We start from the raw sequence: 54,726 nt of genomic DNA on the forward strand, positions 1-54,726 counted from the left end.
ACTACTTGAGTAAAAGTCTAAAAGTATTTGGTTTTAAATATACTTAAGTATCAAAAGTAAAAGTACAAGTAGAAATCATTTCAAATTGATTATATTAAGCAAACCAGACGGCACAATTTTCTATTTTTTAAAATTTACGGCTAGCCAGGGGCACACTACAACACGCAGACATTATTTACAAACAAAGCATTTGTGTTTAGTGAGTCCTCCAGATCAGAGGCAGTAGGGATGACCAGGGATGTTCTTTTATAAGTGTGTGAATTGGACCATTTTCCTTTCCTGCTAAGCATTCAAAATGTAACTAGTATTTTGGGTGTCAGGGAAAATATATGGAGTAAAAAGTACATAATTTTATTTATGAATGTATTGAAGTAAAAGTACAGATACCAAAAAAAACTACTTAAGTAGTACTTTAAAGTATTTTTACTTAAATACTTTACACCACTGCCCCCGGATAGACTGAATAAGGCAGTACAAGAGTTAACACACACAGGGAACTTAATTCCCACACAGGAAAAATATGAACATGGATGGATTTACATGGGGATAGTCTGATTGGCTGAAGCCACAAGCTGGGGCCAGCCAGACATAAACAAACAACACACATGCTGAAAATTAGTCCCACAGTGCCCTTGGCAGGGGGATTCTTTAACACATTTTGTTGATAGAATTCTCAAAGATCCTGGAAAGATCCACCAATCACAGTTATTTTCTTCTCTTTCTGTAGACGTTCTTCCACCTATCAAACGCACCGCTTCAGTAACAGTCACAACACTAAAGACTACTGGTGGGTGACACAGTAGATAGTTCAACATTCTTTCTTATGGGGTAGCCTGATTTGCTGGTATTTTTATGAATATGAGCTTGTTCTGCTTCAGAGCCATTAGGCCACCAGCTGACACCTGAGGGTGGGGAAAGGGGCTATTTCTCTTCATCCCAGGTGATGAAGAGAAATAGTGAGCCCAGAGTAGAATGATGTCACCTCTCTCATGGCTATGTCACGTCCATTGTCCGGAGAGGAGGTAATCCCGGTAGCTGAATACCTGATGTCACACCCGTGAGTCCTGTTCTTGCTATGAACCATTTATTGTCCAATAGAAGAAATAGAATCCTTGTGTTTTTGTCAGTCTACTAATCAAGGAATTGTATTGTTTGTGTATTCCAGTCAGCGGAGGTTGATTAAGAAAGTACTTAGAAAAAGGGTACACATATTTTTTCCTTGTACACTGTCTGTCATCTTGCCAAAAACATATTTTGATATCAAACTACTTGGAAATGATGTCACCTATGTTGTTGCTTTACGTTTCTCTTCCTAAGAACATGACCATAGACGATCTGCAGGAACGGTCAGTGGAGTCCATTGATTGGGTGGTCGTTGTAGTCATTGATTGTCGTCATGGTCGTCATGTCACCCCGCTCCTCCGCACACTCCACTGGCTTCCAGTTGAGGCTCGCATCTACTACAAGACCATGGTGCTTGCCTACGGAGCTGTGAGGGGAACGGCACCTCCTTACCTTCAGGCTCTGATCAGACCCTACACCCAAACGAGGGCACTACGTTCATCCACCTCTGGCCTGCTAGCTCCCCTACCTCTACGGAAGCACAGTTCTCGCTCAGCCCAGTCAAAGCTATTCGCTGCTCTGGCACCCCAATGGTGGAACAAGCGCCTCCATGATGCCAGGACAGCGGAGTCACTGACCACCTTCCGGAGACACTTGAAACTCTACCTCTTTAAGGAATACCTGGAATAGTATAAAGTAATCCTTCTTCCCCATAAAAAAAGAAAATAAAAAAGAAAAGGTGGTTGTCCCACTGGCTATCATAAGTTGAATGAACCAATTTGTAAGTCGCTCTGGATAAGAGCGTCTGTTAAATGATGCAAATGTTCTCCCAGCCATAGCCTTGTACCAGACGTCCATAGATGACGTCTGCACTGGCAAGATGGACGACCTCTCTCATCAGTGTCCCTTGGTGAATCTGTTACCACTGGTAACACCAGCCCTTGCCAGGGAAGTGCAGGTAGGGATATTGTATGTTTCACTCCTAGGTTCAGGAGGGGAAGCCCAGGGTTGCCACCCCCCTCCTCCCAGGGGTCAGGTAAGGAACGGGTCAGGGGGGTTCTAAGGATAATCGCTAAAAAGTTCCACCTGCTGCTGAAGCTGAACTTGGAGCCTAGGTTGAATTTACGAACACACCCAAAGTGTATTACATTGAAAATTGTACACTGTCTTTTTAAAAACGTCAGGTTTGTGATGACAACATGCAAGAGATATGTCATTCATTCATTGCTATGATCATTGATCTCCTGAAGAAGCTATCCCTTTCCTTTCTTTCTGTGCCCCCAAATGTTTTTATATACTGGTCAAGTTACCAGAGTGGTATCTATAAAGCAGATTTGAGGAGTTAGCCAGGTAACTTTAGTCAATTTGGGATAACCAGCCATATGAAAATGGCTCATCCTTTTAGCCAGGTACATTTCTATGGCAACGAATCCTTCAGAACTACCCTGCTCCAGGGCAGGCTAACTCAAGGCTAACTCAACTTACCCTGAATGAAATGACAAAAGCCACGAGTTGAGGACCAATGACATCAGATTCCCTCACTCTTGCAAATATTGTGTCATCATCCTCTTCATTTGAGGAAGACGGCTGATAAGATATTTTATGGTTGTGTTAAAAAATAGTAATGTTAAAATATATCACATTACATATTTAGCATTTTAAACTTCATGCACAGTAACACATTCGTATGCGTTAATACAATTATAGAAAGTTCCGTTTTCTGCCTGAGTGTGGCGCTGTTTACCGCAATTTTCTGGAAAAGTCCATAATTAACCTATACTCTAGATCCATTGTCTTACCTACTACTGCAACAGCTTGTGTCAATTATTTGCCCTTTTATAGAATAACCTTTTGTTCTAATGACACTTTTAATGATACTGCATATCCATTGTCATTCTCCTCAAGTGTGGACTTGCACATTCCTTTTTATCTCAGGGATTTAACAATTGTGTAAAGTAGCTCAAGCCATTGCTTACGCATATCAATGCTTGGATATCCATGAGGAAAGGAATGGACAATTGGTATACAGCCGTCGATTTCAGCTGGCTTCATTAACAGATGGAATGTGCCCCAAATGGCACCCTATTCCCTATAAATAGTGCACTAATTTTGACCAGGACACATAGGACTCTGGTCAAAAGTAATGCATTATACAGGAAAAAGTTATAGGGAATAGGGTGTCCTTTGGGACACATTCTGCCTGTTGAGCCCCACCCTGCCTATTGTGAACCACTTCTCCATCTCATTCCCCCAGTTAAGCAAACGAAAGGGGAGAGGCTGTGACTATAATTGAAGTAGTAAATTAATTTTCCTGTCAATGACTTTATTTGATAAACTTCCTTTATTGTGAAGGTGTGTATCCCTTTTGAAGGGTTAATAAAAGCCAAGAAATCCATATTTTCATTTATGCAATATTCAGACTGAACAGTCATTGAGATAAATTAGTTGCATTCCAAATCAAAATCAAATCAAATCAAATTGTATTGGTCACATGCGCCGAATACAACAGGTGCAGACATTACAGTGAAATGCTTACTTACAGCCCTTAACCAACAGTGCATTTATTTTAAACAAAAAAAGTAAAAATAAAACAACAACAAAAAAAGTGTTGAGAAAAAAAAGAGCAGAAGTAAAATAAAGTGACAGTAGGGAGGCTATATATACAGGGGGGTACCGTTGCAGAGTCAATGTGCGGGGGCACCGGCTAGTTGAGGTAGTTGAGGTAATATGTACATGTGGGTAGAGTTAAAGTGACTATGCATAAATACTTAACAGAGTAGCAGCAGCGTAAAAAGGAAGGGGTGGGGGGGGCAGTGCAAATAGTCCGGGTAGCCATGATTAGCTGTTCAGGAGTCTTATGGCTTGGGGGTAGAAGCTGTTGAGAAGTCTTTTGGACCTAGACTTGGCACTTGCGGTCGGAGGCCAAGCAGTTGCCATACCAGGCGGTGATGCAACCAGTCAGGATGCTCTCGATGGTGCAGCTGTAGAATTTTTTGAGGATCTGAGGACCCATGCCAAATCTTTTTAGTCTCCTGAGGGGGAATAGGCTTTGTCGTGCCCTCTTCACGACTGTCTTGGTGTGTTTGGACCATGATAGTTCGTTGGTGATGTGGACACCAAGGAACTTGAAGCTCTCAACCTGTTCCACTACAGCCCCGTCGATGAGAATGGGGGCGTGCTCAGTCCTCTTTTTTTTCCTGTAGTCCACAATCATCTCCTTTGTCTTGGTCACGTTGAGGGAGAGGTTGTTGTCCTGGCACCACACGGCCAGATCTCTGACCTCCTCCCTATAGGCTGTCTCATCGTTGTCGGTGATCAGGCCTACCACTGTTGTGTCGTCGGCAAACTTAATGATGGTGTTGGAGTCGTGCCTGGCCATGCAGTCATGGGTGAACAGAGAGTACAGGAGGGGACTGAGCACGCACCCCTGAGGGGCCCCCGTGTTGAGGATCAGTGTGGCAGATGTGTTGTTACCTACCCTTACCACCTGGGGGCGGCCCGTCAGGAAGTCCAGGATCCAGTTGCAGAGGGAGGTGTTTAGTCCCAGGATCCTTAGCTTAGTGATGAGCTTAGAGGGCACTATGGTGTTGAATGCTGAGCTGTAGTCAATGAATAGCATTCTCACGTAGGTGTTCCTCTTGTCCAGGTGGGAAAGGGCAGTGTGGAGTGCGATAGAGATTGCATCATCTGTGGATCTGTTGGGGCGGTATGCAAATTGGAGTGGGTCTAGGGTTTCTGGGATAATGCTGTTGATGTGAGCCATGACCAGCCTTTCAAAGCACTTCATGGCTACAGACGTCAGTGCTACGGGTCGGTAGTCATTTAGGCAGGTTATCTTAGAGTCCTTGGGCACGGGGACTATGGTGGTCTGCTTGAAACATGTTGGTATTACAGACTCAGTCAGGGACATGTTGAAAATGTCAGTGAAGACACTTGCCAGTTGGTCAGCACATGCTCGGAGTACACGTCCTGGTAATCCGTCTGGCCCTGCGGCCTTGTGAATGTTGACCTGCTTAAAAGTCTTACTCACATCGGCTACGGAGAGCGTGATCACATAGTCATCCGGAACAGCTGGTGCTCTCATGCATGCTTCAGTGTTGCTTGCCTCGAAGCGAGCATAGAAGTGGTTTAGCTCGTCTGGTAGGCTTGTGTCACTGGGCAGCTCGCGGCTGTGCTTCCCTTTGTAGTCTGTAATAGTTTTCAAGCCCTGCCACATCCGACGAGCGTCAGAGCCAGTGTAGTATGATTCAATCTTAGACCTGTATTGACTCTTTGCCTGTTTGATGGTTCGTCGGAGGTCATAGCGGGATTTCTTATAAGCGTCCGGGTTAGAGTCCCGTTCCTTGAAAGCGGCAGCTCTACCCTTTAGCTCAGTGCGGATGTTTCCTGTAATCCATGGCTTCTGGTTGGGGTATGTACGTACGGTCACTGTGGGGACGACATCATCGATGCACTTATTGATGAAGCCAGTGACTGATGTGGTGTACTCCTCAATGCTGTCTGAAGAATCCCGAAACATGTTCCAGTCTGTGCTAGCAAAACAGTCCTGTAGCTTAGCATCTGCGTCATCTGACCACTTTTTTTATTAACCGAGTCACTGGTGCTTCCTGCTTTAGTTTTTGCTTATAAGCAGGAATCAGGAGGATAGAGTTATGGTCAAATTTGCCAAATGGAGGGCGAGGGAGAGCTTTGTATGCGTCTCTGTGTGTGGAGTAAAGGTGGTCTAGAGTTTTTATCCCTCTGGTTGTACATTTAACATGCTGGTAGAAATTAGGTAGAACGGATTTAAGTTTCCCTGCATTAAAGTCCCCGGCCACTAGGAGCGCTGCATCTGGATGAGCGTTTTCCTGTTGATTAATGGCCTTGTACAACTCATTCAGTGCAATCTTAATGCCAGCATTGGTTTGTGGTGGTAAATAGACAGCTATGAAAAATATAGATGAAAACTCTCTTGGTAAATAGTGTGGTCTACAGCTTATCATAAGATACTCTACCTCAGGCGAGCAAAACCTTGAGACTTCCTTAGTATTTGATTTTGTGCACCAGCTGTTGTTTACAAATATACACAGACCGCCACCCCTTGTCTTACCAGAGTCAGCCGTTCTGTCCTGCCGATGTAGCGTATAGCCTGCTAGCTGAATGTTATCATTGTCGTCGTTCAGCCACGACTCCGTGAAACATAAGATATTACAGTTTTTAATGTCCCGTTGGTAGGATAACCGTAATCTTAAATCGTCCACTTTATTTTCAAAAGATTGAACGTTGGCTAATAGGATGATGGAAGAGGCAGTTTACTCGCTCGCCGTCGGATCCTTACAAGGCACCCCGATCTACGTCCGCGATATCTCCTTCTCTTCCTCACGCGAATGACGGGGATTTGGGCCTTGTCGGGTGTCTGTATGATATCCTTCGCGGCCGCCTCGTTGAAGAAAAAATCTTCGTCCAATACGAGGTGAGTAATCGCTGTCCTGATATCCAGAAGCTCTTTTTGGTTATAAGAGACGATGGCAGAAACATTATGTACAAAATAAATTACAAATAACGCGGAAAAACACACATAATAGTACAATTGGTTAGAGGGCTGTAAAACGGCAGCCATCTTCTCCGGCGCTGTTGGGGCCATTGCAGTTGCAGTTGTGTGTGGTGTTGTTGCCACTCAGCCCCATCTAGCCTGGGTATGGAACAACTGACAACTGACTAAATACTTCAGGTTGTGAATGTTGGCAACATTACCTCCTCGACACTGATTCTCAACACGGGGGCCCCACAAGGGTGCGTCCTCAGTTCCCTCCTGTACTCCCTGTATACCCACGACCGCGGGGCCTCACACAGTTCCAACTCTATTATCAAGTTTGCTGACAACACAAGAGTAGTAGGCCTGATTACCAACAACGACGAGACAGCCTACAGGGAGGAGGTAGGCACTCTGACTGCGTGGTGCCAGGTTAACAACCTCTCCCTCAATGTCAGAAAAACAAAAGAGCTGATTGTGGACTTCAGGAGGAACGAGGCTGGGCACGCCCCCATCCTCATCAACGGGCCGCCATGGAGACGGTCAAAAACGTCAAGTTCCTTGGCGTACACATCTCCGAGAAGCTGAGATGGTCAAACCACACGGACACCATGTTGAAGGAGGCACGACCGCGACTATTCAACCTCAGGATGCTGAAGAAATTCAGCCTGTCCCCGAGGGCCCTCACAGTGTTCTACAGGAGCACCATCGAGAGCATACTGTCAGGCTGCATCACAGCCTGGTACCGCAACTCCACCGCCACGGACCGCAAGGCGCTACAGAGGGTGGTACTCTCAGCCGAACGCACCATTGGGTGCACACTGCCCTCCAGGACAACTACAACACCAGGTGTCGCAGGAAGGCCAAGAAGATCCTCAGATACATATCAAAGCTACTGTTGTTAATATGTATATATATTTTTCATTTCTTATCATTACTTTTATTGTTGGATCTCGGAGCTTAAGATTTTCACTGTACCCCGCAATTACATCTGCAACCCTGTGACTATTAAACTTCTAATCTACCAGTATTAATGGCCAGCAGGCTCAGACAATATCCATAATGACTATAGAGAAAGGGGAGGTTCAGTGACTTGATGGGGAGAAAGAACCGGTGGCGGCAGCAACAGGCAGGTAGAGGGGGCCAGGTGTCAAGCTAGGGTGTCCTCAGTTACGGTCTGAGAGCATCAGGTCCTCCGGAAGGGGAGAAAGAGAAAAGATTAGGGTTAGTGAGACCATGGCTAAGACCATAGTACACACCACATGCACTGGGGGTAGAGAATAATCAATAGTGTTGCTGTGGACAATGGATAATCTGACTAAGACACACCTGTTTGACCTCGCTGTGATACTGTAGGCCTACTTATGTTACTTTTCTGAGTCAATTCAGGTAGCATTTAATGTTCTACGCTTGTGTCAGTGGCGACCCGTCATTCAGGGAAGGTGGGGGGGGCTTGCCTGTTTTGCATGTTATTTTGGCATTAATACGTGTCACATATCGGTTTGCAAACAATGTAATAAAAAAAAAATAATTGAGTTAATAAAGCCGCATACAAACATTTGTTGCTTTCTTGAGGAAGGCAGCTCCAAAATGCAGGTGCTTTCTGTGGTGGTGGGGCAGCCAGCGGAAAATATGAGCGTAGGTGTTGGTAATGTTCTCTAGTTGCGCCGTGATTGGCTCAGTGTTCTGTCACTCATGAGGATCCTACGTCACCGCCAAGTCTAAGGGTAGAGCTCGACAATTCAAGCCCCTTGGGTGCTGCCATAGAGTTACATTAGAAGTGCCCATCCAAGAAGGCTCAAGGTCATTGGCCGCAGATAAAAAGACGTCAAATCACGTTATTACATTTATATTTTAGTCATTTATCAGACACTCTTATCCAGAGCGACTCACAGTTAGTGAGTGGGAATTGAACCCACAACCCTGGCGTTGCAAACACCATGCTCTACCAACTGAGCTACATCCCTGCCGGCCATTCCCTCCCCTACCTTGGACGACGCAGGGCCAATTATGCGCCGCCCCATGGGTCTCCCGGGAGCGGCCGGCTACGACAGAGCCTGGATTCGAACCAGGATCTCTAGTGACCACTGCGCCACTCGGGAGGACACGTTATATCTACAGTAGCTGTGATTGGACTGATCATGTCAACATCATACTTTCCAAATCTTAGCTAGCAGTCATCATCATGAATCAAGTCGACAATCTACTGGCAAATCCTTTTTAATCCTTGTCATATGAAGAGAAATAATAAAGAGAAATTATAGATAAAACATATCGGTGCTCATCGGCTATTGGACATAAACATTACACAACAAGTTGGAAATCGCAAATTCAACAATGAGTGGTTTGGAAGGAATCAGTGGCTAACTTCAAGCATGGCAAAGCAATCACTAGCCTGCTATTCAGTGGAGTGGCTGTATGGTCCCAAGTCTGGGATTAAGGGTCTCTTATCCATGCTTAAAATGATAAACATTCAACATTGGCCATGCTGTCAATGAAGCATGATTTGTGCCGCGCTCAAAACAACTGTTAACTCAGAACTGCAAAACCTGGCTTCAGTGAGTTCGAGACAACTGGGAACTCGGGACAAAACTAGCTCCGACTGAGAAAATATGTTTTGAACGGTCATCCAACTTGGAATTGTAAATCCGGAACTCGGGCCTCTTTCTAGAGCTATGACCTGAAGATCACTGACGTCATCATGATTAGACCTTGTTTTTTCCCCGAGTTCCCAGTTGTCTTGAAAGCACCATAAATCCAGAGAATGACAGACTTTGATGACAAAGTTTGATGACAAAATTTTCCAAAGAAGGACCGCCGCGCCACCTTCCTGTTCAGGTGAGCGCAGCACAACATGGTGAGTCCAAAAATGTACTGTATGCTGCTGCATAAATGATGTAATATGTATACTGTAGCTAAGAAAGTAATAGTAAGTGTATTTTGTGTAGTAAACTGTTAGTAGCCCATGTGCCTACCCTAATAATTTGGTCTATTTTCCCATCTTAATTTCGCCTACTGTTCTGAATTGGTGGTGCACATGTCGAAAGATAATCAGCCTCTGTGTCTGTGGATCCTTTCCCCTTAATGTATTTTTCATGTTAGCCAGGCCCATCTTTTCAAAGAACCCTTACGATTGCAGTCAGAGTGCAGTACACTGCGGTTAGAGCGCAATATAACGGCACTATGCAGCAAATACTGCATCCAAAATACTTTTTTTTTTTTACTGCAGTAATTTTGCAGTGTAACTGCAGTTATTTTTGTAAATGTTATTTCACCTTTATTTAACCAGGTAAGCCAGTTGAGAACAAGTTCTCATTTACAACTGCGACCTGGCCAAGATAAAGCAAAGCAGTGCGATAAAAACACAGAGTTACATATGGGGTAAACAAAACATAAAGTCAAAAATACAACAGAAAATATATATACAGTGTGTGCAAATGTAGTAAATTATGTAGGTAAGGCAATAAATAGGCCATAGTGCAAAATAGTTAAAATTTCGTATTAACATTTACATTTACATTATTTAGCAGACGCTCTTATCCAGAGCGACTTACAGTTAGCGCATACATTATTTTATCGAACCCACAACCCTGGCGTTGCAAACGCCATGCTCTACCAACTGAGCTACATCCCCTGCCGGCCATTCCCTCCCCTACCCTGGACGACGCTGGGCCAATTGTGCGATGCAAAACATGCAAAACACTGGAATGATAGATGTGCAAAAGATGGTGTGCAAATAGAGATACTGGGGTGCAAATTAGCAAAATAAATAACAATATGGGGATGAGGTAGTTGGGTGGGCTAATTTCAGAATGGCTGTGTGCAGGTGCAGTGATCGGTAAGCTGCTCTGACAACTGATGCTTAAAGTTAGTGAGGGAGATAAGAGTCTCCAGCTTCAGAGATTTTTGCAGTTCGGTCCAGTCATTGGCAGCAGAGAACTGGAAGGAATGGCGGCCAAAGGAGGTGTTGGCTTTGGGGAGGACCAGTGAGATATACCTGCTGGAGCCCAGACTACGGGTGGGTGTTGCTATGGTGACCAGTGAGCTAAGATAAGACGGGGATTTGCCTAGCAGTGATTTATAGATGACCTGGAGCCAGTGGGTTTGGTGACGAATATGTAGTGAGGGCCAGCCAACAAGAGCATACAGGTCACAATGGTGGGTAGTATATGGGGCTTTAGTGACAAAACGGATGGCACTGTGATAGACTACATCCAATTTGCTGAGTACAGTGTTGGAGGCTATTTTTTAAATGACATCGCCGAAGTCAAGGATCGGTAGGATAGTCAGTTTAACGAGGGCATGTTTGGCCGCATGAGTGAAGGAGGCTTTGTTGCGAAATAGGAAGCCGATTCTAGATCTAACTTTTGATTGGAGATGTTTAATGTGAGTCTGGAAGGAGAGTTTACAGTCTAACCAGACACCTAGGTATTTGTAGTTGTCCACATACTCTAGGTCAGACCCGCCGAGAGTAGTGATTATAGTCGGGTGGGCGGGTGCAAGCAGCGTTCGGTTGAAGAGCATGCATTTAGTTTTACTAGTGTTTAAGAGCAGTTGGAGGCTACGGAGGGAGTGTTGTATGGCATTGAAGCTCGTTTGGAGGTTTGTTAACACAGTGTCCAATGAAGGTCCAGGTGTATACAAAATGGTGTCGTCCGCATAGAGGTGGATCCGAGCATCACCGGCAGCAAGAGCGACATCATTGATATACACAGAGAATAGAGTCGGCCCGAGAATTGAACCCTCTGGCATCCCCGTAGCGACTGCCAGAGGTCCAGACAACAGGCCCTCCGATTTGACACATTGAACTCTATCTGAGAAGTAGTTGGTGAACCAGGCGAGGCAGTCATTTGAGAAACCAAGGCTATTTAGTCTGCCAATAAGAATGCGGTGGTTAACAGAGTCGAAAGCCTTGGCCAGGTCGATGAAGACGGCTGCGCAATACTGTCTTTTATCGATTGCGGTTATAATATCGTTTAGGACCTTGAGCGTGGCTTGAGTTAGTGCGTCCAAAATACCACAGTCGACTGCAGTTACAGCACTTTCAAAACGGCAAAAAATAATAATAATCTGTAGTTGAGTAAAATAAGTAGTTTTGGTCTAGTCACAAGATATTCAAGAAAATTGCGGTAAACAGCGCCACACTCAGGCAGAAAACTGAATGTTCTATTCTCAGCCAGGCCCATCTTTTAAAAGAAAACAATTTAATTCGATCTCTATTTGAAAAAAAATAAGCAGTTTTGTTGTGAGCACAAGAAAATCCTAACAATGACGTCAGACAGTCAGGCAGAAAAATCAGAATGTTCTATCATAAAGTGAGAACAATTACTTTCCCTGGCTGTTATATGGCTGCTTCTTAGAAATAATCACGACAGGTGTGATGGAAACAGGTAAATTCCGGTAGAATTTTATAAATGCCGACAGATAACTAGTTTGTTCGACATGGTGGGATCTTTTTGTGCCGGTAAAATTAATAATGCGAGAAATGGCAGTGGAAACGCCTTTTTGCGCAAATATTGATACAATAACCATCATATCGAAGTAAATTTGGAGTCACGCGATGATCTGGTGTGTGGTCCTCCCACTACTACTCCGGAAACCATGCAGTTTAGGTCTATTAGGCTACAGATGAAATAATGTATGATGAACTTCACAGGGTGGTGAAAGTGCACGGTGACCTTGATGCTACTTTCCAATAATTATTTCATGTCTTATTATTATGGTGACATGATGATCGATGGTAGACTGCCGTTTGATTAAAAAATAAATAATCTCGCTCTTATCCATAATCTCATCATGTAGACTGTCCTACCCGCACAGCATATGCCTTCCTAATATTGACGGATGGCCTTTGGGTGATGGACACTTGTTGATACACAGCGGAAACTGTTGAGCGTGAAAAACCCAGCAGCGTCGTAGTTCTTGACACAACCCGGTGCGCCTGGCACCTACTACCATACCCCATTCAAATGCACTTAAATATTTTGTCTTGCCCATTCACCCTCCGAATACACATTACACAATCCATGTCTCAAGGCTTAAAATCCTTCTTCAACCTGTTTCTTCCCCTTCATCTACACTGATTGCAGTTGATTTAACAAGTGACATCAATAAGGGATCATAGCTTTCACCTGGATTCACCTGGTCTGTCACAAGAGGTACACATCCTCCTATACTGTAGACAAACCACTGACAAAGTCACTGTTACTCACTGTTCAGAATACTCAACACTCACACATTCTCTCAAAGGGAACTTATGCTTTCACTCTTAGGCCCTCATTCTTTTCTGAGGCCTCCAGATGACCCTAATCAGTGAGCTCAAATCTCTCCACTAAAAATCCCTATAGTCACTGGAAACAGTGCACAATAACTCTGCTGAGTTAACTGATTCTTCCCAACCTTTTAACATCCTCATGTCACTGAAAGGGCCAGATGGGAGGAAGAACATCAACATCCTCTGAGATAGTAAATGTGTTCCTCCAGGACTGGCCTAACATCAGAGGCATACTCTGTGTGTTTTTAGCTGATAGGAGTGAAACCCAGTGAGGTCGCCTGCTGCAATAGCCCATCCACGACAAGGACCGATGAGTTGTGAGTTCCAAGATGCCGTTCTGCACACCACTGTTGAACTGCGCCGTTACAGTGCCTTCGGAAAGTGTTCAGACCCCTTGTCTTTTTCCACATTTTGTTTTTACGTTACAGCCTTATTCTAAAATTGATTATAGTTTTTCCCCCGCATCAATCTACACACAATACCCCATAATGACAAAGCAAAAACAGGTTGTTAGACATTTTTGCAAATGTATTACAAATATAAAACGGAAATATCACATAAGTATTCAGACCCTTTACTCAGTACTTTGTTGAGCACCTTTGGCAGCGATTACAGCATCAAGTCTTCTTGGGTATGACGCTACAAGCTTGGCACACCTGTATTTGGGGAGTTTCTCCCATTCTTCTCTGCAGTTCCTCTCAAGCTCTGTCAGGTTGGATGGGGAGCGTTGCTGCACAGCTATTTTCAGGTCTCTCCAGAGATGTTCGATCGGGTTCATGTCCGGGTCACTCAAGGACATTCAAAGACTTGTCCCGAAGCCACTCCTGCGTTGTCTCGGCTGTGTGCTTAGGGTCGTTGTCCTGTTGGAAGGTGAACCTCCGCCCCAGTCTGAGGTCCTGATCTCTCTGTACTTTGCTCTGTTCATCTTTGCCTCGATTCTGACTAGTCTCCCAGTCCCTGCCGTTGAAAAACATCCCCACAGCATGATGCAGTCTGAGGTCCTGAGCAGGTTTTCATCAAGGATCTCTCTGTACTCTTCTCTGTTTATCTTTGCCTCGATCCTGACTAATTTGCAAAAATGTCTAAAAACCTGTTTTCGCTTTGTCATTATGGGGCATTGCGTGTAGATTGCTGAGGAATTGTTTTTATTTCATCCATTTTAGAATAAGGCTGTAACGTAACAAAATGTGGAAAAAGTCAAGGGGTCTGAATTGTATTCTTTTTTTTGTACCCCCTTTTCTCCCCAATTTCGTGATATCCAATTGGTAGTTACAGTCTTGTCCCATCGCTGTAACTCCCGTACGGACTCGGGAGAGGCGAAGGTCGAGAGCCATGCGTCCTCCGAAACGCGACCCTGCCAAGCCGCACTGCTTCTTGACACACTGCTCGCTTAAGCCAGCCGCACCAATGTGTTGGAGGAAACACCGTACAACTGGCGACTGACGTCAGCTTGCATGCTCCCGGCTCACCACAAAGAGTCGCTAGAGCGCAATGGGACAAGGACATCCCGGCCAGCCAAACCATCCCCTAACCCGGAAGACGCTGGGCCAATTGTGTGCCGCCTCATGGGTCTCCCGGTCGCGGACGGCTGCGGCCCAGCCCGGGATCGAACTGAGTCTGTAGTGACGCCTCTAGCACTGCGATGCAGTGCCTTAGACCGCTGCGCCACTCGGGAGGCCGTTTTGCCCATTCTAACATTGAATCGAACAGTAACTGAATGACTCGATGCCTGTCTGCCTGCTTTACATAGCAAGCCACGGCCACATGACTCACTGTCTGTAGAAGCAAACCATTTTCGTGAACGGGGTGGTGTAAATAAACGGGCCACTGAGTGTATATGACCATTGTAACACAACACTACAAATTAATGATTATATAACATATTGGTGTGTGCATGTAAGAAGGCAAAAAGGAACACACAGTCACACACGTTGATGATGAGTCAGTGCCCAGGGACATTGAGTTGGCAACGTACAGTGGGGTAAGAGCGGTCATCAGAAGGGAGCATGGCGTCCGGTACGTAACACGCAGCCTGGGACCAAGGACATTAGCATGTATATAGCTTTAACAGCCTTTCCAATTATATAATCTGTATGAGAACAATTTCACGTATATCTTACCCATATCACATGGCATCAAATAAAATTGTATTTGTCACATGCTTCGTAGACAACAGGTGTAGACTTACAGTGAAATGTTTACTTACGAGCCATTCCCAACAATGCAGATAGAAAAATAGAAAAAACTATAACACAAGGAATACATACACAATGAGTAACGATAACTTGGCTATATACTGTACATGGAGTACCAGTACCGAGTCGATGTATGAGGTAGTTGAGATATATATGTACATATAGGTAGGGGTAAAGTGACTAGGCAACAGGATAGATATTGCAAATGGCAATATGATATGGTAGTTTTACAAAAATTGGATGAATAACTAGCTCTATCGCCTGTCTGCTTTTCAGGACTGTTCCTTGAATATTTACAATGTATTAATCTGAATGAGTTTCTATAATCAGCAAAACACACCTACACACACTACTTTACAAAGTGACTGTCCAACAGTTCATTGCTGAATGACAGAACAATATAAAGCAGGGTTTCCCAAACTCGGTCTTGGGGTCCCCCCTGGGTGTGCGTTTTGTTTTTTGCCCTAGCACTACACAGCTGATTCAAATAGTCAAAGCTTGATAATGAGTTGGTTATTTGAATCAGCTGTGAAGTGCTAGGGCAAAAACCAAAACGTGCACCCAGGAGGGTGGGGGCCACAGGACCGAGTTTGGGAAACCCTGATCTAAAGTACAAAGCAGTCCAAAACTGTACAGCCACAGGCTATTGAGTCTGGTGCGACCCACTGCAATGTACTGTATCTCATCCATCGTCTAGCTCTTTTGTTATTCAAGCCTTGGATAGATTAACAGTGGAAGTAGAGATCCTTACTGAACGCTTCCCTCACCTGTCTGTCAGGTAACGGACCACACATTGAGGTGCAGTGTACAGTATGTGCTGCTGGAGACAAGAATAGTTACCATGCTGAGAAACAAAAGGCACATCATTTTTATAATAACCACATGCATGTCTATAATTCTACTATAAAAATAGAGAACATTGATTCAGTCAGTGAACGTTTCCCTGCGAAGCCTAGGGTAGTATTTGTGGTCAGATCACATCCACTGGTCACGGTCTGTCCCCGCTAATAATTTATCAGTCACTTGTCCTTCACTTTGTCTTCTACCTATGTAGTCTTGCCTCCAATTGACCTCTGTGCAGAACTAGTGTCTTCTGAACTAGGAAGGGTAACATATACTGCCAATTGGTTGCAAAATCATGACTAAGATTAACGTAACTAGGCCCTATTATCAATATTTTCACCTAATCAATATTACTGCTCAGTTACGGAAATAAACTACACTTAGGTTATTGGGGTTTGACACGTAGAGTTTACGCACTTGACTACTGAAAAGATCCAGAGAAGAACATATACAGTTGAAGTCGGAAGTTTACATACACTTAGGTTGGAGTCATTAAAACTCGTTTTTCAACCACTCCACACATTTTTGGCAAGTCAGTTAGGACATCTACTTTGTGCATGACACAAGTAAATTTTTCCAACAATTGTTTACAGACAGATTATTTCACTGTATCACAATTCCAGTGGGTCAGAAGTTTACATGCACTAAGTTGACTGTGCCTTTACAAACAATAGTAAGCAAGTATAAACACCATGGGACCACGCAGCCGTCATACCGCTCAGGAAGGAGACACTTTCTGTCTCCTAGAGATGAACATACTTTGGTGCGAAAAGTGCAAATCAATCCCAGAACAACAGCAAAGGACCTTGTGAAGATGCTGGAGGAAACGGGTGCAAAAGTATCTATATCCACAGTAAAACGAGTCCTATTTTGACATAACCTGAAAGGCCGCAATGCAAGGAAGAAGCCACTGCTCCAAAACCACCATAAAAAAGCCAGACTACAGTTTGCAACTGCACATGGGGACAAAGATCGTACTTTTTGGAGAAATGTCCTCTAGTCTGATTAAACAAAAATATAACTGTTTGGCCATAATGACCATCGTTATGTTTGGAGGAAAAAGGGGAACGCTTGCAAGCCGGAGAACACCATCCCAACAGTGAAGCACAGGGGTGGCAGCTTCATGCTGTGGGGGTGCTTTGCTGCAGGAGGGACTGGTGCACTTCACAAAATAGATGGCATCATGAGGAAGGAAAATTGTGGATATATTGAAGCAACATCAAGACATCAGTCAGGAAGTTAAAGCTTGGTCGCAAATGGGTCTTCCAAATGGACAATGACCCCAAGCATACTTCCAAAGTTGTGGCAAAATGGCTTAAGGACAACAAAGTCAAGGTATTGGAGTGGCCATCACAAAGCCCTGACCTCAATCCTATAGAAAATGTGTGGGCAGAACTGAAAAAGCGTGTGCAAGCAAGGAGGCCTACAAACCTGACTCAGTTACACCAACTCTGTCAGGAGGAATGGGCCAAAATTCACCCAACTTATTGTGGGAAGCTTGTGGAAGGCTACCTGACACGTTTGACCCAAGGTAAACAATTGAAAGGCAATGCTACCAAATACTAATTGAGTGTATGTACATTTCTGACCCACTGGGAATGTGATGAAAATAAAAGCTGAAATAAATCACTGAAAATTGTGAAAAACTGAGTTTAAATGTATTTGGCTAAGGTGTATGTAAACATCCGACTTCAACTGTATAATTTGCCAGCCAACATCAGTCCTGATCTGTCTCTACATTGTTCCTGTCTGGGGGTGTAGGAACATTACTGAAATAGTAATGGCCAATAGCCCAAAGAATGTGGTGGGCTCAACCCCCTGTAACCATCCATGGTTTTGAAGCAATGGCTACACATTCTACTGCATCGTCAAAGACATTGTTAAATTATCACAAAACTATTGAAAGTGAACAGAACACAATGAAAACAAGTTTAATCATTGACATGATTATGCATTTTATTGACTAAATTAAGTTTCCAACTTTACTGGGCACCGTTAACCCTTTAAAGGGATACTTGGGGATTGTGGCAATGAGGCCCTCGATCTACTTCCTCAGTCAGATGAAGTTGTAGATGTCATGTGTTAACGCAATGACTGCAAGCCTGTATCTACTAGCAACTTCCATTGATTGCACCACCGCTAGTTAGCGTTGGCTCGCCAAACATAAAAATGGTATCCACAAGTTCATCTGACTGAGGAAGTAGATAAAGGGCCTCATTGCCAAAATATCCCTTTAGTGAAGTGCGATTGTACTCACAGGCCCATGAACTGAGAACAAGAGGTATGACTGTGCAAATCATATAGCAATTTGCAACAAACAGAATAGAAACAACCAATAACAAAGCAGACACAGTAAACAAATCACTGAAGATGAGAATTAATATTTCCTTAAACTATGAAAGTCTACAAAAGGACCTGAATGCCACCATTGTCCTTTGTTGCACAGCCAGAATAGGTTTAAGTATGGATGGTGTCAACCCTCTGCAAATGGAACCGCCAAGCCTCTAAACAAATCCCCAATCTAAAGACATCCAGATGTTAACATAGGAACTCTTCTAGCTTGGAATACAAATAGCAATAGAAAAATGCCAACACCCTCAGTGTGCCAGATGAGACATTCCACCTCTATGAGATATGATTGTGGGAAATGGGATCGATAACAGCAGTTGCAAACCTGGGAAGACATGTCCAAATACACTGCGCTAGTCTCACTTGTACCTCTGGCAATATACAGCCATTACAAACTGCTGTAGTAGTTCAATGTCTGGAGCAACTAAGCACATTCAAACGGCAGCACAGAAGTCACTGAAAACAAAACAGCTCTGGGGGAAAGCAGATGCACTACTACATTCTCTAGCTTTCCTTTATTATACAATCAAAGGCCACTGTTAAAGCATTTACAACTTAAGTATAACAAAATGTAGAACAGCATTAACAAAAATCTCTTCCAGTTGCATTTTATGGCAACTAGTGAAAAGTAGTATTTTTACTGTAACATATACACATTAAATATGGTACATCTTAGTCCATGCAGTTGCGCACAGCCAGTTGTGTATCATGGTAGGTTTTCATTTTAATATTTGAAGTGTGTGGGAAGTTGTGACATCAGCCACCAGTGCATTACAGTCCAGGTTGTGAGGAGAGGCACTCCAGGCCTAAGAGAACTCAGCCAGACTTGAAGAGGAGGATGGCCACCTGCCCCAAATAGAAGTATATGAAATGCTTTGTCTCATGAGTGACGTAGCTGCCGAAGTTCCTCCCAACAATGCAATGCCATGTAGGGTTATACTTCTTGTCAAATTCCTATAGGGATTAAACAAATTAAAACAGGGCTTTAGTCATCCGTGACTACATGAGGAAGAAAATGACCTCATGGCATGCACATATTGTCCAATTTTAAACAGCTTGGACCATGGAAAACCACTATAATTGGAATACATAGGCCAAAGGCAGCAGGCCTGACTGGGTATGATACTACAGTATGCACATCTCACCTTCTTTATGTAGGCCGCAATGTCCTTTTCTATATTGTACTTCTCCATGGCCTGGGTAGCACAGTCCACTGCATCCTGCTGCATGTCCTCCGACATGTCAGCATTCTTGATTACTGCCTTCCTGTCAGTCATGCCTGCAAACAAGGTCACAACTAATGTTGTCATTATAGATACAAACTGACAAGTCTAGTGAAGTGAAAGCCTGAATTCACAGGTAACCCTTGCAACTATGATTGGCTTGCACTTTGATGTTCACCATTAACAGCGTACGGTCTTGTTTACTGTGAAAATCAAAGGACAAGCCAATTACGTGCCGATATCTGATACAATGTTGCAAACAACGCGGTTATATCAATGTCTCCGAATGTACTGGGCTACTTTGTATTTCGACACCAGTTTACGTTGAGTGACGACGACCCTGTGTAGGTTAGGTACAATACGAATAGGCTACTGAGAAACTCGATACAGGTCGAATTAAATTACAAGGCGAAATCACATGGCGACATTACGTTAATAAAATTAGGAATTTGTCCCCTGAATGATGCACAGTTCTAGTCTAGTGCAAACATCAATATACATTAACTACTCATTTAATTTCTACATAATTCCTTCAGATTATGGATGATTGAACAGGTCCGAGGGAGACCTGATTCGTGCCAATAGCTTGCAGGTGGTAGTGATTGCGCATTAGTTCATAGATTCATCTTTACGATTTAAATAAAAAATATAAAAAGGTAGGCTACCTTGTACGAGAAACTTCGCTTCAATAAAACAACCTGAATCGCCACCATCCATGCTAGTCTAGTGTGCGTGCGTGTAGACTACTAAATAAACATTGTAACTCACCTTTTGTAGCAGATGCTGATACTTTCCCCTTCAAAATCAGGTAATTCACCTTGGTGGATATAAAGCTTTGCTTACTTGCTAGATCGTTCTGCGACAAATTATTTTATAAGCTTTACTCAAAGCAATTGTGGGAAAGTGCCCGGGTAAAATACCTCCCCCGCCCTACACGCTGCCCTACGCCACTTGCCCTGCGATTGGCTGAGCTGCCACCTCTTCTTGTGTTGCGAGCATTTTCTAGCAGCTCCTCTCTGCCAGCATCTTATTTCATCCCATAATGCATCGTTGGTGAGGTAGGTAGAGAAGGACCCCTGGCAAGCTCAGCTGTACGGAGGATTTATGCTCAATGTGTAATCTTATTGATAGCAGCATCAATTAATGTATGAGTGATATTACATTATATAGGCTATGTTAATATCTTATCATAGAAATACAATCCATGTTTCTACTGGACTTTATATTATCTGTGTGAGATGTATACTGAACAAAAATATAAACGCAACATGTAAAGTGTTGGTCCCATGTTTCATGAGCTGAAATAAAACATCCCAGAAATGTTCCATACTCACAAAAAGCTTATTTCTCTCACATTTTGTGCACACATTTGTTTACATCCCTGTCAGTGTGCATTTCTCCTTTGCCAAGATAATCCATCCATCTGACAGATGTGGCATATCAAGAAGTTGGTTAAACAGCATGATCATTACACAGGTGCACCTTGTGCTGGGGTCAATAAAAGGCCACTCTAAAATGTGCAGTTTTGTCACACAAGACAATGCCACAGACGTCTCAAGTTTTGAAGGAGCGTACAATTGGCATGCTGACTGCAGGAATGTCCACCAGAGCTGTTGCCAGATAATTGAATGTTAAGTTCTCTATCATAAGCCGCCGCCAATGTCGTTTTAGAGAATTTGGCAGTGCTTCAAATCGGCCTCACACCCGCAGACCACGTGTATTGCGTTGTGTGGACGAGCGGTTTGCTGTTGTCAACGTTGTGAACAAAGTGCCACATGGTGGCGGTAGGGTTATGGTATGGGCAGGCATAAGCTACAGACAACAAACACAATTGCATTTTATTGATGGCAATTTGAATGCACAGCGATACCGTGACGAAATCCAGAGGTCCATTGTCGTGCCATTCATCCGCAGCCAATGCACAGCCCCATGTTGCAAGGACCTGTACACAATTTCTGGAAGCTGACAATGTCCCTGTTCTTCCATGGCCTGCCTACTCACCAGACATTTCACCCGTTGAGCATGTTTGGGATGCTCTGGGTTGACGTGTATGACAATGTTCCAGTTCCCGCCAAGATCCAGCAACTTCGCCATTGAAGAGGAGTGGGACAACATTCCGCAGGCCACAATCAACAGCCTGATCAACTCTATGCAAAGGAGACTGACTTGTTTTCTGATCCACGCCCATACCTTTTTTAAAGGTATCTGTGACCATCAGATGCATATCTGTATTCCCAGTCATGTGAAATCCATAGATTAGGGCCTAATGAATTTATTTCAATTGACTGATTTCCTTATATGAACTGTAACTCAGTAAAATCTTTGATATTTTTGCATGTTGCGTTTATTTTTGTTCAGTATACAAGCACGTCTGCTTGAAATGACATTTTCTGGAATATTTTACATTTCCTCACTACTGCATACAACTCATAAACAGGCGGTGTTATCACTTATTGCTGAGTTGATATTCAGTTATTTCATACAACCCATGGGGCCATTTTCCTGATTAAACCTAGTCCTGGTCTAAAAGGTATAGTCAATTAATAATCTCCATTGAAATATACTGAAAAAAAATATAAACGCAACATGGAACAATTAAGATTTTATTGAATTACAGTTCATAATTAAATCAGTCAATTTAAATGAATTCATTAGGCCCTAATCTATGGATTTGACATGACTGGGAATACAGATATGCATCTGTTGGTCACAGATACCTGCTACCTATAAGTTGCGTCAATTCAAATCTGGTATTGGGAACAAAAGAGGTCAATACACGTCTTCTAAAATAGCCTAGTATTTTAATTAATGCAAACCACTTCAATGGTAAATATGATGTTCGTATATACGGGTCCACTGAAATACCACGCAGGGCACTCAGAGAACTGATCCATTGTTCTAAGTTCTTCTTCAAATACTCTGACAGAGATAGTTCCCGCTCCCTGCTGGCCAATCAGAGTAGAGACTGAGCGTGGTTTAGACTTACTCAGCCAATCGTTGGCGCACAGGCTGGTCCCAGCCCCTTGGCGCTTCACTGTTGCACACTGTTGCCAGGCATAAGTTGTTATCATCACAACTTGTAGTCAGCACCTTTTTGCAGTACACGTCCTTGAGCGCGGTTTAACAAAGAGGCAGTGTGTATGTGTCTGTGAGAAATACAAGTCTGTCTCACCCTACTCCCTAACATTCCTCACATGAAACACAGCTTATGTTAAACAATTTATATCAGTACAGTACAAACCTATTATGTTTAATCATTAATGCATTCTTTCTAAGCTAGGCATCACATCCAGTTATAAGAAAATAGATCCCCACATACCTTAAAAGGTAGGGCTGTGGATCAGAAAACCAGTCAGTATCTGGTGTGACCACCATTTGCCTCATGCAGCGCGACATCTCCTTCGCATAGAATTTATCAGGTTGTTGATTGTGGCCTGTGGAATGTTCTCCCACCCCTCTTCAGAGGCTGTGCGAAGTTGCTGGATATTGGCGGGAACTCGAACACGCTCTCCTACGCGTCGATCCAGAGCACGCCAAATATGCTCAATGGGTGACATGTCTGGTGAGTAGGCAGGCCATGGGAGAACTGGGACATTTTTAACTTCCAGGAATTGTGTACAGATCCTGGCGACATGGGGCTGTGCATTATAATGCTGAAACATAAAGTGATTGCGGCAGATGAATGGCACAACAATGGGCCTCAGGATCTAGTCACGGCATCTCTGTGCATTCAAATTGCCATCGATAAAATGCAATTGTGTTCATTGTGCATAGCTTATGCATGCCCATATTATAACCCCACCGCCACCATGGGGCACTCTGTTCACAACGTTGACATCAGCAAACTGCTCTCCCACACGACGCCATACACGAGGCCGTCCAAATTCTCTAAAACAATGTTTTGGTAGAGAAATGAACAGTACATTCTCTGGCAACAGCTCTGGTGGACATTCCTGCAGTCAGCATGCCAATTGCACGCTCCCTCAAAACTTGAGACATCTGTGGCATTGTGTTGTGTGACAAAACTGCACATTTTAGAGTGGCCTTTTATTGTCCCCAGCACAAGATGCTGTGTAATGATCATGCTGTTTAATCAGCTTCTTTATATGCCACACCTGTCAGATGGATGGGGGGTTATCATTTATCTTGCCAAATGAAAAATGCTAACAGGGATGTAAACAAATGTGTGCACAACATTTAAGAGAAATAGGCTTTTTGTGCATATGTACAATTTCTGGAATATTTATTTCAGCTCATGAAACACGGGACCTACACTTGTTGCGTTTGTTTGTAACTTTAGTAGAGGACTAAGATGAATCTATGTCCGTGAAACCGCCCCATGGTGTATAATGTAATACATTAGAGTAGATGGTCTACTGGGTTGTTCTTCAATTAGGCCTACAAATAAGCATTTATCTTCTCTTATTACATCATAGGGCCATGAAGTTAATATTTTACCTTAATTCAAAAGAAAAACAAACTAAAAACCAGGTATGTCTTTTCAGGACTTTATTGAAAATGCTAAACTAAAAGAGTAAAGTCAATTTAAGTAAGAAAAACAGACTGTAACTATACTTAATATAATCCCCAACCATCCCAAATTTGAATCCCTTATTTACCAGACTCCTACGACTCCTTGCATCCTTTGATCCAACTTCCTGGTCCTCAGTTTCATTTTCTTACTCCAAAAAACGTAAATAATCCTTATCCTTTGACTCTGCGCAAATTTACCGCTCAAAAATTGAAATAAACTGGGCCATTCAAAAAGTTGCATCTAGGATTCCTTAATTAGTTCAATTGATTTGAATCCTGGAAAATGGATCCCGCTCCAAGCATCCATTCTTGCCTATCCCTTCCCTAAATGCTCCTCTGATCCGGCTCCAAGCATCCATCCTTGCCTATCCCTTCCCTAAATGCTCCTCTGATCCGGCTCCAAGGATTGGGATCCACTGAGCCACTCCTCCAATCAAAACCTTGAAATACCAGGAGAAAAAAAAACCAGAGGGAAACCATTAGAATCATGTCTGATTTGGGCCAAGCCCACGTCTTATTTTGTGCACTCATGACATGTCACTACTAAAGATCAATTTGAAAATGTCAGCGAGCACCCAAACCATCAAATTCAGAGTTTAGAAAATGTCTAATATTTCTCAACGTTTGAGCTGAAACAAGCCCAGAGCCCCTGTCTAATATTAAAACAGCATCTATAAAAAAAATATATAAAATGGTTCTTATGTAGGATTAAAGTAAAAAGGTACACCTAAGAAGGACCTTTGTCCTGGCACAAAACCAAAGACATGCACTGTGTTTATCAGTGCTAGAAAGGTTGCCAAATAGATAGGGCAGGTGTGTATATATATATATATATACACACACACATACACACACAATTTTCGATATCTCATATATATATATATATATATATATATATATAAAAAATTGTGCTACATTCAAGAGAATCATGCATCCTGTAGCAACCATTTTATCAATAGATGCAAATAATCAATACTAAAGCATACCATTGCCTCGACCTGACTCCTCCTAAGATGTCCTATCCTGATCCTGATCAAACAAATGAAAATGTGCTCCACAACTTTTATTCCAAATCACTCTTTAATCCTTATCTTCAGATGTCTAAAGGAAGACACAAGGGTAAAATACAGTTTAGCAATGAGACTCCCGCCATCCCATGAAAAAGTACATACATTTTCCAACACTTACAAAAACATTGAACTCGTTAAAAGATCAACATTTTTGAAGTTCAGAGCAATAGGGTTTCAAATGTTGCAAAAATGGAGGAGGAAAGACAACAGGTAAATTAAAATGAATTGAGAAAGGGGATCAAAACAAAAACACAAAAGTCGGGTCGGTCAGGGGAGGGAGGAAAGGTGACAGGACGGGATACACCTACATACCAAGACCTTCCACTAGGACATCAGGAGATGGAATGCAACACATTCTAATCTATAGTTGACATCTGAAAAACTCAAAAAGGGGTAAAAACAAGTGGAGGGGGAAATGTTTACAGGGGATCCACCAAAAGGGCAACACAGAGTTTAGGAACGGGAGCGAGAGCGGCTATGGCGAGGAGAGTAGCGAGGAGATCCTCTGCCACCACGGGCACCACCACCGCGAGAGTTGCTGCGGCTGCGACTGGCTGCGCTGCGGCTCCTGCTTCGACTGCGGCTCCTGGAACGGGATCTTCCATAGCTCGGGCTGCGGGGACCATCTACTTTCACGCGAACGTAAGCGGTCTCTCCCTGGTAGACACACAAAAAGAACTAGACGTTGAAACTAAAAGCATTTCCACCTCAAACGGTTCCTTCCATTGCATCAAAACAAGCCTTCAGTTCTTGAAAGGCTGCACAAGTAGTCACTGAAAATGGGGAGAGGTTGAGGGGAAAGATTCAATAGTATTAGTAGTCACTTTACTTACCTTTAATGAAAATATCATCCTATCCTTATAATCAAATCCAATTAAACCTAAAGGCATACCTCGTGTGATCGGAATTTGGTGTTATCCAGCTTTCGAACGGCGTAGGTCATGTCTTCTTTACGCACAAACTCCACAACCCCAGTTCCATCTCTGAAAACATCAGCATAACATACATCCCCAGCCTCACGCATGTGATCCTTCAGGTCCTGCCAGCTGCCACTCTGGGGAAGCCCTTTGGAGAGAAGAGCAAATAAATGAGTTGTTTTACTCAGTGATTACTTTCAACACTTTACTCAATGGTACAAACTTGCTCAATAGATCTGTGGCATAGCAGTATAATTCAGATTCTGCACAGAGACTAACTAAACCAGGCTGGTTCTACCCCACCAGAAACAATGAACTAATGTGGAAGACATGGATATGAAATAACCATCAATATTTAGCGGTCCAAAAAAAGACCAGCGCTTCTGTCTGGTGAAAAGGGAACTATCCAATCAGACGGTAGCCTCTACAGAGTACCCAAAAATCTGATGTTCCAGTTTTCAGGGGAAATGGAAAGAGCACCTATGACACGACTTGCGCTTTTGGAACGTTAACAAGGCGGCCCTCCATCTTAACCACATTTACTGGATTGGTTGAACAGTGCAGAAGAGAACCTCCCCCGACAGTTTATTTTCCTTCTCATCAAGACCTGAGGTGCGTTCAGTTTGCTTCAACGTTTGCTACATTCTTGAACAGATTTTGCGTTACGTTTGCTGGGTATGGCGAGTATTTAAAGGGCAGTGGCCATGTTGACAGCGTTCCAACACCTCCCAGTTTTTCAACTGGCCGTTCAGTACAGCACCGTTTCCGTTAAATGTATTGTTCCAGAATGTAAAAACGTACTGAACACAGCCAAGTATACAGGGGACCTAGTTTCATGCGTTTATTTTTTTACGCCTGCTACGTTAAGTTAATCAGACGGTAACACAGGTAGTCTGTTTGTTAGTGAAATAGAGAAGACCACCAGCACAGTGTCATTGAAATATTAAAGACTGGTAAGTTACCGTTTGCACAGTGCGGTAGGTCAACCTGGTGGCGTGCAGTGCAACCAATGATGTATATAAACCCAACCCACATTACACTAGGGTGTTAAGTGATGCAATAAACAATAGACACTATTACATTTACATTTTAGTCATTTAGCAGACGCTCTTATCCAGAGTGAGTGCATACATTTTCATACTGGTCCCCCGTGGGAATCGAACCCACAACCCTGGCGCTGCAAGCGCCATGCTCTACCAACTGAGCTACACGGGACTACTATGCAAGAATTCTACAAAAAACTGCAATAATCAAATACATCTTCACTAAATGTCAACAATGTGCTTGTCAAGATATATAAATAACTTTGAAACATGAATCTGGAAGTTCTTAACCATGTCTAAAAATCACAATACTGTAAGTTATGATATTTAAGTGATATGAGCCCAAATGTAAAGTCTGAAATTTAAGGTAAAACATTTTTCCTTCCCCTTCTGTTGTTCCAGAATGGTCTCAGACCAGACGTAACATAGTAAATGTATATCCGGGACACTCAAATTAGTATGATATGTTACGTTTGGTATGGTTACATAAGATGGAAGGTTCTTAAGGCATAACCGAAAGGAGCGTGCTTAGTCGTGGTGGATGGGTGGGCGTATAACGCAAACATCTAGCAACCCAAAGGTTGCGTGTTTGAATCTCATCACGAACAACTTTAACATTTTAGAAAATTAGCAACTACTTACTACTTTTTAGCTACTTTGCAAATATACTGAACAAAAATATAAACACAACATGTAGTGTTGGTCCCAAGTTTCATGAGCTGAAATAAAGGTTCCCAGAAATGTTCAATATGCACAAAAAGCTTATTTCGCTGAAATTTGTTTACATCCCTGTTAGTGACCATTTCTTCTTTGAAAAAGATAATCCATCCACCTAACAGGTGTGGCATATCAAGAAGCTGATTAAACAGCATGATCATTACACAGGTGCACCTTGTGCTGGGGACAAAAGGCCACTAAAATGTGCAGTTTTGTCACAACACAATGCCATAGATGTCTCAAGTTTTAAGGGAGCGTGCAATTGGCAATCTGACTACAGGAATGTCCACCAGAGCTGTTGCCAGAGAACGTAATGTTAATTTCTCTACCATAAGCAGCCTCGTTGTAGAGAATTTGGCAGTACGTTTAACCGGCCTCACAACAGCAGACCACCTGTAATCAAGCCAGCCCAGGACCTCCACATCCGGCTTCTTCACCTGCGGGATCGTCTGAGACCTGCCACCTGGACCGCTGATGAAACTGAGTATCTATCTGTAATAAAGCTATTTTGTGGGGAAAAATTCATTCTGAGTGGGTGGGCCTTTGCCCAGACATGTGAAATTAATAGATTAGGGCCTAAAATTAAATGTATTTAAATTGACTTGATTTCCTTATATGAACTGTAACTCAGTAAAATCTTAGAAATTGTTGCATTTATATTTTTGTTCAGTATACTTAGCATGTTAGCTAACCCTTCCCCTAACCCTTTAACCTAACTCCTAACCATAACCATAACCCCTTGAGCTAGCTAACGTTAGCCACCTAGCCAATGTTAGCAACAACATATTGGAATTCGTAAGATATCATACATTTCGCAAATTCTTAACATACTGTACATTTCGCAAATTCGTAAGATATTGTATGAATTGCAATTCGTAAGGTATTGTATGATGTAACATTGTACGAATTGCAAGGTTTTATTATTTTAAGTGTAAACTACCAGAATTCAGTGGCTACAGCCCTGCAATCTATAAAAACATAGCTAAACACCAGTGAATTGGAAATGTGTCCCATCCATCTAGTTGTGCAGGTGGACAACAGGCAGCTCACTGTCTCAGCCTAAGCTAATTATTTGCTGGAAACGGTGCAATTTATCCTCCCATCACTATAGTAACTCATCAACACCAAACATTACAATGTAAACAAACTCAGGTGTTGGCCTACCTTAGAAGTAAGCCATGTTATTAGACTAGTACTGTAGCCTTCTGTGTTACTGTTCAGACTTAGTGAGATGTGTGTATATGTGTTAGGCTGTGGTGGGGATTCTGAGAAGTCTGTGTGTTTGGCTGTGTAAGTGTGTTGGTGCTCTGTGAGTGTGCATGGGCGGCACCTTACTCCATAGTGTAAACATTCTTTATTGCTAAAGCATACAGCACTGTACACTATCTATTCTATTTTATTTATTCTCCTGCACATATGTATATGACCTGTTACCAATGCTGCTATTGCTTGTCATGTTTGCACTGTTACTGCACACGTATGACCATATACGTCACCCTTGCTGCACTGTGTACCATATTAATGCACCGACATACTGATATTTGATTAGAGAGCGCCGCCTAAATTGATGTGCGTGTGTGCATGTGAGGAGGGGGCTCTATTTTTCTGGTCTTAAAGCCCAGACAAAAAACGGTCGAATCTGCTAGTGGGAAGGCTCCACTTCCTGATGTCTTTGAGAAGGTGGCGTTGATTAGGCTATATCTGCAGATATTACGGTAACAGCACATGAAGTGTTATAGGCAGAATTGCGAACTGCAGTATACCAAGCCCATTTAACTATTACTGTGCCTGTTGAAAGAGAGATCCGCTTGACTGCAAAAAACAAAAACAGTTACTTTGGTGTGTATATCTTTAAAAGGTGCAAGAGCAGAAGCTTAATTTTTTTCCCCATTGGAACGTTACAATTAGAGAATTTGCATAATTCATTATTTAGTATTGCTTTATGAAATTGTTACAACCTCCCAGTTCAGCAAAAAACATCAATATATGTTAACAATATGACCTCCTTACTTTAAATGAATGGGCTTAACACCCCGTTTTTATTTTAATCCGCACATATTAGCGTATTAAGTACCTAATTTGCATAAAGTCGTATAAAAAGTTGTTTCTAATATATTAAATTGTTAAACTCAGTTTTGCATAAAGCACTAAGATTTGTTAATATGACGACCCCTACCTTAACCATTGGTTTTAAGTATCTAATTATGTATTCCGTACTGCCTCGTTTGCATAATATTGCGGTTTAATTTAATACATTTAACTTTTATTTGAATCAACTGTTCTACATCAGCCCTGAAAATATAATTACAAAATGACCACCCCATCTTCTTATATTGGCCAAATCGTGTTGAAATTAAGACTCCAGACAGGTGGATTTGGTGACATTATTGATTTGGGATTAACATTGACCAGTTCGCGATCTTTTTCGATCACTTGTAAATGAGATCTCAGCCATGGTAAATCGAAACCTCATAAAATAATGTGTTCCTGAGAAGCTTCTCTTTAACATGGAATACAAAGTATAACACCAGAACCACAGTTTCATTTTGACCCCTAACACCCTAGTTACACGACTCACCTGAGACAATGACCCTGTACTCGGAGCGTCTGGATGGCGGCCCGTATCTGCCTCTAGGGGCGCCACCAACCCCCCCACCACCACCACCACCACCACCACCAAAGCCGCCTCTCCCCCCACCCCTGCCGCTCCGAGGGAATTCAACTCGCAGCCGATAACCGTCGTAGTCATAGCCGTCTCGTCCGTACACGGCATCGTCTGCATCCCTGAAAGAGTGATCATAGAAAATACTAGCTAAACAATCGTCCACACAGTACTCTGCGGTGTGCTTCGTTAGCATAATCTATGTTAGTTAGCCTGCTAAACTCAACGATTTACGATGATAAATCGTGGAGATAAATCGGCTAGCCACAAACAAAGACACCTTCACTCAATGTGTAATTGCAGAAAGGGAAGCAACTAGCTATCAAGCCAATTGACGTTACTGTACATTTTTAAAATGAGAATAGCTAGTTACGTTAGTTACACGTGCAAACAAAGTCGATTCACGACACAATGTCGCATGAGCAGATGGCTAACTAACGTTAGAGCAGTGCACGAGTTGCTAACAAGCTAGCCTTTAGCTACCTGGGATCTTCAAATTCGATAAAGGCAAAGGGAGGTCCTCCTCTCCGATTTTTCAAATCGATGTCTCGAATAGCTCCGTATTTGTAGAACACGTCCTCGACATCTTTGGTGCGAATATCAGGGGGTAGATTTCCGACGTAAATTCGACAATCGTTATTTCCTGCAGGGCCTCGCACGACGCCTCCCGACATAGTAGCTAGCAAGCTAACGTTAGCTAGTTTATTTTAGCGGTAGGTTGAAATAAGAAGCGATTTCGCAAGACGGTATTCAAGTAGATCACTGCCGATTAGAAAACCATATGAGTACAGTACATAAACACTGCCGAAAACAACACGAAATAAGGTATCAATCGCGCTTAAAGTTGTGTACTAGATAGCTACACTTCTCCCCGTGCAGAACCGCGCTTCTTCGCGAGGGCATTCATGAATACCACAAATGTGCTCAGTAGAGAACTCTAGAAATGGCTACGTCCGCCAAACAAAATAGTCCACAGTAGTACAGGACTCATCTGTAAAAGAGACCTGGTTCCCAGTATTCCTCCCTGATAGAATACATGTTAAATAAATAAACACAGGTGTGTGATATTGGTATGATTACGCGAATAATTTCAGGTAAGAAGGTTTTCAGGTGAGCAGATTCTTAGATTATTGCAATTTTAAATCGCCATAATTTATCAGTTGGCCTTATGAGTAGTGTCCAGCAACCTATTATTATAGGTAGGTGGCCTACACCAATAATATTGACTTCACAAGTGAGTATGCATCCAAAGTATAGAGTCAAGTAGCCTTATGCTCCACATTCTCATTCCTTCCCTCACTAATGTTATATACATTTATTTATTGCCTTACCTCCATAACTTGCTACATTTGCACACTGTATATTATATGTATTTCTGTTGTATTTTTGACTTTGTTTTGTTTTACCCCATATGTAACTCTGTGTTGTTGTTTTTATCGCACTGCTTTGCTTTATCTTGGCCAGGTCGCAGTTGTAAATGAGAACTTGTTCTCAACTGGTTTACCTGGTTAAATAAAGGTGAAATAAAAAAATCTAAATAAAAAAACATTGATTATGAATGAAGACCTTCTTGGAGCCTAATATACTGTGTCAACAACCTCTCCCTCAACGTGATCTTTTTCCCCTGACCCATCTGTCTATCTCCTCATTTGAATTCCATGCTGTCACAGTCACTAGCCCATTCAAGCTTAACATCCTTGTCATTTATCGCCCTCCAGGTTCCCTTGGAGAGTTCATCAATGAGCTTGACGCCTTGATAAATTCCTTTGCTGAGGATGGCTCACCCCTCACAGTTCTGGGTGACTTCAACCTCCCTACGTCTACCTTTGACTCATTTCTCTCTGCCTCCTTCTTTCCACTCCTCTCCTCTTTTAACCTCACCCTCTCACCGTCCCCCCCTACTCACAAGGCAGGCAATACGCTTGACCTCATCTTTACTAGATGCTATTCTTCTACTAATCTCACTGCAGCTCCCCTCCCTCTCCGACCACTACTTTGTATCCTTTTCTCTCTCGCTCTCCTCCAACACTACTCACTCTGCCCCTACTCAGATGGTAATGCGCCGTCGCAACCTTCGCTCTCTCTCTCCCGCAACTCTCTCCTCTTCCATCCTATCATCTCTTCCCTCTGCTCATTCCTTCTCCCTCCAATCTCCTGATTCTGCCTCCTCAACCCTCCTCTCCTCCCTTTCTGCATCCTTTGACTCTCTATGTCCCCTATCCTCCCGGCCGGCTCGGTCCTCCCCTCCTGCTCCGTGGCTTGACGACTCATTGCGAGCTCACAGAACAGGGCTCCAGGCAGCCGAGCGGAAATGGAGGAAAACTAGACTCCCTGCGGACCTGGCATCTTTTCACTCCCTCCTCTCTACATTTTCTTCATCTGTTTCTGTTGCTAAAGCCACTTTCTACCACTCTAAATTCCAAGCATCTGCCTCTAACCCTAGGAAGCTCTTTGCCACCTTCTCCTCCCTGCTGAATCCCCCCCCCCCCCCTCCCTCTCTGTGGATGACTTCGTCAACCATTTTGAAAAGAAGGTTGACGACATCCGATCCTCGTTTGTTAAGTCAAATGACACTGCTGGTCCTGCTCACACTGCCCTACCCTATGCTTTGACTTCTTTCTCACCTCTCTCTCCAGATGAAATCTTGCGACTTGTGACGGCCGGCCGCCCAACAACCTGCCCGCTTGACCCTATCCCCTCCTCTCTTCTCCAGACCATCTCCAGTGACCTTCTCCCTTACCTCACCTCGCTCATCAACTCATCCTTGACCGCTAGCTATGTCCCTTCCGTCTTCAAGAGAGCGAGAGTTGCACCCCTTCTCAAAAAACCAACACTCGATCCCTCTGATGTCAACAACTACAGACCAGTATCCCGGGGAAGGACTGCCCTTTCCATGATCTCGCCATCACAGTTGACAACTCCGTTGTGTCCTCCTCCCAGAGTGCGAAGAGCCTTGGCGTGACCCTGGACAACACCCTGTCGTTCTCCGCTAACATCAAGGCGGTGACCCGATCCTGTAGGTTCATGCTCTACAACATTCGGAGAGTACGACCCTGCCTTACACAGGAAGCGGCACAGGTCCTAATCCAGGCACTTGTCATCTCCCGTCTGGATTACTGCAACTCGCTGTTGGCTGGGCTCCCTGCCTGTGCCATTAAACCCCTACAACTCATCCAGAATGCCGCAGCCCGTCTGGTGTTCAACCTTCCCAAGTTCTCTCACGTCACCCCGCTCCTCCGCACACTCCACTGGCTTCCAGTTGAAGCTCGCATCTGCTACAATACCATGGTGCTTGCCTACGGAGCTGTGAGGGGAACGGCACCTCCGTACCTTCAGGCTCTGATCAGTCCCTACACCCAAATGAGGGCATTGCGTTCATCCACCTCTGGCCTGCTGGCCCCCCTACCTCTGCGGAAGCACAGTTCCCACTCAGCCCAGTCAAAACTGTTCGCTGCTCTGGCACCCCAATGGTGGAACAAGCTCCCTCACGATGCCAGGACAGCGGAGTCACTCACCACCTTCCGGAGACACTTGAAACCCCACCTCTTTAAGGAATACCTGGGATAGGATAAAGTAATCCTTCTACTCGCTCTTTATTATCAATGCATAGTCACTTTACCCCTACCTACATGTACATATTACCTCAATTACGTTGACTAACCTGTAACCCAGCACATTAACTCGGTACCGGTACCCTCTGTATATAGCCTCGTTATTGTTATTTTATTGTTGCTCTTTTATTTATTTTTACTTTAGTTTATTTAGTAAATATTTTCTAAACTCTTATTTTTCTTAAAACTGCATTGTTGGTTAAGGGCTTGTAAGTAAGCATTTCACGGTAATACCTGTTGTATTCCGCGCATGTGACAAATACAATTGGATTTTATCGTCAACTACAATCTTTGGCCAGTAGATGGTGCCATAGACCATGGTATACTAAAGCAAATCAGATGACAACCTACAAATAGCCAACAAGTTTATGGGTGAGGATAAATGAACAAAGAACATTTTCCAGCTAGGTATTCTGTTAAAATCAAGAACTGTATAACATTCTCAGAGTTTGACTCTATGGTAGGCCTACTCTTTGGTGCAGTTACAAAAAAACAAAAATTATGAGTAGGCCTAATCTCTCGTGGACAGACTACGGAGCATGAGCATCTGACCAAATTACTGGATATTTTAGTTCTGGTTTAAACCGAGATTAATGTATGAGAAATAAAAGCAGAATTCCCAGATTGTTTCAACTCAACACAATTTATTGTTATTATGATTTACTTTTGCACTACAGTATTTTATACATCAGTTGCATAGAGAACAATACTTAGCTAAATCACAAAAATAGCATTTTTCCACCTAACATGATTTACTGTAAGTCCAGCTGTCCAAAACGAGAAGCCTTTGAACTTTCTGCCACTATGATAGAAGAACACACTATTTCTACAAACTAGTATGTTCACAGCTATTTTGTTTAGACACACATCTCCAATACATATCCTGAATGTGGAATGGCACTAAGGTCTCTTAAAAAAACCTAGAGTTCTCTATTCTCGTCACACACAATAGGCCTATACCATGCACCCTATCTGTGTGCAGCAGTTTGGAAAGTGGCTTTGCATGGCAAAAGATCATTCTGAATCTCATCAAAATAAATAATTAAACAACCGAACATCAATTAGGTTTAGTTTTGCTACTACCACAATAACATGTTGTCATCTCAAAGGTTACAATAATATTGTTGAAAGTGTCTAATCAAAGGACATCCTTCAATTACTAATTTCATTAGACCCTTCTATCTAGTGTGTCCAGCAATGTGCAACATTTTTGAAATACCAGTGTGTATACTCAGATAACTATACTATAACTCCTAGAATACAGATTGTAGACAGCATATGCCTGCGATTGGCCATTGGTATGGCAGTGGCAGCGGACTATGCTATTGGTTGGCCAAAGCTGGAATGTGAGGCATCACTGGCTCATTAGTACGCATGACTGGCCACATAGATCTGGTCGGATTCACTGTCCCCGCCACCAGTGTACTTCCCCTGACAGGCCAGGCCATTCACCTGATAGTGAGAGAAAGGGGATGGGGATATGAGGGAAAAACACACAAACGCTGTTAGGGGCATACTCCCTTCATGTCAACTGAAAACATAGATCACTTCCTCAGATGACCGTTCCACATTTGGAAAATGGTGAAATGCTCAAAATAGCAATGTCCAGTTTTATATGTGAAAAAAAATCAGAATAAACATGTTTCTCAACAACGCTAAGTGCTAAAAGATGAAAGCCAGGTTGATCAAGAGGCTGAAAACAAAGTGATGTACATGCCTCTGCTCGCTTGATAAACTGCTCAGTGGCAGCACTCTCATTCTCTTTATGTCCACGCCAGGTTTTGAGTGCGGAGACCTGCAGGGCTCGGCCATACGAGAAGGTGAGGGCCCAGGGCTTCACCAGGGAGCAGTTGTTGATGGCATTCAGGTGGACAGAGGCCTCCTCTTCACTCTGACCCCCAGAGAGGAACGTCACTCCTGCACACATAGAAATCAAATAGAGTGAACAGTGAATGGATTTCTATCAGCACCATAAGTGCTTTACAAACTGCCAATAAATGAACATATGTTCATAATGCTAAATCACTGGTATAGTGACTGAATCTGACACTAGTACTGTATATACCCTCTTTCTGAGCTTCTCTGAGAGTGAGAGGCAATATAACTGGCTAATGGCCTATGACCTTACCCGTGACAGCAGGAGGGACGGTGCGGCGCAAGGCAGTGACTGTTGCCATGGCGACCTCCTCTGCGCTGTATTTGGTGGGGCAGCTGTGGCCAGAAGTGGCCATATTGGGCTTGAGCAAAGTGCCCTCCAGGTACACATGATGGTCAGACATGGCCTTGTACAATGCAGCTAGCACCTGCACAACATGGGGAACACATGGAACATGATAAACTGCCCATGTTAGAAATACATATTACACACTAACAGGTTAAGAGTTGGGGTAAGGTCCCACCTTCTCTGTGACGTACTGACAACGCCTCAGATCATGATCTCCATCAGGCAAAATCTCTGGCTCCACAATAGGCACAATCCCATGCTGGGTGACAGAAAAAGGATGATTAGAAGGTGATGCTGATGTTACATATTGCAATTATGATATTTCCTCATACCTGACATTGTGCCTTTACACTGCATTTGTGGAGTCCTTACCTGCTGGCAAATGCTTGAATATCGAGCCAGGACATTTGCATTCACTTCAATGGACAGTTTAGAGGGAGTGGTCTCACTGATCTTGAACACACATCGCCACTTAGCAAAGTTTGCCCCGTCCTTCTTATATTGAGCACAGCGTTCTGAGAGCCCATCCAGTCCTATAGGATGAGAAAGAGATGAACAAAGCTGTAAAGTATTGGGATTCACCAGTGAGTGGCAGACTACATTTTGTAACTGTCGAATTCAGCTAGTTTTGTTGATCAGATTGAGTGGAACCCGAGGGGTCTCAGCCCTACCCTGAGTGGTAGATTCTCCATTGGTTCCTGCCAAGGGGACAACACCCTTGTCAACCTGAAGAAAAAGAGGTAGAGCAGATCAAAAATAAAAATGACAACAGTCCTTCCTCCACTTCACACTGATCTTCTCCATGTCTTAAAGCCAGCTCATTTTCATCCAGGTGGTGTTGATATTAATAGCAGCCATTATACCCATAGCACTGCCATCCATCAGGGGTAGAACTTCTGATCAGAGTGTATCGATGCTACCTTTTGGCCTCCATAATGTTGAAACCTGCTCCCTTCCTGGGACTGTCTATTGGAGCATATCAAGTAGCCATATGCTCCACATTCTCATTCCTTCCCTCACTAATGTTATATACAGTAGAAGAAGGGTCAAGAGGTATTCTTGCCCAATCTAGAGACCAGAGACATAAAACATACTTCAGATATCACCATTAGCCCTTTAGAACCCTGTGCTCATACAGTACCTTGATGCCCACAGTGATGCCCCTGTCCTTGATCATCTTGACGAAGGGCGTGCCGTCGTCAGCGTGCTGGTACAGCGTCTCATGGAAGAAGATGACTCCTCCGATGCAGCTGTTGATGCGGTCGTCAGCCCTGAAGAGGATCTGGCGGTACTGCCGGCGGTTCTCCTCAGTGTTCTCAACCCCTATCTGGTTGAGGCGCTTCGCCATGCTGCCTGTTTACAGGAACATTAGAAATAAACATGTTCACAGTCTGGTAAACCTACATTTATAAAAACGGAATAATCTATTGGATACCATCCTGTACCACTGATTTGTAGAGGGTTCTGTCAAGCACCACTGGAAATAAACATTTGTCTGATTTCTTGAAAGTAGGTCCCATTGTTCTTGCTAATACCATACATACATTTAGATTGTTGCATAATAATTTTAATTACAACAGTTTTCCAGTGCATAGAGAAGATGCAGAGCTCCTTACTGACCCACAGACTCATCAGCAGCCAGGATGCCCTTCCCTGGAGCGACGATACGAAGGGCAATCTCCTGGAGCTCCCTCTTCTGACCACTGGAGAGGGCTGGGAACTGGTGCGTCATACTGAGAGATGGTCGATCACACAACCTGCATAGGGATATCATTAGATATCAGATCTTTCACATCTTTGCTGGTCTAAATTGATCCAAATTCACTAAGGGAAATATTTAGCTAGAGAAATAAATCAACGGTAGGGGCATATCTCTCCCATCCATTGGAGTAAAGAACTTCAGTAAAAATACATTAAAGTACTACTTAAGTAGTTTTTGGAGGTTTCTGTACTTTACTTTACTATTTATGTTTGACAACTTTTACTTCACTACATTCCTAAAGAAAATAATGTACTTTTTACTCCATACATTTTCCGTCACACCCAAAAGTACTTGTTACATTTTGAATGTTTAGCAGGGCAGGAAAATGGTCCAATTACACGCACTTATCTTGAGAACACGTAGTCATCCCTACTGCCTCTGATCTGGTGGACTCACTAAACACAAATGCATCGTTTGTAAATTATGTTGGAGTGTGCCCCTGGCTATCCGTAAATGTTAAAAACAAGAAAAGGTTGCCGTCTGCTTTGCTTAATATAAGGAATTTAAAATGATTTATACTTTTACTTTTGATATTTAAGTATATTTTAGCAATGACATTTACTTTTGATACTTAAATATATTTAAAACCAAATACTTTTAGACTTTTACTCAAGTAGTCATTTACTGGGTGACTTTCACTTTTACTTGAGTCATTTTCTATTAAGGTGTCTTTACTTTTACTAAAGTATGACAATTGGATACTTTTTCCATCACTGCTCCCATGCTCTCAAATCCCAGGGATTTTGGCTGAGTGACTGTGTGACTGTCCTTATTGGCACATTGTCAGCTGGGATTAGGGATGTGTGGACCTCTGTGCTGACTATGCAGCCCACCAAACAAATAGCCCAGGAGGCACAAGAAAGGTGAGGGAATTCTGTCAGTCCAAACCAGAGTTTTTCAGAAATATTACCCTGGTTCTGTGTCGCTGTAGTAGCAACATCAAATTGGCAAGTTACATTTTTTTTATGAGGTAGTAATACATACAATTCACATAGAGGCTATATGTTTCTACTGTATGAGTACTATTTATTGAGAGCAGAAGGCCCCTAATCACGCTTCCCACTTGCTGATGTAGCAGCGCTGACTACATTGATCTGTGGGGTAGCACAATGCACTTGTTGATTCATGCATTCAAATCACATCCCTTGATAGTGGGTATGGCAAGTCACCAAGTCAACACAGAACCTCAGCTTTTACACTCCAATGTCTGCAATAACCGAGGAAAACTAGATCAATAGCCAGTAATAAAGTACATCTACCATGCATCGACTTAACACCATGTCACTCCAATCCACTCCTTTCATTTGGTTTAGTAAATTGCAAGACAATAACAATCCACTGTAATATCTTTAGTTTTCGAAAAGAAAATGTATAAATTACTTTAATAGCATCATCAGGATCTCTGGGTACCACTCATCCAATAGTTGAACATTCATACTAGCTAAATATCATATTATCTATCCTGTTTACTAAAGCTTGCTGAAATGAAAAGTAAATGTCAAGAAAACTTGAGAACCTTACCTGACAGGATGCTAATTCAGAATTCACTTGTTCACTGGAGAAGTGATTGCCACTGCGCTGTCTGACAGACTGCTGCTCCCTTGTATCCCACACAGATCTGTGACACATCTAAAACCAACACCTCTAGGGCGGGGCTTAACGACAGGGTGGGGCTTGTTGATGTATAATAAATAAATATAGATGAATACATTCAACCAGAGGAGGCTGGTGGGAGGAGCTATAGGAGCAGGCTCATTGTAATGGCTGGAATGGTATTAATGGAACGGAGTCAAACAAGTTGTTTCCATGTGTTTGGTACCATTCCATTGATTCCATTCCAGCCACTACAATGAGCCCATCCTCCTATAGCTCCTCCTACCAGCCTCCTCTGCATTCAACAAAAACGAATCCATCATTCCAAGTCACTACAATAATAATAATACAAGTTGTCCCAATGGCAGTTCAATCAATAGTTCAGTGGATGAAACATAATATAATATAATAATATAAATAATATAATATGCCATTTAGCAGACGCTTTTATCCAAAGCGACTTACAGTCATGTGTGCATACATTTTTATGTATGGGTGGTCCCGGGGATCGAACCCACTACCCTGGCGTTACAAGCGCCCTGCTCTACCAATTGAGCTACAGAGGACCACATGAAGCTAATTAATAATTCCAAACAACAGTTTTGTGTTTCTCTACCTTTTATTTACATAGAAGTTAGATTTCATGAATCCTGGCTACTTAAAACAGCACCATTGTGTACACCCAGGTTCATTACAGTATGTTGGCCCAGTAACGTAAAAAAGAAAGAAAAGCGATAATAACTTTGAACTCTTCAGCGCAACCTCATTTAAGTGTTAAACCACTTTGCTCACTATTTTCCTCTAATTAGTTGAAAATCATAGACTTATATAATTAGGTTGAACTATGCCTTGGGCACATTTCTGAATCTCTTGGCAAATCGGACCTCCCCCTAAGACCCAGAGGAAAAGCTCAGTCTCAGTGCAATTCAAACACTCCTATGCATATCTGCATTATGCATTAGTAGTAAATCATGTGTATTAATAGGTTCAGAAATAGTGTTTACAGGTTTACAGTGGATGTAAATGACCAAATATAGAACTGTGACATAGATTAGAGAGAAATGGGGTCAGATTTTTATTTATTTATGTGAACAAGATAACAATCCAAGTTTGAGTACTTTACATAGGTCTATACTCGAGATCAGGTCCATCACATGAAGATCAACAGTGATAGGCTACATTGTCTTTATGGTGGCATATTCAGTTGTTACATTTTCACTTGAAGTGGTTGGATAAAATGCATATGTAATTCTATCAAGAATGACAAGCATTTGACAGCAAATACTTAATTCAATCATGCAGGCATTGTATAAAGTCTCATCAAGTGTTTGAATTGTATCCTTTATTTGGCAAGTTGAATATCTCCCTCTGCCCCTTTTCTGTGTAGAAATGAGAAAATACATTTTCCACTTTTCTAGGACATCTTACTTGTACTAGTGTTGTTTTATGGGACATCTCTATCCCTACCTCCATAATTGTGTCAGTGTGCTAGAGGTGTCTACCAATGTAAAGATGTGGGTCACTGGACTAACACCACAGACATACTGTACCAGACCTGTCTAAGACAAGGGCCTGAAGGGGAATTCAATGTCAGACCGCAGAGAGAGGAGAGCCCACTACACCTTCCTATTCAGGAGGCATTTTAGGAAGATGACTGGGACTTGTGCTTAGATTATATCTAGCCATCTCCATTGGGGCAGTAGCTAGTTTTTTTCTGTTGGAACCTAATTAAAAACATTTAATGACAATGCTTTATCTGGTCTTCAATTTTCCGTCCTATTAAGGTTGCTCCCTTAAGGGTTTCTCTGTGTTCTCAGAGTTTTACCAAATAGGTCACCGTCACACCAAGGTCTGGGAAAAAGTTGGCGTTATGTATCCAGGTGTAGTAAAATACAAATACTGTACAGTACGTGTTAACATAATATATGCCATTTAGCAGATGCTTTTATCCAAAAGGACTTATAGTAATGCATCAGCTATACATTTTCATATGGGTGGCCAGGGCCCCAGGAGGAATCGAACGCATGACCGTGACGTTGCAAGCTCCATGCTCTACCAACTAAACCACACAGATTTCAGGGGAAAAACCATTTGAAATACCAAATGAATAATACTCCGTCAGATTGATACTTTTCTGTTGGTAACCATAAACTGAAAGCCTCCTCCTGTATCGTACTGGCTCAAATGTATATATGTTCTCTGCAGTCATGACTGATGATCAGGTGTCTGAAGTTACTCAGGCTCTATATCTGGAACAGCTAAAAACATCTAACCTAAAAAACCTGTGGAACTAATCAACTCTTCTTAACACGTCAAGTTGCTTCAAATAAGAGGTATGCTTAAAAGGTACCTATTTCCTTTGATATTTCTCCTAGTATATCATGACAAGAGACAACTCCATCATGAGTTTATAGGGGCTTTTATTATTCAGCTTTTACTGTGGTTGGGTAAAACACATCAACAATTAGTGAAATCTAATGAGAAATGGGTATATAGCAGGACTTTGTGAACAGTCAAAGGCATTGTGATCAGTCACACAACAGTCAATCAAATAATCGATGGCATAAGCAATCAAACATAAAATTACACATAATGAAATAAATACTTTGTAAAAAAATATATATGTGAAAGGATTTTCAGGAAAATAGAGATCTTCTTATACAAATGTAATAACAAAGGTAAAAGGTCAAACATGCAGGTGGTTGATCCACATTTGGAAATAGTGTGTGCTATTACAGGCAGTGCCATGAGAGGCTTTGAGTTGCAGTACTACTATTCTCAATGGGAAATAGCACTGTTAAAAACCCTTTTTGGTAAGTGGTGGTTTTCAGTGTATTAAAGCTCATATATATTTAACACCCCATTAAATGTGTATGCAAAGAGGTATACACAGAGGAAGAGAGGGAGCCAAATAGGCCAAGTAAATAAAGAAAACATACAGTGCATTCGGAAACTATTCAGACCCCTTGATTTTTTCTGCATTTTATTACGTTACAGCCTTATTCTAAAACTGATAAAATAAAAAAATAAAAATCAATCTACACACAATAACTAAGCAAAAACTGGTTTTTTGAATGTTTGCAAATGTATTAAAAATAAAAAACAGAAATACCTTATTTACATAAGTATTCAGACCCTTTTCTATGAGACTCGAAATTGAGCTCAGGTGCATCCTGTTTCCATTGATCATTATTGAGATGTTTCTACAACTTGATTGGAGTCCACCTGTGTTAAATTTGGAAAGGCACACACCTCTATATAAGGTCCCACAGTTGACAGGTCATGTCAGAGCAAAAACCAAGCCATGAGGTCGAAGGAATTGTCCGTAGAGCTCCGAGAAAGGATTGTGCCGAGTCACAGATCTGGTGAAGTGTGCCAAAAAATGTCTGCAGTATTGAAGGTCCCCAAGAACACAGTGGCCTCCATCATTCTTAAAATGGAAGAAGTTTGGAACCACCAAGACTCTTCCTAGAGCTGGCCGCCCGGCCAAACTGAGCAATTGGGGGAGAAGGGCCTTAGTCAGGGAGGTGACCAAGAACCCGATGGTCACTCTGACAGAGCTCCAGAGTTCCTCTGTGGAGATGCGAGAACCTTCCAGAAGGACAACCATCTCTGCAGCACTCCACCAATCAGGCCTTTATGGTAGAGTGGCCAGACGGAAACCACTCCTCAGTAAAAGGCACATGACAGCCCACTTGGAGTTTGCCAAAAGGCAACTAAAGGACTCAGACCATGAGAAAATAAGATTCTCTGGTCTGATGAAACCAAGATTGAACTCTTTGGCCTGAATGCCAAGCGTCAAGTCTGGAGGAAACCTGGCACCATCCCTACGGTGAAGCATGGTGGTGGCAGCATCATGCTGTGGGGATGTTTATCAGTGGCAGGGACTAGGAGACTAGTCAGGATCGAGGGAAAGATGAACGGAGCAAAGTACAGAGAGATCTTTGATGAAAACCTGCTCCACAGCGCTCAGGACCTTAGACTGGGGCGACGGTTCACCTTCCAACAGGACAATGACCCTAAGCACACAGCCAAGACAACGCAGGAGTGGCTTAGGGACAAGTCTCTGAATGTCCTTGAGTGGCCCAGCCAGAGCCCGGACTTGAACCTGATCTAACATATCTCTGGAGAGACCTGAAAATAGCTGTACAGCGACATTCCCCATCCAATCTGACAGCACTTGAGAGGATCTGCAGAGAACAATGGGAGAAACTCCCCGAATACAGGTGTGCCAAGCTTGTAGGGTCATACCTAAGAAGACTTGAGGCTGTAATCGCTGCCAAAGGTGCTTCAACAAAGTACTGAGTGAAGGGTCTGAATACTTATGTAAATGTAAAAATAGCAAACATTTCAAAAAAACTGTTTTTGCTTTGTCATTATGGGGTATTGTGTGTAGATTAATGAGGGAAAAAAACTAATTAATTTTAGAATAAGGCTGTAACATAACAAAATGTTGAAAAAGTCAAGGGGTCTGAATACTTTCCAAATGCACTGTACAGTAGCTTTTTCACAACCAAGTATCCATGTGGTACAAAATGTGTATATGAAATCTTTCCATTAATTTGCAGGCAGTATTGAGGCACAGTAGCACAGGCACATCTCATTTGCTAGAACCCTGAGCTGTAGCCAGGGCCTGGCTCAGGTTAATGTTGGCCAAGGTAGGTGACATGTCAGTGGGGCTGGTAGGGGAGTGGAGGATGTCACAGTCAAAGTTCTGGAAGTAGTCCATAGACAGGCCCCGCGTGGCTTTGACTGGACGATCAGGAAGGTTCTTCAGTTGTAGAATTAGTTCAACAGGTCTCTTCTGTAGTAGCTGAGAGTCAATGGAAGTGCTATGGAAAAACGTCTGCCTTTTGAAGCGCTCCAGGCTATGGGCTGGGTTCTGAGAGAGAGAGAAAGAGAGAGAGGAGAAAGAGAGAGAGAGAGAGAGAGAGAGAGAGAGAGAGAGAGAGAGAGAGAGAGAATTGAGAATTTGTTGTGATTGGGCATGGAGTATGGGCAGTCTCTGACCTTTCTCAGCATGTTGCAGTGGTCTGGCACAGGGAACTATGGAGGTAACATGGACAGAATTAGCATCAACAACATCTCTAGACTAGCATTTAGATTTGCATGACAGGACTGAAATTAAAATAAGAAAAACAACCTTTCTAACAATCATCACATATTCATTTAATTAAGATGAACTGTGGTGGTGACCGCACCTTTCCAGTCACCAATGAGAACAACAGAATGCCGAGAGACCACCAATCAGCAGCATGGCTGTAGGGACCCCCACTCAGGACTTCAGGAGCTGTTCAGACAGAGGACCATCCCAGTGAGATTATAATAGGTGCTTAATGTGTAGTGACCATTAATCTTGCCTGATCCCAAGCATCTCACCCATGTATTGGATTGTCCCACAAATTATAAATGCTATTGCGCCCCGCTCAAGATGGCGAGAGAGTCCAAAGTCAGCTAAATGCAGATGACCTGCATCAAACAGATACAGTAGTATTTTGCATACAGTACTTCACAAATCCAATTCCGGTTATTCTACCTTACTAATATGAAACTAAACTCATCATAAAAAGAAACGTCCCTTTTTCAGGAACCTGTCTTTCAAAGAAAATTCGTAAAAATCCAAATAACTTCACAGACCTTCATTGTAAAGGGTTAAACACTGTTTCCCATGCTTGTTAAATGAACCATAAACAATTAATGAACATGCACCTGTGGAACGGTCGTTAAGACAATAACAGCTTACAGACGGTAGGCAATTAAGGTCACAGTTATGAAAAATTAGGACACTAAAGAGGCCTTTCTACTGACTCTGAAAAACACCAAAAGAAAGATGCCCAGGGTACCTTGCTCATCTGTGTGAACGTGCCTTAGGCATGCTGCAAGGAGGCATGAGGACTGCAGATGTGGCCAGGGCAATAAATTGCAATGTCCGTACTGTGAGACGCCTAAGACAGCGCTACAGGGAGACAGGACGGACAGCTGATCGTCCTCGCAGTGGCAAACCAGGTGTAACAACACCTGCACAGGATCGGTACATCCGAACATCACACCTGCGGGACAGGTACAGGATGGCAACAACAACTGTCCGAGTTACACCAGGAACGTTCAGTGTTCTGCCATGGCTAGCGAAGAGCCCGGATTTCAATCACATTGAGCACGTCTGGGACCTGTTGGATCGGAGGATGAGGGCTAGGGCCATTCCCCCCAGAAATGTCTGGGAACTTGCAGGTGCCTTGGTGGAAGAGTGGGGTAACATCTCACAGCAAGAACTGGCAAATCTGGTGCAGTCCATGAGGAGAAGATGCACTGCATTACTTAATGCAGCTGGTGGCCACACCAGATACAGACTGTTACTTTTGATTTTGACCACCCCTTTGTTCAGGGACACATTATTCCATTTATGTTAGTCACATGTCTGTGGAACTTGTTCAGTTTATGTCTCAGTTGTTGAATCTTGTTATGTTCATACAAATATTTACACATGTTAAGTTTGCTGAAAATAAACGCAGTTGACAGTGAGAGGACGTTTTTTTTTTTGCTGAGTTTATATCTTCCAGAATATTCCCTACACCAACAATACAGAAGTGTCCACTGTATTAATAATAATATAATAATATGCCATTTAGCAGACGCTTTTATCCAAAGCGACTTACAGTCATGTGTGCATACATTTTTACGTATGGGTGGTCCCGGGGATCGAACCCACTACCCTGGCGTTACAAGCGTCATGCTCTACCAATTGAGCTACAGAGGACCGCGATATTATAAGGCCCTCTAGTGTTCTCTTATATTTGATTGCAGTAGAAAGTAAACTAAACCATACGTAAAATGTATGCATGTGTAAAGGACGTCACGCTGCTTGCTTAGCGAGTACAACTTCCTCCCGATTCGGCCGGTACCTGGTACGAACTCGGGATCTCTGCCTCACAAACACACGTGACCGTCCTCCCTCAAGCGTCTTAGCCGATCGCGCCACCTCAAAAGTTAGCTAACGAGACGACGGAAGCGGGACACATAAGGCTGAAGAGTAAGTTTCACACATCTCCATGTGCTACACATGCATGACTGTACTGTAAGTCGCTTTCAATAAAAGTGTCTGCTAAATGGCATATATGATATATTAATATATTATTTAAGCCAGCATTACATTGGTCAGACAGAAGGACATTAAAATCCAGAATAATCAGATGGTTTTAACTTTCCTGTGAAGTTGTAAATATGAGTAATTTAGTTGCAAAGAATAATGTTCATTATCAAAACAAATGTTCATACCTTCACATCCCTATGCATGATCCCAAAGTCGTGAAGGAAACCTACCAATCAGACACACCCATTATAATCCAAGTAAAGGTGAAACTTAAACAATGATCTCATACACATTTTGGAGAACTATATTGTGTATAGACACTCACCCAAAGCACAGCCTAGCTCTGCAGCAAATACCCGAGCCTCATCCTCCCCAAACTGGCCCTTCAGTATCCAGTAGGTATACAGGTCTCCAGTACTGCAGTAGTCACACACTGTGGGAAGACAGACACAGTCACACACAATGATCCATCTTAGTACATAACAAGGCTATGTACAGTACACTGATCCAGGGCTGGGAGTAGATGACCCCTGCTGAAACACAAGCACTTGAAAAGGAAGGAGCAATGGAGGAGAGAAGCAATAGGAGAAAACAATTAATTTGTCGGAAGTCAAACAGTTGGACGTTTTTTAAGGCTGGGGGAAGCGTAGGAAGGGAAAGGGGTGATGCTGGGGAAGGAGCTAAGTGTCAGTCAGAGACACAAATGAAGTCAAACATGCCTTTATCCACTAATAAGGGTGTTATTAATAAACCAAAAGGAAGGGGAAACCTGTTCAGAGGCGACATGACTGTATGCTACACACTGAAATCTCAGTAGATGGCAGTATAATTCTTCAGACGAGTCATGGGGCTCAAACTGAGGAGACAACACTAAATAGCAGCAAGGCCAGATAATGCCATAGTTGACACTCCTGCTAGGGAGAGCGAGACAACCCATTGGGCACACACTGGTTGAAACAACGTTGTTTCCACGTAATTTCAATGAAATTAGGTTGAACCAACGTGAAATAGACGTTGAATTGACGTCTGTGCCCAGTGGGAAGCTCCTACGTGAGACACAGGGAGGGTAAAGAGAGGAGCGGATAAAACGAAGGGGAAGGAGGGATCTAGCTATATCACATTAGTCATTCACTAATGAAGAGGTGGCGCTGGGTCTGCAAGCAGTCCTGCAGATTGTGGAAGAATGGGTGGCTGACCTGCCGCTGCAACGCAACAGGCAACACACACAGCAGCAGCAACAGTGTGGATGTCAGCAAAGACACTCAGTAGAACTAAATGTGATTTAGGAGGGATCCTGAATCCAACCAGGTATCTTCAATGATGGCAAAGTTTTTGTTTTGTTTTGCAAAAGCTCCATGGGACCATGGTTGTTGTTGCACAGAAGCTCATAGGGAGAATCGTCATAGTCATTGTTAGACCTCAGTGAGTCATTGTTTCCAGCATGTTATCCCCTAAACTAAGTCAGGCCCTAAGCTTGGATAGCAGCTTTCCAGGTCATCCTGCAGTGTGACCTCCTCCTTTGACTGTTCCAGGACCCCATGCTTCAGTATCTCAGACTTGGGTAAAACCTGTAGAGCAACACAATACAAGAACATTAAATACAGGGTAGGAATAGAATACACTAGATGTGTGTAAATGTCACATGAAATATAGTGCTGGTTAAATGTGATGTGGCTGAGGAGAAATTCACCTTAACTGCAAAGGTCTTCTCCTTCGACCTGTCCTTTACTTTCAAGATAGGACCAAAGGAGCCTTTGGCTATGAAGCCCAGGATCTGAATGTCATGGAGAGAAAGTGAGATTCAAATGTTGCAATATTATTAAACATTTGTATCATTACAGCTAAGTTCCACAGACAGACCATCATATAATTTATTTCCCCCACATATAGAATAACTTAGTCATCGTCCAGTCAAGAAGTAATAAGTTACTGATTTATCTGTTGTTTGCCTATCAATTAATGATTTCATTAAATCTGCTGAAGAGACAGCATGAAAACAACATTTTCATTAAAGATTGATATCATCTGTGGTCCAGGAGTTCAATCCAAATGAAGTTAAGGAGGACTACCTGGAAATCGTCTTGCACAGGGAATTTACAGTGTGGGAACTCAGGCAGAAAGACAGATGAAGCCAGGGAGAGTCCACTCCATGACAGGCTTCTAAGGGCTGTTTCCTGGGTGGAGGAGGTCCTCAGGGATTGGGGCTCCGCTGCCAAGGTGGCGAAGTCCATCAGTAAAGGATATTCCCATATTGGAGAGAAGGCCATGCCACCTGTCTCTACATTGAGGACAGCAGCTTTCTAATTAGTGATGGTTCTAATTATAAATAGTGCTGTGAGCAGCAAGTAACTAGAGCTAAATGTCAAATATATGTTGATGTTACTGGCATATGCCACACTAGATTCATACAGGACTACATCAGCATTGGATAGAGAAGATATCATATGAAACCAAAAATGTGCCAACATGCCAAACAAACGAATGTTGAAGACAATCTATTTTCACGTAGATTATCTCAGAGTCCAGTCTGTTTGAATGACTTTCCATCCACAACAAGAGAAGATCACCGCAGCCACAGTGAGCCACCCCCCACCCCTTTTAATATAACTCCCCACCGACCCGTAGGCGCCTTCCATTAAAAACAGTTCAGTGCACTCATAACACATCCGCCAGCTCCACGTGCCCCTGAAATGTCATTGTAAAATACTTACTTAAAATTGTATTTAAAAACACAATTTTCACTTTACATAGATTAATGAAATGTATGTTTACTATTCCAATGAATATCCATAAAAAAATATATATATAAAAAGGTGCTCATCACCTGTTTCTATTCGCTGCACGCAGGGATGCACATGTAACCAAATGTCAATATTGTTGCTAGCTAGTGGCTAACCTATTATGTGGAAAAGCCTCCTGAGTGGCGCAGTGGTCTAAGGCACTGCATCGCAGTGCTAACTGTGCCACTAGAGATCCTGGTTCGAATCCAGGCTCTGTCGCAGCCGGCCGCGACCGGGAGACTCATGGGCGGCGCACAATTGGCCCAGCGTCGTCCAGGGTAGGGGAGGGAATGGCCGGCAGGGATGTAGCTCAGTTGATAGAGCATGGCGTTTGCAACGCCAGGGTTGTGGGTTCGATTCCCACGGGGGGGCAGTATTAAAAAAAAATATATATATATAAAAATGTATTCACTAACTGTAAGTCGCTCTGGATAAGAGCGTCTGCTAAATGACTAAAATGTAATGTAAATGTGAAAAGACAATAGGTTAGTAGGCTAAAGCAGTATACAGCACAAGCAGTCTAAACATGTGATCTAACCTGATAACTTCATACGTGTAGGCTACGTCTGAAGATCTCTTACCTCATGTTTACTTGAGTCGCTGCCCATCACATTATTTGGTAAACCTCGATCAACCCCACATAATTATTTTCTAATTGGCTATTTTTAACATAGTCTTACACTGCCTTGTAAAACATCGATCGCACATTCCTGACCCGCCATGACTGACCATCTCGAGAGACGAATGATAACCTCACATTCGATGGTATTCTACAGAAGGCGAAGTTCTGCTCCAGTTAAGCCTGTCAGATGAATGATCAATTAGCCACTCACACTCCACTGGAAATAACGGCTAAAATCATAACTCCACATTTCTGTTAACCAATCACACATCTATTTATACTCACGAAATAAATGATACATTGACAGTGTAGTGACCTTTTGAGAACATACATGATACAATCAGCTATAAGAGACTTGGGAACAACTATTTTATTGACAAACAATTATAATTACATGCATGGTGATGAGAAATAAAGAGGTAGCAAAGAAACAACTTTCTTGAAATATTTGACATCTTGTACCTTACAGTTTATTCCAATTGCTAACACACCAAAATGACATGCACAGCACAATTATTTAAACTGACACACAGAGAGCAAAACCTCTTCTCAAGTCTCCAAAAGTCTAAACACATTTTCTGCTTTACACACATTTTGCAATTCAAAATGGCACTTTTTAAATGCACTGCACATGGTTCTCTGCAGAAGACACAACAATCTGACATAAAGTCACCTTTGCCATTTCAAAACACTGCCATTCAAAATGACACTACATGGGCTAATTGGCCAATACATGTGCCACCTGGCCAAACACCTCAATGGTTAATTGTTACCACTTCAATCAGGAAGTAAGCACTATGAAAAGACCACAGGTGAGCACCTTTTGTTTTACAACAACAATGGAAGACGATGCAGAGAGAGGAAGAGGGAGGGTGAGAATGAGAGGAAGAGTGAGAGGTAGGGGTAGAGGAGTTCATGGCCAAAGAAGACAACTTTCAAATGAAATCAGAGCGACCTTAGTTGATCATGTCATCAACCATGGGCTGACAATGCGAGAGGCTGGACAGAGTGCAGCCCAACTTGAGCCGTTTTACTGTCGCCTGTGTCATCCGGACATTTAGACTGGAGTACAGGTATGTAACCAAAATGTCTTTCACACTATGTAGTACACCCCATGTCATAGTGACACCTGTTTACTTCATGAATGGCTGATGTCATACACTAACTGCACAAGTTTCCTGTACAATTTACTCTACTGTGGGGGAAATATCTTTAGGCTGCATTGTCCAAGCCCTATATTTTAGTTTTTCTAAAGGCCAGAGATGCAACCATGGTGGAGGAAGGGGCCAAATGTTCACTGGGGTACAGGAAGCTGCCATTGCAAATTTGGTTTTGGAAAATAATGAAATCAGATTACGAGAAATTCAAAGCCACATCATCCAAGACAACACCATATTCAACAACATTCAACGAGTCAGTCTGTCCACTGGCTTGCATTCTCAAGCGAAACCAAATCAGAATGAAACAACTTTATAAAGGTGCCGTTTGAAACTCTCAAAGAAACGAAGAGGTCAGACGAGCATATGTGGATGTAAGTACAATATTGACTGCAGTACACTACACGCAACAATGTTTCCCAGTGTACTGGATAACACCATATTGACTGCTTTTGTTCTTTGTTTTCAGGGAGTACTGGAAATGGATGCTCATGCAATCCCACATGAGTTCATCTTTATAGACGAGGCTGGGTTCAACCTAGCAAAGACCAGAAGAAGGGGGAGAAACGTCATTAGCCATTATAGATGTTCCTGGCCAACGTGGTGGGAACATCACAATGTGCGCTGCCATCTCCAATACGCATGGTGTCCTCCACCGTCATGCCAACCTTGGACCATTTAACACAGCCCATATTCTCACATTTCTGGACAGACTCCACAACATTCTCATACCACCAGAGCGTATGAATGATGCAGACCATCAAAGAACCCGGTATGTTGTAGTATGGGACAACGTGCGCTTCCATCGTGCAGCCCCAGTCAAAAACTGGTTTGCTGACCACCCACCATTTCTCGTGCAATACCTCTCACCATTTCTGAACCCCATAGAAGAGTTATTTTCGGCATGGCGGTGGAAGGTATACAACCGGCAGCCCTTTGTGCGCATGCCTCTTGTGCAGGCTATGGAAGAGGCATGTGATGAGATTGATGTGGGTGCGATTCAGGGATGGATAAGGCACTCAAGGCGCTTCTTCCCTCGATGTCTGGCAAGGGAAGATATTGCCTGTGATGTGGATGAGGCGTTGTGGCCAGACCCAGCTGTGCGGCAAGATGCTGCCTAATTATTTTTCTTGCCTCTTTTCTATATATTTTTTCTGCACATTTTTTCTGCAATTTTCTTTTTCAGTTTACCGTTTTTTGTGAGCATATTTTTGTTCAGTCCAATGTAAATATATCTGCTGTGCATATGTTTACATTTACGTCATTTAGCAGACACTCTTATCTAGAGCGACTTCGTTAGTGAGTGCATACATTTTTCATACTGGCCCCCTGTGGGAAACAAACCCACAACCCTGGCGTTGCAAGTGCCATGCTCTACCAACTGAGCTACACGGGGCACTGACTTGTTTGGTGAAAAATATAAATGTTTCAACAGCATGTGTGTGTGTGTATCTGCAAATATTTATGTGTATGTGAACAATCTGAATAATTTTCTACAATTTGAACTATTTTAGTATTATGGCAAAGCATACTAAAGATGAGAGTGCTTTTCATTATGCCCAACAGTGTGTAGTTGGTTAGACAAATCTGGTAATATGAATGAAGTGTGTGCCATTTCGTGCAAACGTTTGATTTTGATAATGCTATATGTAGTTTTGGTTGCAGTGCTTCATTTTGCAGGATATTAGGTATTTTGCAGTGTGGGTGTGTGAATTGTGTTAAGTATTTTGATAAAACCAGCCTAGTTTGTAAAATTGTGTTTTAGCAATTGGGAAAAACTGTAAGGAAGCTGTAACTGAATAACAAGGTACAGATGTGATTTAAAAAGAAATAACCATGGTTACAAAAATATCTGAAAATACTATGCTTAAAAAGTGCTGTAGTGTTAAAATTCCAAAACATTATCAAGACAAGCTGCAACAAAATTATTTTTGCAGAGACTATCAAAGCTGTCAGAATAACTGCCATAAAATAGAAAACAACAAGGACATATTTTTGCTGCTCGGTTGTGATATCGCACAGATTTGTAGGGGAACTCCAGTATAAAACAGAAGTCTGCTGTGGCATATACACCACCGGTCAAATGTTTTAAAACACCTACTCATTCAAGGGTTTTTCTTTAATTTTTACTATTTTCTACATTTGTAGAATAATAGTGAAGACATCAAAACTATGAAATAACACATATGGAATCATGTACAGTGGCTTGCGAAAGTATTCACCCCCTTGGCATTTTTCCTATTTTGTTGCCTTACAACCTGGAATTAAAATGGATTTTTTGGGGGTTTGTATCATTTGATTTATACAACATGCCTACCACTTTGAAGATGCAAAATATTATTTGTGAAACAAACAAGAAATAAGACAAAAAAAAAAAAAAACGATTGACCCCCCCAAAGTCAATACTTTGTAGAGCCACCTTTTGCAGCAATTACAGCTGCAAGTCTCTTGGGGTATGTCTCTACAGTGAGGGAAAAAAGTATTTGATCCCCTGCTGATTTTGTACGTTTGCCCACTGACAAAGAAATGATCAGTCTATAATTTTAATGGTAGGTTTATTTGAACAGGGAGAGACAGAAAAACACATGTCAAAAATGTTATACATTTATTTGCATTTTAATGAGGGAAATAAGTATTTGACCCCCTCTCAATCAGAAAGATTTCTGGCTCCCAGGTGTCTTTTATACAGGTAACAAACTGAGATTAGGAGCACACTCTTAAAGGGAGTGCTCCTAATCTCAGCTTGTTACCTGTATAAAAGACACCTGTCCACAGAAGCAATCAATCAATCAGATTCCAAACTCTCCACCATGGCCAAGACCAAAGAGCTCTCCAAGGATGTCAGGGACAAGATTGTAGACCTACACAAGGCTGGAATGGGCTACAAGACCATCGCCAAGCAGCTTGGTGAGAAGGTGACAACAGTTGGTGCGATTATTCGCAAATGGAAGATATCCATATTATGGCAAGAACAGCTCAAATAAGCAAAGAGAAACGACAGTCATTACTTTAAGACATGAAGGTCAGTCAATGCGGGAAATTTCAAGAACTTTGAAAGTTTCTTCAAGTGCAGTCGCAAAAACCATCAAGCGCTATGATGAAACTGGCTCTCATGAGGACCGCCACAGGAAAGGAAGACCCAGAGTTACCTCTGCTGCAGAGGATAAGTACATTAGAGTTACCAGCCTCAGAAATTGCAGCTCAAATAAATGCTTCACAGAGTTCAAGTAATAGACACTTCTCAACATCAACTGTTTAGAGGAGACTGTGTGAATCAGGCCTTCATGGTCAAATTGCTGCAAAGAAACCACTACTAAAGGACACCAATAATAAGAAGAGACATGCTTGGGCCAAGAAACACGAGCAACGGACATTAGACTGGTGGAAATGTGCCCTTTGGTCTGGAGTCCAAATTGGAGATTTTTGGTTCTAACCGGCGTGTCTTTGTGAGATGCGGTGTGGGTGAACGAATGATCTCTGCATGTGTATT

The 54,726-nt window shown here is 42.7% G+C and overlaps 3 protein-coding genes and 1 pseudogene across 7 annotated transcripts; all 4 read right to left on the bottom strand.

Annotated features, from left to right (window-relative positions):
* Positions 1–18,970: 18,970 nt before the first annotated feature.
* On the bottom strand, positions 18,971–24,130 carry dynll2a (dynein, light chain, LC8-type 2a). Of its 3 annotated transcripts, none has more exons than XM_084148460.1 (3): positions 24,078–24,130; positions 19,381–19,514; positions 18,971–19,189 (listed from the first exon to the last, which is right to left on the bottom strand). In XM_084148460.1, exons 2-3 carry the CDS (start codon positions 19,510–19,512, stop codon positions 19,052–19,054), a joined length of 270 nt encoding a protein of 89 aa, XP_084004586.1. In that variant the 5' UTR covers positions 19,513–19,514; positions 24,078–24,130; the 3' UTR covers positions 18,971–19,051. The 3 variants fall into 3 exon arrangements, with proteins under 3 accessions (XP_084004586.1, XP_084004587.1, XP_084004585.1); XM_084148461.1 differs by lacking the exon at positions 24,078–24,130 and adding an exon at positions 20,227–20,322; XM_084148459.1 differs by lacking the exon at positions 24,078–24,130 and having other exon boundaries at positions 19,381–19,608.
* LOC311106137 (serine/arginine-rich splicing factor 1A-like) lies at positions 23,953–31,316 on the bottom strand. Of its 2 annotated transcripts, XM_084148457.1 has the most exons (5): positions 30,884–31,316; positions 30,317–30,522; positions 25,954–26,126; positions 24,978–25,718; positions 23,953–24,431 (listed from the first exon to the last, which is right to left on the bottom strand). In XM_084148457.1, the coding sequence occupies exons 1-4, from the start codon at positions 31,072–31,074 to the stop codon at positions 25,515–25,517; spliced, it is 774 nt and encodes a 257-aa protein (XP_084004583.1). In that variant the 5' UTR covers positions 31,075–31,316; the 3' UTR covers positions 23,953–24,431; positions 24,978–25,514. The 2 variants fall into 2 exon arrangements, with proteins under 2 accessions (XP_084004583.1, XP_084004584.1); XM_084148458.1 differs by lacking the exon at positions 24,978–25,718 and having other exon boundaries at positions 30,884–31,311.
* Positions 31,317–35,376: 4,060 nt separating this feature from the next.
* On the bottom strand, positions 35,377–37,973 carry LOC311105849 (fructose-bisphosphate aldolase C-like; the record flags this gene model as incomplete). Its single annotated transcript, XM_084148061.1, has 8 exons — positions 37,852–37,973; positions 37,377–37,584; positions 36,907–36,961; positions 36,608–36,768; positions 36,411–36,494; positions 36,140–36,314; positions 35,729–35,928; positions 35,377–35,463 (listed from the first exon to the last, which is right to left on the bottom strand). The coding sequence occupies exons 1-8, from the start codon at positions 37,965–37,967 to the stop codon at positions 35,377–35,379; spliced, it is 1,086 nt and encodes a 361-aa protein (XP_084004187.1). The 5' UTR covers positions 37,968–37,973.
* Positions 37,974–43,469: 5,496 nt separating this feature from the next.
* LOC311105894 (ribosomal protein S6 kinase-related protein-like) lies at positions 43,470–48,828 on the bottom strand (annotated as a pseudogene). The gene is made up of 9 exons (XR_014615852.1): positions 48,747–48,828; positions 48,368–48,451; positions 48,177–48,245; positions 47,810–47,879; positions 47,003–47,110; positions 46,863–46,903; positions 44,970–45,087; positions 44,792–44,880; positions 43,470–44,636 (listed from the first exon to the last, which is right to left on the bottom strand). The product of XR_014615852.1 is annotated as a ribosomal protein S6 kinase-related protein-like (transcript).
* Positions 48,829–54,726: the final 5,898 nt, after the last annotated feature.

This window comes from Coregonus lavaretus (assembly GCF_964263955.1).
Source record: "Coregonus lavaretus genome assembly, chromosome: 30".
NCBI classification, from domain to species: domain Eukaryota; kingdom Metazoa; phylum Chordata; class Actinopteri; order Salmoniformes; family Salmonidae; genus Coregonus; species Coregonus lavaretus.

Coding starts and splice junctions, on each gene's coding strand:
- LOC311106137 (XM_084148457.1), bottom strand. CDS start 31,074: ATGTCGGGAGGCGTCGTGCGAGGCCCTGCAGGAAATAACGATTGTCGA. Junction 26,127..30,316: donor GTACAGGGTCATTGTCTCAG/GTGAGTCGTGTA, acceptor TTCTCTCCAAAG/GGCTTCCCCAGAGTGGCAGC. Junction 25,719..25,953: donor CCAAATTCCGATCACACGAG/GTATGCCTTTAG, acceptor TGTGTCTACCAG/GGAGAGACCGCTTACGTTCG.
- dynll2a (XM_084148459.1), bottom strand. CDS start 19,545: ATGACAACATTAGTTGTGACCTTGTTTGCAGGCATGACTGACAGGAAG. Junction 19,190..19,380: donor TTGCGGCCTACATAAAGAAG/GTGAGATGTGCA, acceptor TAATCCCTATAG/GAATTTGACAAGAAGTATAA.